The sequence below is a fragment of the Hyperoodon ampullatus genome (assembly GCF_949752795.1).
Source record: "Hyperoodon ampullatus genome assembly, chromosome: 7".
Lineage (NCBI taxonomy): Eukaryota > Metazoa > Chordata > Mammalia > Artiodactyla > Ziphiidae > Hyperoodon > Hyperoodon ampullatus.
The window spans coordinates 19881427-19953515 of record NC_136920.1 but is presented as its reverse complement, the minus strand read 5'-3'; positions in this window follow the sequence as shown (position 1 = coordinate 19953515).

Here is a 72089-nt window from a genome sequence, read left to right as displayed (position 1 = left end):
TGTGTGACACACTCTAGGTCCATCCACCTCACTACAAATAACTCAGTTTCATTTCTTTTCATGGCTGAGTAATATTCCATTGTTTAATATGTGCCACATCTTCCTTATCCATTCATCTGTCAATGGACACTTAGGTTGCTTCCATGTCCTGGCTATTGTAAATAGAGTTGCAATGAATATTGTGGTACGTGACTCTTTCTTATGGTTTTCTCAGGGTATATGCCCAGTAGTGGGATTGCTGGGTCATATGGTAGTTCTATTTTTGCTTTTTGAAGGAACCTCCATACTGTTCTCCATAGTGGCTGTATCAATTTACATTCCCACCAACAGTGCAAGAGGGTTCTCTTTTCTTCACACCCTCTCCAGCATTTATTGTTTGTAGAGATTTTGGTGATGGCCATTCTAACCAGTGTGAAGTGATACCTCATTGTAGTTCTGATTTGCATTTCTCTAATGATTAGTGATGTTGAGCATCCTTTCATGTGTTTGTTGACAATCTGTGTATCTTCTTTGGAGAAATGTCAATTTACGTCTTCTGCCCATTTTTGGATTGGGTTATTTGTTTTTTTGATATTGAGCTGCATAAGCTGCTGGTATATTTTGGAGATTAATCCTTTGTCAGTTGCTTCACTTGCAATTATTTTCTCCCATTCTGAGGGTTGTCTTTTCATCTTGTTTATGGTTTCCTTTGTGGTGCAAAAGCTGTTAAGTTTCATTAGGTCCCATTTGTTTATTTTTGTTATTTCCATTTCTCTAGGAGGTGGGTCTAAAGGATCTTGCTGTGATTTATGTCATAGAGTGTTCTACCTATGTTTTCCTCTAAGAGTTTTATAGTGTCTCGCCTTACATATAAGGCTTCAATCCATTTTGAGTTTATTTTTGTGTACGGTATTAGGGAGTGTTCTAATTTTATTATTTTACATGTAGCTGTCCAGTTTTCCCAGCACCACTTATTGAAGGGGCTGTCTTTTCTCCATTGTTTATTCATGCCTCCTTTATCAAAAATAAGGTGAGCATATGTGTGCGGGTTTACCTCTGGGCTTTCTATCCTGTTCCATGGATCCATATTTCTGTTTTTGTGCAAGTAGCATACTGTCTTGATTACTGTAGCTTTGTAGTATAGTCTGAACTCTGGGAGCCTGATTCCTCCAGCTCCATTTTTCTTTCCCAAGATTGCTTTGGCTATTCGGCATCTTTTGTGTTTCCAAACAAATTGTGAAATTTTTTGTTCTAGTTCTGTCAAAAATGCCAGTGGTAGTTTGATAGGGATTGCATTGAATCTGTAGATTGCTTTGGGTAGTATAGTTATTTTCACAGTGTTGATTCTTCCAATCCAAGAACATGGTATATCTCTCCATCTGTTTCTATCATCTTTAATTTCTTTCATCAGTGTCTTATAATTTTCTGCATACAGGTCTTCTGTCTCCTTAGGTAGTTTTATTCGTCGGTATTTTTTCTTTTTGTTGCAATGGTAAATGGGAGTGTTTCCTTAATTTCTCTTTCAGATTTTTGATAATTATTACTGTATAGGAATGCAAGAGATTTCTGTGCATTAATTTTGTATCCTGCTACTTTACCAAATTCATTGATTAGCTCTAGTAGTTTTCTGGTAGCATCTTCAGGATTCTCTATGTATAGTATCATATCATCTGCAAACAGTGACAGCTTTACTTCTTTTCTGATTTGGATTCCTTTTATTTCTTTTTCTTCTGTGATTGCTGTGGCTAAAACTTCCAAAACAATATTGAATAATAGTGGTGAGAGTGGGCAACCTTATCTTGTTCCTAATCTTAGTGGAAATGGTTTGTTTTTCACCATTGAGGAAGATGTTGGCTTTGGGTTTCTCATATATGGCCTCTATGCCTACTTTCTGGAGGGGTTTTATCATAAACAGTGTTGAATTTTGTCGAAAGCTTTTTCTCCATCTACTGAGATGATCATATGGTTTTTATTCTTCAGTTTATTAATATGATGTATCACATTGACTGATTTGCGTATATTGAAGAATCCTTGCATTCCTGGGATAAACCCAACTTGATCATGGTGTATGATCCTTTTAATGTGCTGTTGGATTCTGTTTGCTAGTATTTTGTTGAGGATTTTTGCATGTATGTTCATCAGTGATATTGGCCTGTAGTTTTCTTTCTTTGTGACATCTTTCTCTGGTTTGGTATCAGGGTGCTGGTGGCTTCATAGAATGAGTTTGGGAATGTTGTGCATCTATGTTCTTCAGTGATATTGGCCTGTAGTTTTCTTTCTTTGTGACAACTTTCTCTGGTTTGGTATCAGGGTCATGGTGGCTTCGTAGAACGAGTTTGGGTGTGTTCCTCCCTCTGCTATATTTTGGAAGAGTTTGAGAAGGATAGGTGTTAGCTCTTCTCTAAATGTTTGAGAGAATTTGCCTGTGAAGCCTTCTGGTCCTGGACTTTTGTTTGTTGGAAGATTTTTAATCACAGTCTCAATTTCAGTATTTCTGATTAGTCTGTTTATATTTTCTATTTCTTCCTGGTTCAGTCTTGGAAGGTTGTGCTTTTCTAAGAATCTGTCCGTTTCTTCCAGGTTGCCCATTTTATTGGCATAGAGTTGCTTCTAGTAATCTCTCATGATCCTTTGTATTTCTGCAGTGTCAGTTGCTACTTCTTTTTAATTTCTAATTCTATTGATTTGATTCTTCTCCCTTTATTTCTTGATGAGTCAGGCTAATGGTTTATCAATTTTGTTTATCTTTCAAAGAACCAGCTTTTAGTTTTATTGATCTTTGCTATCATTTCCTTCATTTCTTTTTCATTTATTTCTGATCTGATCTTTATGATTTCTTTCCTTCTGCTAACTTTGGGGTGTTTTTGTTCTTCTTTCTCTAATTGCTTTAGGTGTAAGGTTAGGTTATTTGAGATGTTTCTGGTTTCTTAAGGTAGGATTGTATTACTGTAAACTTCCCTCTTAGAACTGCTTTTGCTGCATCCCATAGGTTTTGGGTCATTGTGTTTTCATTGTCATTTGTTTCTAGGTATTATTTGATTTCCTCTTTGATTTTTTCAGTGGTCTCTTGGTTATTAAGTAGTGTATTGTTTAGCCTCCATGTGTTTGTATTATTTTTCAGATTTTTCCTGTATTTGATATCTAGTCTCACACTGTTGTGGTCAGAAAAGATACTTGGTACAATTTCAATTTTCATAAATTTAACAAGGCTTGATTGGTGACCCAAGATATGATCTATCCTGGAAAATGTTCCATGAACACTTGAGAAAAAAGTGTATTCTGTTGTCTTTGGATGGAATATCCTGTAAATATCAATTAATTCTGTCTTGTTTAATGTATCATTTAAAGCTTGTGTTTTCTTATTTATTTTCATTTTGGATGATCTGCCCATTGGTGAAAGTGGGGTGTTAAAGTCCCCTACTATGATTGCGTTACTGTCGATTTCCCCTTTTATGGCTGTTTATGTAATGAGGTGCTCCTATGTTGGGTGCATAAATATTTACAATTGTTATCGCTTCTTCTTGGATTAAGTTCTTGATAATTATGTAGTGTCCTTCTTTGTCTCTTGTAATAGTTTTTATTTTAAAGTCTATTTTTGGTCTGATATGAGAATTGCTACTCCAGCTTTCTTTTGATTTCCATTTGCATGGAATGTCTTTTTTCATCCCCTCACTTTCAGTCTGTATGTGTCGCTAGGTCTGAAGTGGGTCTCTCGTAGACAGCACATATATGGGTCTTGTTTTTGTATCCATTCAGCCAGTCTATGTCTTTTGGTTGGGGCACTTAATCCATTTACATTTAAGGTAGTTATCGATATGTATGTTCCTATTACCATTTTCTTAATTGTTTTGGGTTTGTTATTGGTCTTTTCCTTCTCTTGTGTTTCCTGCCTAGAGAAGTTCCTTTAGCATTTGTTGTAAAGCTGGTTTGGTGGTGCTGAATTCTCTTAGCTTTTGCTTGTCTGTAAAGGTTTTAATTTCTCCATCTAATCTGAATGAAATCCTTGCTGGGTAGAGTAATCTTGGTTGTAGGTTTTTCCCTTTCATCACTTTCAATATGTCCTGCCACTCCCTTCTGGTTTGCAGAGTTTCTGCTGAAAGAGCAGCTGTTAACCTTATGGGGATTCCCTTGTATGTTATTTGTTGTTTTTCCCTTGCTGTTTTTAATATTTTTTCTTCATATTTAATTTTTGATAGTTTGATTAATATGTCTTGGCATGTTTCTCCTTTGATTTATCCTGTATGGGACTCTCTGTGCTTCCTGGACTTGATTGACTGTTTCCTTTCCCATATTAGGGAAGTTTTCAACTATAATCTCTTCAAATATTTTCTTAGTCCCTTTCTTTTTCTCTTCTTCTGGGATCCCTGTAATTCGAATGTTGTTGCGTTTAATATCATCTCAGAGACCTCTGAGACTGTCCTCAATTCTTTTCTTTCTTTTTTCTTTTTTCTGCTCTGCTGTAGTTATTTCCACTATTTTATGTTTCAGGTCACTTATCCATTCTTCTGCCTCAGTTATTCTGCTATTGATTCCTTCTAGAGAATTTTTAATTTCATTTATTGTGTTGTTCATCACTTTTTGTCTGCTCTTTAGTTTTTCTAGGTCCTTGTTAAATGTTTCTTGTATTTTCTCCATTCTATTTCCAAGATTTTGTATAATCTTTAATATCATTACTCTCAATTCTTTTTCAGGTAGACTGCCTATTTCCTCTTCATTTGTTTCTTCTGCTGGGTTTTTACCTTTCTCCTTCATCTGCTGTGTGTTTCTCTGTCTTCTCATATTTCTTAACTTACTGTGTTTGGGGTCTCCTTTTCGCAGGCTGTATGTTTGTCGTTCCCATAGTTTTTCGTGTCTGCCCCCAGCGGTTAAGTTTGGTTCAGGGCATTGTGTAGGCTTTCTGGTGGAGGGGACTAGTGCCTGTGTTCTGGTGGATGAGGCTGGATCTTGTCTTTCTGGTGGGCAGTTCCACCTCCAATGGTTTGTTTTGGGGTGTCTGTGACCTTATTATGATTTTAGGCAGCCTTTCTGCTAGTGGGTGGTGTTGTGTTCCTGTCTTGCTAGTTGTTTGGCATAGGGTGTCCAGCACTGTAGCTTGCTGGTCGTTGAGTGAAGCTGGGTTTTAGCGTTGAGATGGAGATCTCTGGGAGATCTGTCACCGTTTGATATTATGTGGAGTGGGAGGTCTCTGATGGACCAAGGTCCTGAATTTGGCTCTCCCACCTCAGAGGTACAGGCCTGACACCCGGCCGGAGCACCAAGACCCTGTCAACCACACGGCTCAGAATAAAAGGGAGAAAAAGAAAGAAAGAAAAAATAATAATAAAATAAAATAAAGTTATTAAAGTAAAAAAAATTATTAAAAATAAATAAATTTAAAACTCACAAGGAAAAGAAAGAAAGAAGAGAGCAACCAAACCAATAAACAAATCCACCAATGATAATGAGCGCTAAAAGCTATACAAAAAAAAAAAAAAAAAAAAGGACAGTCAGAACCCTAGGACAAATGGTAAAAGCAAATCTATACACACAAAATCACACAAAAAAGCATACACATACACATTCACAAAAAGAGAAAAAGGAAAAAAATATGTATATCTATATATATATTTTTAAAAAGGACGAGAACACCAAATCAGTAAAAAAATCTACCAATGATAATAAACTCTAAATACTAAACTAAGATAAACATAAAACCATAAACAAATTAGATGTAGAAAGCAAACCCCAAGTCTGCAGTTGCTCCCAAAGTCGAACGCCTCAACTTTGGGATGATTCGTTGTCTATTCAGAAATTCCAGAGATGCAGGGTACATCAAGTTGATTGTGGAGATTTAATCTGCTGCTCCTGAGGCTGCTGGGAGAAATTTCCCTTTCTCTTCTTTGTTCCCACAGCTCCTGGGGTTCAGCTTTGCATTTGGCCCCAAATTTAAATTTTGGCCTCTGTGCACAGGTCACCTGAAGGCATCTGTTCTTCACTCAGACAGGGCGGGGTTAAAGGAGAAGCTGATTAGGGGGCTCTGGCTCACTCAGGACGGGGGGAGGGAGGAGTACAGAATGCGGGGCGAGCCTGCAGTGGCAGAGGCTGGCGTGATGTTGCAACAGCCTGAGGTGTGCCGTGTGTTCTCCCGGGGAAGTTGTCCCTGCATCACGGGACCCTGGCAGTGGTGGGCTGCACAGGCTCCCAGGAGGGGTGTGGATAGTGACCTGTGCTTGCACACAGGCTTCTTGGTGGCTGCAGCAGCAGCCTTAGTGTCTCATGTCCATCTCTGGGGTCCGTGCTGATAGCCGCGGCTCGCGCCTGTCTCTGGAGCTCGTTTAGGCGGTGCTCTGAATCCTCTCTCCTCGTGCACTCCAAAACAATGGTCTCTTGTCTCTTAGGCAGTTCCAGACTTTTTCCCCGGCCTCCCTCCCGGCTAGCTGTGGTGCACTAGCCCTCTTCAGGCTGTGTTCATGCAGCCAACCCCAGTCTTCTCCCTGGGATTTGACCTCTGTAGCCCAAGCCTCAGCTCCCAGCCCCCACCTGCCCCAGAGGGTGAGCAGACAAGCCTCTCCGGCTGGTGAGTGTTGGTCGGCACGGATCCTCTGTGCGGGAATCTCTCCGCTTTGCCCTCTGCACCCCTGTTGCTGCACTCTCCTCTGTGGCTCCGAAGCTTCCCCCGCACCCACCCCTCGTCTCCACCAGTGAAGGGGCTTCCTAGTGTGTGGAAACTTTTCCTCCTTCACAGCTCCCTCCCACTGGTGCAGGTCCCGTCCTTATTCTTTTGTCTCTTTTTTCTTTTTTCTTTTGCCCTATCAGGTACATGGGGAGTTTCTTGCCTTTTGGGAAGTCTGAGGTCTTCTGCCAGCGTTCAGTAGGTGTTCTGTAGGAGTTGTTCCATATGTAGATGTATTTCTGATGTATTTGTGGGGAGGAAGGTGATCTCCACATCTTACTCCTCTGCCATCTTGAAGGTCTCAACATGACTGCATTGTAATGATTCTTAGCCAGGTTGGTGATAACTTTCGCTTCATATATGATATTCGGGAAAAAGTTTACATTGCCTGTTTAGCCTCTTGCTTCCCCCTGCCCCCCATCCAAGCCTTAAGAATTATACATATTGTCCCATTTGTTGCCCTTTCATTGATGTCCTTTCCTTTTCTAATTTTCATTTTATATTGGAGTATGGTTGATTTATAATGGTGTGTTACTTTCAGGCATACAGCAAAATGGTTTAGTTACTGATGTCCTTTCATTGACTAATTTCAGCCTCAGTGACATTCAAATAAAGTTATTAAAAGTTTCTTATTCATTCATTCAAAGCAAAAAAAATTAAAAATAAAAAATTAATAGGCCACTGCCCACCAGGTAATTGCAACTTAGACTCTTGTCCTCAAGAACTATGAGGGACTGTGAAGACTGCAAAGGAAGTGTGATATGTATAATGTCCCATGTGAATGGTGCTCCCAATGAAAGGAATGTTCTTCACTAAAAAGAACATTTGAAAATACTTCTTCCTTATAAGTCTTAGTGACACATAGGTATACTTTCAAAACACAACCCATAACTTTATAGTGTATTTCTTTAATTATAACATGGAAAGGCTATCCATGTTAATTATAAAAGAATTAGAAAATACTCTTTATCAGTAAGAAGGAAATAATAACAGTCCAGTTTCTCACTCCCAAAAATAACCACTGTGAATTCCCTGAAATATAACTTTTAAGGTAGATAGATAGATGATAGATAGATAAGTAGACAGACACATCTATATGATGTTAATTTGTTAACAACAATGGAGTCATGCTCGACATGTTACCTTGTAACCTAAATTTTTCATTTTATATATAGGAGATAACTTTTCATATCAATAAATGTTTACCTACAAAATATTTTAATATTATATTTGCTATTTTTCCCTCAGAGCCTTCCTTCTTTGTGCATTACAACACCTGCTGTTCTGTGCTTATGCTCTTCAATTCCCACCCCACCCACAATTCTGAGACATTGTATGAGCACTTCCCAAAAGAGACTTCCCTCTTAGTAGACTTCCCTCTTCACTGGGGAGCTGCAGAGAAACCCCAGGAATACTTAAATTTTCAACCCCACCTCTATCTAGCTGTGCATCATTGGGTCAGTTTCTTTCCTTCTCTCCATCTCAGATTCCATTCTAAAGTTAAATATGAATGATATGTGTATTATACTTCCTAATACTGTAGAAAACTTAAGAGTATGTATCCCCCAATTATAAAATACAGCTTTTCTGTTCCATCTGGTCCAATGAACATGAGTACTCACTAATGACAGATACAAATTGACTAGAAGACTCCAGACCAAAACAGTATAAGCTGAATTGCCCCTGAGAATGATTCTGACAATTTTCAGATGTGGGTGTGGGGGGTATAGGGAGAAAGCAGGGAGGTAAATCTGCAGCCCATTTCTGTTACTACTTCTGATCAACAGCCAAACAGCAGCCCTACCTCACAACTTAAGGACTGCATATAATATGGAGAAGTACAGTGAGAAGACTAGACATAACAGCAGAAGCCACTGCTGAAATCCCCGAAGACTCAAGTTTCAAATTTGTACAAATGACCTCATTAGGATTTCACTCAGAGTGGAATAGAAGATGATGTCTCTTATTGCTAAACTGAAACATTTTTCAATTGCCCTTTACCAGCTGCTTGACATTACCAGGGAAGAGAAAAGGCCTCATCTGAAACAAGGGTTTAGGGAGGGAATGGGAGAGAACTATCTAACAGCAAATAGAATATTTCAAGATTATTATATAATAACAAAAGGAGGGGTGGTGGGGAAGACAACCAAAATGAAAGAATAATAGGGACCAGGTGAATAAATTGCTACTTCTATACAATGGGCTTCTAAGCAACCTTCAAAATGATGGTTGTATAAATTTATAAATCTAATAAGTTGTTCAGAATCCATGGTTAAGGTGGAAAAGATAAACTACAAATCAGTATATGTAGTACAATTCCTTTTTATAAAACAGAAAAGTTTATATTTACATCTTTATAACAAGATTTGTGTCTGGGCAGTAGGATAATAAGCATATATTTTTAAATACATTCCTAACTTTTTATTTATGAGCTAAAAGTGATAGAAATTCAAAATTTTTAAAAGTTAATGCATCTACATTCTGTGGGACTTTCTTCTTCTAGCAGGCTTCTGCTAAGGACTGGATATTTCCTCCTTTCCTATTCAACTGAGGTAGGTGTAACTTTTCAATCTGCTTTACCTCTAGCTCTTTTATGAGTGTCTTTCATCATTCCTACTTTTAACTTGTTTCTCTCTTTTCTGGTCTTTTCTTATGTCATTCTCCAAATCATCCAATCTCTGAGCTGAGAGAGGCCTTAGATTTTATGCATTCTACCCTCCAACTGAGTAGCAGGTAAGATATAGATCAGTTAAGAAGCAGAAAACCTCAACTTAATGTCTAAACCATGACTCAGCAAACAGCTGCCTGAGTGACAAATACTGCCATCTGCCTGTTTTTGTAAGTAAAGTTTTATGGGAAGCCAGACACACTCATTTGTTTATGTATTATCTATGCCTGCTTTCACACTATAGTGGCAGAGTTGGCCTGCAAAGCCTGAAGTATTTACTGTGTGGCCCTTTACAGAAAAAATTTGCCAACTCCTGGTCTAAACAACAACAAAAATAGATTAACTTACAAAGCCAGAATCTCAAAGATGGACAACTACAGGATTGGTGGTTTGGCAGGTCAATGAGGTCATCAAGGATCTGATTCTTTCCCAGTATCCACTATGCCATCCTCACTGTATCAGCTTTATCCCCAGACCAGCTCCCCTCATAGTTACAAGATGGCTATAGTGGTTATAGGCATCACATTCTGACCTAGAGAGTGTCCACAAAAGAAGATATCCCTTCTGATATTGTTTCTTTTAAGAGAGGGGAAGCTTTTCTGTCTGGGGGAAAGCATATTCCTCCTCATATCTCATTGGTCAAATTTCATCAGCTACCATCACATGGTCACGCCTAAACCAATCACTCAAGAGACTGCAATTTTATATGGCTTAGACTAATCAGTTTACAAATGAGCTAGAGATGGAGATGTGCTCTCACAGGTGAAGTATCTCTCAGAGACTGGGCTTGGCTTTGTGTAACATAGTACCCAAATTACACTGACCTGAAGTGGAGCCCATTATTCTTTCATGTTACAAGAAGTCCAGAAGAGATTCAGGACTGGTTCAAAGGCTTAAAACTATAATGCCCAACAGACATTGGGCATTTCTCACACCCAACAGGCTGCATTTCTCTTAGTCTTTACCTAACCATCTGTCACAAGGTGGTTTCTGAAGCCCCATGCATCATATCCACAATTTATGGAGGAAGAATGAAAAAGGGGGAAAAAGGCCAATGACTCTCCTCCTTTTTTAAGAGCTTTTCTAGAATCCCACATAACAAGTTCCCTTTCTTCTCACTGGCCAGAATTATGTTCCATGATTGCCCCTATCATACACCACAAACCCACAGCTAACGTTATACTTAACAGTGAAAAACTGAAAACTTTTCCTATAAGATCAGGAACAAGACAAGGGCACCCACTCCCACCACTCTTATTTAATATAACACTGGAAGTCCTAGCTAGAGCAATTAGGCAAGACAGAAAAATAAAGGCATCCAGATTGGAAAGGAAGAAGTAAAATTGTCATTCTTTGCAAATGGTATAATTTTGTGTATAGAAAATCCAAAAACTCAACCCCCCCCAAAAAAAAACTGTTGGAACTAAGCAATGAATTCAGTTAAGTTGCAGGATATAAAATCAACTTACAGAAATCAGCTACATTTCTATAGAGTTATAATGAAACATCTGAAAAAAAAGAAAACTATCCTATTCACAACTGCATCAAAAACAGTAGAATACCTAGGAATAAATTTAACCAAGGAAGTGAAAGATCTATACAATAAAAACTATAATACTTCTTTGAAAAAAAATTGAAGAAGACACAAACAATGGAAAGACTTCTATGCTCAAGTACTGGAAGAATTAATGTTGTTAAAATGTCCATATGACCCCAATCCATCTATAGATTCAATGCAATCCCTATCAAAATTCCAATGGTGTTCTTCACAAAAATAGAAAAAAGAAACCCTAAAATTTGTGTAAAACCACAAAGGACCCTAAATAACCAAAGCATTAGTGAGAAAGAACAAAGCCAGAGGCATCACACTTCCTGATTTCAAACTATACTAAAAAGCTATAGTAATTAAAACAGTGTGGTACTGTCATTCAAAAAGATACCTCAACGGAATAGATTAAAGAGCCTAGATTAAACTCTGACATATTCACTCAACTAATATTTGACAAGACAGCCAAGAACACCCAATGGGGAAAGTTGTCTCTTCAAAAAATCTTGTTGGGAGAACTGGATAAACACATGCAGAAAAATGAAATTAGAACCCTATCTCACACCACTCACAAAAATGAACTTGAAATGGATCAAAAAATTAAACATAAGACCTGATACCAAAAAAATCCTAGAAGAAAACATAATGAAGAAGCCCCTTGACACTGGCAATGATTTCTTAGATATAACAGCAAAAGCACAAACAACAAAAGCAAAAATCAACAAACGGGACTATGTCAAACTTAAAAGCTTCTGCTTGGCAAAAGAAACAATCAACTTTCCTACAGAAAGTGAGGAAATATTTTCAAACCATATATCAGATATGGAATTAATATCCAAATTTTATAAAGAACACATACAACTGTATAAGAAAAAAAATAAATACTCCCAATGAAAAATGGGCAGAGGAACTAAATAGACATTTCTCCAAAAAAGACATCCAAATGGCCAACAGGTGCATGAAAAGGTGTTCAACATCACCAATCATGAGGGAAATGCAAATCAAACCCATGAGATATCACCTCACATCTGTTAGAATGGCTGTCATAAAGAAAACAAGACCTAAATGTCAAGGAGGATGTACAGAAAAGAGAACTTGGTGCACTGCTGGTGGGAATGGAAACTGGCTCAGCCACTATGGAAACGACATGGAGCTTCCTCAAAAAATTAAAAATAGAACTACCACATGTTCTAGCAATTCCACGTCTGGTGTATACCCAAAGGAAATGAAAACAGGATATCAAAGAGAAACATGCATGCCCATGTTTATTGCAGCATGACTCACAATAGCCAAGATATGAAAACAACCTAAGTGCCTGTCAACAGGTAAATGGATAAAGATGTGAGATACACATACACACACACACACATAATAGACTATAATTCTGCCATTTGCTACAACATGGATGGATGTTGAGGACATTATGCTAAGTGAGATAAGTAAAACAAAGAAAGACAAATACTATATGACATCACTTATATGTGGACTCTAAAAAATTCAAACTCAGGGCTTCCCTGGTGGCGCAGTGGTTGAGATTCCGCCTGCTGATGCTGGGGACACGGGTTCGTGCCCCGGTCCGGGAAGATCCCACATGCCGCAGAGCGGCTGGGCCCATGAGCCATGGCCGCTGAGCCTGCGTATCCGGAGCCTGTGCTCCACAACGGGAGAGGCCACAACAGTGAGAGGCCCGCGTACAGCAAAAAAAAAAAAAAAAAAAAAAAATTCAAACTCATAAAAACAGAGAGTAAAATGGTGTTTATTAGTGGCTAGAGGATGGGGGAATAGGAGACATGTTGTTTAAGGGTACAAACTTGCAAGTAGTAGACAATAAGTCTTGGAGATCTAGGGCACATATAGTGAATATAGATAACAATATCTTATTATAGTTGTCAAACAGGCTAAGAGATTAGTTCTTAATTATTCCCACCACAAAAAAGAAATGTAATTCCCTGACCTGATAGAGGTGCTGTCACTACAATGAAAATCATATTACAGTACATAAATGTAGCAAATGAACATGTTGTACACCTTAAGTATACAAAATGTTATACATCAAATGTATTTCAATTTTTTAAAAAGAAGGCTGAAAAAGGGAGGCAGAAAAATAGCTGGGCATTTTTACTTCTTACAGTCAAATTACTATGAATAAGTAAAAACTGACATTGGGTAGGCAACTAGACGTCTCTGCCAGAGGTGGATCCTTGAACAAAATCAGGGTTTTGATCAAAAGAAAGAGGGAATGAGGACTGGGTAGATAATCTGCAATACTTACTATATATCCAGTGAAGAAAAACCTCTATAGCGTCTCTGATGAATAATTTTATTTTACCACCTATTCATCTTATATTGTCGGGTCTAGACAAGAAAAGCAACTGTAAACTAAACTCTTGTTTTCCTTTACTTTGATAGAGAATATCTCAACTGCCCTGGGGATTAATGCCCCCATGTCCTCTGCATACCTTTGTTTAATAATACTGCAAAGGGAAAGAAAAAAAACCTTGACCATGTCCTTTTCTTTTGGATTCCTCATTTGATCCACCTCCTGGGCATACTGTTCCTTAATTAACATTTGGGATGAAAGGTGATACAGAAATACCATGTTACAAAAGCAAACTAAAAGTATTTTCTTTATGGCACAGAGTAATTTTCATCCCTGAATTTCTATCCATTCCATTGAAATAATGTTTAAAAATCATTTCAATTTCATCTGTTAAGTTAGTGTTGAGGTAGTTCTTTAAATATTTAATAATTGCTTGAGACAATTCCTCTTATTATAATTCTATGGTCAGAATCCCCAGACTCTCTCATCAATCCCAGGGCCTGGAACAAACAGAGGCAGTTAATTTCCAGGCAAAGGTTAAGTCATGTGATCTCTATTCCAATTTCCTGAAGGCCAGTTGAAGCACTGAGTTGAAGGGGGTATGTGCATTCCTCTCCTTCCCTTTCACTAGTCATTCTTCTTTCGCTGCCCATCTGACTCCCCATACCTCCACCCATGTACACCCTCCCAATCAAATCAAACCGGACTTCTCTTAATCATCATCAGCGAGACAAAAAAGTATAGCTTTGCAGCATCAAGCCACAGTTTCACACTCTATTTGCACAAGAACTCAGAAGGCCACTAATGCGCTGTTTTTTAGCAAGTATCTTTGCAGTCATCATGGAAATGTGTTTTGGCACACCTCCCAGGGCATGGGAACTATTTATGAGAGCTTGTCTTGAAGAGCCCACATGCAACATTAGGATGTCCACTACCATGTGCAAACTGGACATGGCCCAGAGACATTTGGGAACAGACCAGGAGAACTTTGATATGTGAGGAAGGTGAAAGCAGATGTCACTTTTCATTTATTTCAACCTGCCTGCCTCTCCACCAATCCACTCCCACTCGCCAGGCACGTGTAGGACCCACCCTTCATTATACCTCTTCTAGATCACTTGACAGTGTAAAATCTTATGTTTTAACCCATGGTGATGACCCAAGTCATATCCAGCTTTTCTTTGCACGTTCAGCTCATCAACTTGGAAAAGAACTGTCTCTGACTTTCTCTCTACCCTGCCATCAGTCACCTCGAGATCAGGAAACGCCTTTCCCCAACATTCACATGAAAAACTCAAAGTAGCAAGAGAAACAAAGGCCAAATAATCACCTTTGACTCACAATCTGCTCCCATAATAACTGTAATACTAATACTTCTTGCCACACTCTTCATGAGTTCTGAGCTGTTGCTGATTACAAGCCACCAAGAAGTAATTTATAAGCCAGTTCATTTCCATTCAGTCTCTAGTTATTGAATACCAATCATGTGCCAGACACCAAAAGCATGGAGGAATCCCTTCTCTGGGGAAACTTGCAGTGTAGCAGGGTCATGAAGACAAACAAATCATATACGTATACACACACATATATATATAATGTGTGTATATATATAATGTGTGTGTGTATATATATATAGAGAGAGAGAGAATGTTTCAGGGACGTATACATATGTTAAATGCTAGGATAATGGTGTGCATAGATGGATACATAGGAGCACAGAGAAGGGACACTTCACAAAACCAGAGAAATTAGGAGCTGCTTCCTTGAGAAGAATAAACATGATGCGTTATATACTGAAGGATGTATAAGATCCTTTTTAGTCATGTGAAAAAAAGGAAGAGGGCAGAGGAAATCACAGGAGGAAAGGTGCAGAAGCAAGAAGACTAAGGAGAGGGAAAAAAAAAAAAGGCAGTTCTGTACTACAAGAGTGAACATGTGAGGCCAAGAGTGAAATGAGATGAAGCAAGAGAGACAAACTAGGGCCAGGTCATAGAAGCCCTTGTATACCATGCCAAGGAACATAGATTTTATTCCACGCAGGGGAGCAGTTGAAGGTATATGATGAAATTTATGCTTTGGATAGGTCACACTGGTACCTGAGCAAAGGATGAATTTAAGAGGTTAAAGATAGAAGAAGCTGTCAGTTAGGAGGCTGTGGCAACAGAGCAGAAAGGAAGTTAGGCAGGCAGTTATCATGGAGGCAGAATGAGATGGATTCAAGAAAAAATGTGGGAGGCAAACTGGCAGGGTTTGGTGATTATCTGGATCTATGGAGTGAAAAAGAAGCAGGAGATTAAGATGACTCCCACGTTTGTGACTTCTGTGACTATGGATGCAAATACAGAAGAAGGAGTTGGTATGAGGAGGAGAATAGATACTGTGTCCTGTTTTGTGCACACCGTGTTTTAGATGACACTATGGGACAACTCAGTGGATATGTCTGGACAATAATTGGTTATTGGAATGTGGAACTAGGGGAAGAGGTCAGGCAGGAGACAGAAGGGTGTGAGTTATTCACCTACAGGAGTTATTAAAACCGTGAGACAATGTGCAGTTCACTTTATCAAAATGTATAACACAAGAATAGGAGTAGAACCAGGGAGGGATGGCTGGGAAAGACCACTATTGAAGGGGAAAGCAAGATGAGGGCAGCACATGAAAAGCAGAGAGGAGGAACAGACAAAGCTAGAGGAAGATAAATCAGGGGAGAGGGAGAGAACAGAAACTAGGGAGGTTCAGAGTTGCAGGAATAAGAATGGATTTGTGGAAAAACAAAGCAAATTCCACATATATACATATAGATATTTACCACTTCTCTCTCAAAACACATACACGCACTCACACGTGCACACACACACACACACAAAGGACCATGAAAATGTTTTTAACTTATAAATGCACAAAAATACAGACTAGGAAATACCAGCAGATTGAACATGTTGACAAAGTTTTGGAAATTAAAACAAGTGTCAATGACTTAGCCAACTGGAAAACACCTAAAACAGGTTTACAAGAGTTTTGGGGTGGGGTTCAAAAAATAGAGAAAAAAAATCTCTTTCTATAGCATGGTCAAGAACTGGAAAGTGAGTCCTTTTTTTTTTAACATCTTTATTGGAGTATAATTGCTTTACAGTGGTGTGTTAGTTTCTGCTTTATAACAAAGTGAATCAGCTATACATATACATATATCCCCATATCTCTCCCTCTTGCATCTCCCTCTCACCCTCCTTATCCCACCCCTCTAGGTGGTCCCAAAGCACCAAGCTGATCTCCCTGTGCCATGCGGCTGCTTCCCACTAGCTATCTATTTTACATTTGGTAGTATATATAAGTCCATGCCACTCTCTCACTTCGTCCCAGCTTACCCTTCCCTCTCCTGGTGTCCTCAAGTCCATTCTCTACATCTGTGTCTTTATTCCTGTCCTGCCCTTAGGTTCTTCAGACCTTTTTTTTTTTTTTTAAGATTCCATATATATGTGTTAGCATACAGCATTTGTTTTTCTCTTTCTGACTTACTTCACTCTGTATGACAGACTCTAGGTCCATCCACCTCACTACAAATAACTCAATTTCATTTCTTTTTATGGCTGAGAAATATTCCATTGTATATATGTGCCACATCTTCTTTATCCATTCATCTGTGGATGGACACTTAGCTTGGAAAGCAAGTACTTTTGGGCTGAAATGAAAAGATAGCTTGAAAATTTGTATAAAGAAGAATTAAATTTATGCCCCATAGCTGATGACTGCCCTGCCCAACCCTAATCCAAGACTGGACCTCTGGCGAAGTTGGACAAGAGAGGTTCTGGTCTGAGGGACATCAGGTCCAGATGAGAGTAGGAGCAAGGAATCTCTGCAAAGAGGACAAACCAGTAGAACTCTAGTACTGAATATCAAGACTCCTATCTTCCTCTCTTCCCTGGCTCTCAGAATGCTGGCGGCCTTCCTCACCTCCACCCCCTACACATACCTGCCACATCTCAGGAAGGAGACAGAAGACTCTTCTTCTGTGAGAAGCTGACCTGCATAGGAGAAAAGAATTATACATACTGATAATTGGAGATGCACTAGTGAAAATGCCAAGTCATCACCTTATCAGCCTTCACTGAAGCTCTGCTATTCACAGGAACTTCCAGTCACTTCCAAACACTTTTCCATAATTGGAATGTGCAGTCAGTGATCACCACACACTAGAGGAAAGTACCTAATGTAAAAAACAGTGTCTAAACAGTGTTTTTAAAAAGGTATGCTGGGTGGGGGGACTTCCCTGGTGGCGCAGTGGTTGAGAGTCTGCCTGCCCATGCAGGGGATACGGGTTCGGGCCCTGCTCCGGGAAGATTCCACATGCCGCAGAGCGGCTGGGCCCGTGAGCCATGGCCGCTGAGCCTGCGCGTCCGAAGCCTGTGCTCCGCAACGGGAGAGGCCGCGACAGTGAGAGGCTCGCTTACCGCAAAAAAAAAAAGGTATGCTGGGGGAAACAGAGGCAACGCAGCAAAGCTTTTAAAGGATATAATTAGTATCTTCAAAAGATGAAAGAAGATACTTCACCTGTGATGCAAGAACAATGTGGTTTCTTATTAATAAAACAAATGGTAACTGAAAACAGTATGCATGATGGCAGAAATTTTAAAATGTATAAGATCGAATTAGAAGTTGAAGTAAATATATATATAAAGTCTCTGTGACAGCAGAAAAATAACCAAAAATACAAAAACTTCTAGACATAGAGAACTAAGGAAACACAAGAGAGATTACCAAAAAATGATGAAAAAAAACTTTCAGAACTGAAGGACATGAGTTTCCAGAATGAGATGGTCCACCAAGTGCCCAGCACAAAGCATAAAGAATCTGGGAATTCCCTGGTGGTCCGGTGGTTAGGACTCAGCGCTTTCACTGCCAGGACCTGGGTTCACAGTCCCTGGTTGGGGAATTAAGATCCCGCAAGCCGCATGGCGTGGCCAAAAAAAAAAAAGAATCACCACACTAAGGCACATCAGTACATCACTGTGAAATTTCAGAATACCAGAATAGAGCCCAAAAAATTACAGAGATAAAACATGTCATCTGTTTATTCATTTATTAAACATTAATTGAGGACCTATTATGTACAGAATTTATTCATAAAGTGACTTAAGATTGCAGATCAGAAGGAAATTTGGGAGTGAGCTTTATGGAGACCACCTAGAGGGGCGGGATAGGGTGGGTGGGAGGGAGACGCAAGAGGGAGGGGATATGGGGATATATGCATACATATAGCTGATTCACTTTGTTATACAGCAGAAACTAACACAACATTGTAAAGCAATTATACTCCAATAAAGATGTTTAAAAAAAAAAGAAAAAGAGATATCAAGCAGAGAGAACAGCAAGTGCAAAGGACCTGAGATGGAAGTGTTCTTGGCATGCTTGATGTACAGTACGGAAGCCAGCATGGTCAGAACAGACTGGTCAGAGGCAGAATGAGAAGGGGTGAGGTCAGAGAACTAAAGGGGGCAGGTCCAGGAATACCTTAGGACTTTGAATTTTACTCTAATTGGGCAGAGCAGCTATTAAAAGGTTTTAAGCAAAGGACTTATATAATCTGCCTTACCTTTTAAAAAATCTGCTCTTGCTGCAGTACCAAGAATAGACTAAAGGAAGCAATGGTCAAAGCAGAGACTTGTTAGGAGGTTACTGGAATAATTAGAGATTAAGAAGACATCTGAAGACTGAACCCTGGGGCACTCCAGAATTTAAAGGTCAGGAAGGTAAAGAGGGATCTGCAAATGAGACCTAAAAGAAACAAAGGTGAGTTAGGAGAAAAATCAAGGAAGTTAAGGACTCTCGGAAGCAAAGTGAAGACAGCTTTTCTAGGCAAATAGAGATCAACATTTACAAAATGCTGATGATAGGCCAGGTAAGATGAAGAATGAAAAACCAAGATCAACATTTACGAAATGCTGATGATAGGCCAGGTAAGATGAAGAATGAAAAACCAAGATCAACGTTTACAAAATGCTGATGATAGGCCAGGTAAGATGAAGAATGAAAAACCAAGATCAACGTTTACAAAATGCTGATGATGGGTCAGGTAAGATGAAGAATGAAAACCAAGTATTGAATATAACAACACAGAGATCACCACTGCACTTCACAAAAGCATTTTCCAGGAAGAAAGGAAGATGAAAGCCTGGGTGAGGAGGGACTGGACAGTGAGCATGGATAAGTCTTCTAGAGAATTTTGTGGTGAAGGAGAGGACATAAATGGGGTGGTAGTGAGGCAGAAGATAGATGGGCCCTAGGTTAGACATTTACAACTAGCTTCCTGTTTACGCTTTGAGACAAAGATAATAACAGGAACAGGAAAAGCAGCTGGACTTTGTCTCCTGTGGACACTTCAAGATAATGGTAATGGCAGGAGCAGACAGGAGCTTAGGTAAAAGATTAGGAGGCCACATATTCCTCATTCTTGGGGTCAAGGAGACCTCCCAGACTATACATGCACAGAAAGGTTCCTCAGAGGAGGGGGCACTAGCCCATAATATGTCCTGTCAACCTCCCCAAGACCCATGTGCTGGAGTCCATCTTGGCTAAAAGATGTGCATGCGCACACAGGGGAGGGCCTTGAGTCAGATCAGATACGGGAACGAAGCAAGATGATTGGCCAGAGAAAATCAAAGACCCAGAAAACTGCCCCTATATGAGTAATCTAAGCCACCCCCGTTGCCCTCGACTCTTTCTCTGAGCCTTGCCCACGTGACTATCCACAGGCACTTTTCTAATAAACACTTTACCCATTTCACTAGTTTCCATCACTTTGTTAAAATTCTTTTTGTAAAGAAGAGCCAGGGTCCCGCTTCTAGCCACTAGTCCCTGGTGGTCTAATGGTTAGGATTCAGCACTCTCACTTGCCACGTCTCGGGACTGATTCCCAGACAGGGAACTGAGATCCGACTTCAAGCTGCTGCATACCATGGTCATCCTAGATCAGTAGCTGGTTTAAGATGTGTGCTCAAGTGAAGGTGTGGGCTTTGTATTATGTATTCGTTTTGTCTGTTGTTTTCAGATAGGAACTTTTAGAGCATTTTTCAGTCAATGCGAATGACTCAGGAAAAGGGAAATGTTATGATGTAGGAGAAAGAGGGGACTCTTGCTGGAGTAATATCCTGTGAGAGTGGAAAGGGGATGAGATGTAATGCACAAGAGGAGGGCTGTCCTTAGATAGGAACAGAGAGAGTTTATAGTAGCAAAAGGGAAGGCAGAGTATGTGATACAGATGCAGGGACTTCTGGTTGCCAGTCCAGCATGTAAGGAGCTTGGAAGTCATCACTCCTGTCCTCACGACAGGAAAAAAGCTGAAAAAAACTGAAAACCAACAACTCTTCTTGGGTCCATCAGAGAACTGAGGTCAGAGGGCAAACCACTGTCCCCAAAATTGGGGAGACAGATAGGTAGATACAGAGAATCACAGCTTACCAAAGCAGAACCCAGGAGCAGAAATCACTGGAACCAGTAACAGGATTGAAAAACTTAAACTGTAAGTGACAAAATGCTGGCAACTCTGTGTGGACTAGCTTGGGAATTAAAAACCCCAGAAGGCCCCACACTTATGGTACCCCCATCTTTCACGTGATTTGCTGATAGAAGCCCTACAAGGTCCTGTGCTTCTGGGAGTGAGAAGGAAAAAGTAACCATATTGAAATATGCTCAGAACATTTTTTTCTTAGCAAGGATTTCCCTCAAGGGAAACTATTTTACCAGAACCTAAACCACTTGAGGCAAGGGAAATACCCAACTCCAGCCCCCTATACCCTTCCTGTCTCACCTAAGGGAGAAAAAAAAAACTGAGAAGCAGTTTTGAAGGTCACAACCTAGGGACACAGCTCACTAAAAGACATACCTAATCGCAGAACTATAGAACACTTCTCCTACTCTGACACCTTACTGGCACATCAGCAGGGCTCCTGGATAAAACAGAGAAATACAACAGAAAGAACTGCACATCTCAACTCTCATTTAAGAAGAAGTTTCTAGGAAAACTCAAAGACACTAGGAGAGACAAAATCAAGGACTTCAGAGGACATTCTACCTGTGACGCCTATAGCTACAGCACACAATAAACACAGCCTAACTCCAAGCCAGATAAACATAAAACCTCACGTTAAAGGCGTAGCCACCTCAGTTCATTTTACCCAGTAAATTGCCCAGCTTTCAACAAAAAATTACAAGTGATACTAAAAGACAAAAACATGATTTGAGGAGACAGAGCAGGCATCAGAACCTAACTCAGACACTGTAGAGATTTTGAAATTATCAGACCAAGAATTTAAAACAACTATGATTAATATGCTAAGGGCTATAATGGAAAAACGTGGAAAATGTGCAAGAACAGAGATGTAATGTAAAGAGAGAAATGGAATGTTAGAAAAGAATCAAAAGAAAAAAATCAAAAGAAAATGCTCGAAGTAAAAAACACTGTAACAGAAATGAAGAATGCCTTTAATAGGCTTATCAATGGACTGGACACAGTTAAGGAAAGATCAGTGAGCTTGAAAAGGTTAACAGAAACTTGCAAACTTAAAATGCAAAGAGAAAAACAAATGAAAATGATGGAACAGAAAACCCAAGAACTATGGGATAATTACAAAAGGTGTAACATATGCATAATGGGGATACCAGAAGGAGAAGAAAGAAACAACAGACGCAAAGAGTTTATTCAAAGTGATAGAGAGTGAATACATTCTCTTTTAATTTCTTCCATATTCTCAGGGAAATAGGAAGCAAGGTCATCATCTGAGGGTGAGGACAGGAAAGGAGGATTAGAGGTGTGAGGAGAAAGTGGGGGCAAGAGGGGGAGGGAGACAGGGAGAGAGGAGAAAGAGAAAGGGAGAGAGAGAGGCTTGGAAAGTGTGTGTGTGTGTGTGTGTGTGTGTGTGTGCGCACATAGAAAACCAGGCAAAATAAAGGCTCTGGTAAAACAAGAAATTTCCCAAGGAAGGAAATACAGTCAGAGGAAATTAATACATAGTTATAATAATGTAAAAAATAAATATAAGCATAATTATTATGGTATTACAATATTGGGAAGGTTAGGGAGGATAAGTATTGTGTGAAATAGAATAGGGTGTAAGAGACTAAATCCCCATCTTCAACAGCAAAAGAGTATTAAATAACATTTAAAATGGAAAAAATCAAGAAATATTTGTATAAGCTTGTTGTTTAAAAAGTACATACAAAACACTGATGAAAAAGCTAAAAGTCAAAGTATTAATTTCAATTGACAGTGGCTTGCAGCTAAAGAGTGTTAACATATAGACTGCTCCTTTTCAATACAGGACTCAAATCATTTGATTTTAAGCTACACACAAGTACAAGTTTGATATAAATAGATGATAGATAGATAGATAGATCTAGATATCAAATGAATAAGAATGTTTGACTTTATCAATTAGGAAAGAAGTCAAATAAAATAGAGGCCAAAATGTTTCCACTGAATTTAGCCAAAAGGAGTTTATCTGATGATAATGATGAAGCATTGTAGAGGTAGAAACCAAAATAGAAATGAAGCAAGGAAAGAATAGAAAGTGAAAAGGTGGAAATAGCAAATTTCTTAAATTTATTTAAGAAAGTGTATTTCTTAAACAAAAGCAATATAGTTGTGTTACAGCAGGCAGGTTGCTAGATATGAGCAGAGAAAGGGGGTCATGGGCAAGGTGGCAGGAAATCACCGCATCTTGTAAACAGCAGGAGGCCATGGGCAGACGAAGAAAAGCAGGAACCTTCAGACTGACAGGAAACCACACATTTTGGGGTGACAAGTGTCCTGGAGGCAGACAAAGAAAGGTGGGGAAAGGCGGGAATCTCCTGTGCCTGAATGTAACCTGTTGCTCATTATGCTCTCATTACAATAAAATGAGCCTTGCAGATAACAAGTACCCATCGTGTACCAACGCTATGACACTTCCGATCAAAGCTAAATAAGGACAGAAATCCCTCCTCCCCTTGGGAAGGTGGAGCTGGGATGAAAATCAGGGACTATGACCCCGAAGCCCCTCCTTCCCAATGAATATTTGGCCCCTTCATTTGTCTGCCCCTCATAACCAGCTTGCCAAAGAAACCCAGGGCAGCTACTCACCTGTCTGCCCACTCTCCCTCTGAGAGCGTATTCTTGCTTAAATAAATCCTCACTTTACTTTCTTGAACTCTCTGTCTTATTTCTGAATTCTTTCTGTGATGAGATAAGAAACTTTGGATCCCCGGGAACAGTCGCGACAGAAGAAGAGAGAAGAGCAAAAACCACAAGGCGACATGGCCAAGAATGGAAGACAGGAGCATATTATTGAACAAAGAAGAAAGAGCCATTAAAAAAAAAAAGAAGAAAAAGATCCAGTGATGAGGGAGAGGATGAAGATGTAGGGGACATGGCGTTTCAGAGGAGTGGGAGGTAACTGCTGGAAAAAAGTCTCAGAGGAGACTGGGGATTGGGAGCTTAGAGGAGGATTTGGTCGTGACTAAAACTAGCAGGAGATATGGTTCATCTTCTGAGACTGGAGGAAAGAAGGGTGGATACAGAGAGGGATAGACGGGTTGCGTGGGTGGGGGTACGGGTTGAATTGTGCCACCAAAATCTGTATGTTGAAGCCTTCACCCTCCGTACTTAAGAATGTGACTGTATTCAGAGATAGGGCCTTTGAAGAGGTGATTAACTTAAAATGTGGCCAACAGGGTGAGCCTTAATCCAAACTGACTGGCATCCTTAGAAGAAGAGGAAAGCTGGACCCACAAAGAGACACAGGGGTACGCATGCACAGAGGGACAACTATGTGAAGAGGCAGCAAGAGGTCAGCTACCTGCAAGCCCAGGAAAGAATACTCAAAAGGAAACCAGCTCTGCCAGGCAGATCTTGGACTTCCAGCCTCCAGAACTGTAATGAAATTCATTTCTGTGGTTTAATCTACCCAGTTTGTGGTATTTTGTTATGGCAGCCCTAGCAAACCAATTCAGGGTGGGCAGAGCAAGGTTTCTTAGCAACTTAGAAGATGATGTGACCTGAGAGTCAAGGGAAGCAGCAGTGGCAGATGCCTGAGCTTAAAAAGACTGGTAGAAGTTGAAAATAGCTGCTGTTTAGGATTGTTTCATTGAGGGCTTGTCCCCTCTTAAATATAAATGTACTGGGGACAGATGACGTAATGAACATTACATTTATACTCCTGGTCTTAATGGTCCTCAATCGGGGGCAATTTTGACCCACAGGGGACGTTTGGCAACATCTGGAGACATTTTTGGTTGTCACACCTGGTGGAGAGAAGTTGCTATGGGTATCTAGTGCATAGACACCAAGGATGCTGCTAAGCATCCTACAATGCACAGGACAGCCTCCACAGCAAAGAATTATCCAGCCCAAAATATCAATAGCGTTGAGGTTGCAAAACCCTGCTCTAGATGGATGAGAATCAGATTCTTAACATAATGTCAGGTTCTCATACATGGGTTTGCAGATAATAAAAATCTGTGGAGACTGGGAGCCACAAAGACAAGCTTGAACAATTTTATCCAGAGATTCATGTTCAAAACAATGTCAACCTTCACCATGCTGCTATCCTTCTAAAAGGGCAGCATAATGAAAAGAACACAGACTTGGGAGTCAAATAATACTGAGTTCAAACTCCAATTCTGCCACTTTATAGCTGTGTGATCTTTTTTTTTTTTAATATTTATTTATTTATTTGGCTGCTCCGGGTCTTAGTTGCAGCGTGCAGGATCTTTAGTTGAGGAATGTGGGATCTAGTTCCCTGACCAGGGATTGAACCCAGGCCCCCTGCGTTGGGAGCACGGAGTCTTAACCACTGGACCACCAGGGAAGTTCCTATAGCTGTGTGATCTTAAAGAAGTTATTTGACATTCGTGAGCTTCAGAAAATTGAGGGGAAACACCTTGAGTTAGTACGTGGATAAATAAGATATTGCACATAAAACAACTGCCACAGAGTAATAATAGCTATCTTTTTTTTTAATGCTAACTATGTGCCAGCTGTTTTTCTAAGTGTTTCATAAGAATTAACCTACTTAATCCTCACAACAACTTTATGTGATAGGGACTATTATTATATCCATTTTACAGAAGAAGAATCTAGAAGAGAAGCTGTCCTCAGGAACCAACCCTCATCATCCTCATGTAACACCAAAATATATATTAAACATTCATTACACATATGAGCTTGACCTAGACCTTAGACACAGTCCAGTTTCTACCTCCCCAGTCTACAAAAAGTCACACAGAATACTTACCAGCTTTAAAACTTAAACAAAGGTCTACATGGAAAGGAAGTTACCTCCCTCAGTTCTACCCAAAGGGGCAACGTCTTCTCGGCACTTTTTCTATATAAGATTTCTCCTACAATTGCTGATGTCACTACTGCATTAATAAAGGGCTTCCAGAGAGGGGAGTCCTAAAAAATGTGTTTCTCTGACCTCCCTCCTCAAAGCTTTGGATTTAAGTTGACTACTACTTACCAAAATCCTTGTAAACCCAGGCGCTATAGAAGATAGGAGGCCGAAAAGCAATGTCCCTGCTCACAAGCTGCTCACAACCCCAAGGGAAATACCGGAACAATTCACTAATCTCTGCCTAGAGGGTGATAAGTATAATTATAGGGAAGGAGACAGAGTACTGTAAGAGAAGAGAACAAAGGGAACAGATGGAAGGTTCTGAACATAAAGGTAACAGAAAAGAGGGACAGTGGAGTAGAATATGGGGACAAAGTGGTCCACAAAAATCCACCCTCTGAGACTGAAATGATCAAAAGTCAACATGTAACAAGTAAGATCAGCCAAATGGAAAAAAAAAAAAAGAAGAATCTGAGAAATGAACTTAATTCTTATCAAAGATCACAGTCCAGCTGCTATACCAGATGTTAAGGATGGAAAACAACTGTCTTTTGCCATCAGGAAGTTTGCAGATTGCCAGGGTTGGGGGGCGGGACAAACAAGGACATCACAATACAGTGCAGTACCTGCCATGGAAGAGGCAAGCACAGGATGCTATCAAGATAGCGCCTGGGTGGGCACTTAACCCAGGCTTCGGCAGGGTGGGGAGAGGTTCTGGGGAGCCTTCCAGAGAGGGTGAGAGCTTCCTCTGCGTCTTGAAGATGTGTAGTTGGCCATTCACGGGGCCTCGGAGAAAGAGTGGAAGTGCGTTCCACTGAAGGGTCTCAGCCCGAGGAGGATCCTAATTAGATATGTACTGCAGAAAACTCACTCTGACCGCAGTATGAAGGACGAAGCAGAGGCATAAACAGTGCAGACAGGAGGAGTGATGAGGCTGCCGTGGGGACAAGGCATCTGAACTAAGATAATGTCAGTGAGGGTGGAACATACAGATCTGAGTGGTGTTAAGGAATCATAATCAACTCTAAATCTCTATTTAAATGAAGATATTAGCTAACAATGTTCACTAAGTGCTTGCTGTAGGCTGGGCCCTGTTTCAAGTGCTTTCTGGGCATTAATGTGTTTGTCATTTACAGCAACCAAAGAGCAGACGAGGACACTGAAATGTCTGTTGAGTGGAAAAGCTGGAACTCAGTCTGAGATATTTGATCCAGAGTCGACATGCATAACCACTACCCATAATACCAGGGTTTGAACTAAACTCACGCCTGAGAATGCAGAGGGGGAAGCCATGTCATATCCCAATGCTGCCGCTGAGACCTTGTGCCCAGTGAAGGAAGCCCTGATAAGGCAGCAAGACCAGCCTTCTTCCTCTTTGGTCAGGTTAAGTGGGACATGCAGGGGTGAGATGATGAGGCAAAGGAAACGACAGAAGGTTGTGATGAGGGGAAAGAAGATTGACTGTGATGCGATGCGGAGGAGGTCAAAGATATGGTCAAACAAATGCAGAGATCCCCCTGGAATGGAGAAGGCCAAGCCTGATAAAGCAGAAAAGTAAGCCCTGTGGGAAGATGGGCCTGAAATGTTGCTGAATAGTAACATATAATTTACAGGGCAGGAGATGAGTGTGATCCCACTTTTGCTAACGGTGGTCATTTCTGAACTGTGAATCCATTTTTAAAATGTTTCTTCCTTTTGTTTATCCTTTTTCTAAATGACAAATGCATTATTTTGGTAGAGGTAAAATAATCTATACACTGGCTGGAGGTATGGGCAAGGAAGGCTGGGGCAGCCACTTAAGACAGAGGGAAAGGAAGAAGAGTGTCCTGGCGGTGAACAGCCGACATCACTAAGGTTGCAAAGAGGATGGTGTAATTAAAGGATGCGAGATTCAGGAGAGGATAGGGTGAAGATCCAGATGCATGTTATGAACAAGGACTGTACCAGTTCAGCTATGTGCAGCAGGGAAATCAAGGGGAGGATTTCAAGGGTTATAGTATCATCAGGGGAGAGACTATTTTTTTGTTTGTTTTTGTTGTCTTTTTTTTTAATGGCAAAAAAGCATAACACTGTATTTGCTATCTTAACCACTTTTAGGTGTACAATTCAGTGGTGTTAAGTATATTTACACTGTTATGCAATAGATTTCTAAAACTTTTTCATCTTAAAAACTAAAACTCTATACCTATTAAACACTCATCCCCCTGCCCTTGGCAACCACCTTTTTACTTTTAGGTGTACAATTCAGTGGTGTTAAGTATATTTACACTGTTATGCAATAGATTTCTAAAACTTTTTCATCTTAAAAACTAAAACTCTATACCTATTAAACACTCATCCCCCTGCCCTTGGCAACCACCTTTTTACTTTCTGTTTCTATGATTGTGACTACTTTAGATATTTCATATAAATGGTTTGTATCAGTATGAGTAAAAGAAGAGTATGTGTTCTTTTGTGACTGGCTTATTTTGTTTATCATAATGTCCTCAAGGTTCATCCATGCTGTAGCATGTGACAGGATTTCTTTCCTTTTTAAGGTTGCATAATATTACATCATAAGTATATCCCACATTTTCTTTATCCATTCATCTGTCAATGGATAGTTGGATTGCTTTCACCTTTGGGTTATTGTGAATAATGTTGCCATGAATATGGGTGTGCAAATAGAGACTGGTTTTTCTATAATGCAAAAAAGAGAAAAAAACAAACACAAAGTTTGTGATATGAAGAAACTTGTTCTCAAAGGAGCGGTTATGTGTGAGGATCTGGATTCATATGAAAACAGAACAAGATACCAAAGAGACATGCCTAGCTGCCTCTACTTGGAAGACTGAAATTTATACAGCAAAACGGTCATCCAGGGGCTTCCCTGGTGGCGCAGTGGTTGAGAGTCCACCTGCCGATGCAGAGGACACGGGTTCGTGCCCCGGTCCGGGAGGATCCCACGTGCCGCGGAGCGGCTGGGCCCATGAGCCATGGCCGCTGGGCCTGCGAGCCATGTCCTCTGGGCCTGCGCGTCCGGAGCCTGTGCTCCGCAACGGGAGAGGCCACAACAGTGAGAGGCCCGCGTACCGCCAAAAAAAAAAAAGTCATTCAAAGGCAATGACAGCATTATCCTCACCACCATCATCATTCAGGCTCAAAAGGAAACTGTTTATCGCCTCCTCCAACCAGTCAGTAGTGATTCTAAAATTCATGAAATCTGGAAGGAGAGGGAGATAATGCAAGGGATAATGTATTTAGCAACAGAACGATTATTAGTATAACCAGACTTCAAAGTGCTTCAGACAAACCATAACTTATGCTGAAATTGACAATAAAAGACTGAAAAAGGAATTTATGGTCCTCATGCATTAATAACAATTGCATAGGTATTTATTTTAGTTCATTTCTTCAGATCTCTTATTATAAATACCCTAAGCCAGTGGAAGAGCTGTTTAGTCTCTTTTGATGTTCTGCATATACTAAGAGAATGGTATCCGGCCTCCAACAGTGCCAAAAAAAAAAGAAGATATCAAAGAATTTCTGTAATGAGATGTGAGAAGCTAACTCCTTCTTCCATCAGCTCAGATTTCTCTAGATTCTTTCCCTGACTAATTGCCCAAGGATGAAGAATTAACTTTTTTCCAAGAGGCTCTATTTTCAGCCTCTGTAACTCAGCATCTAAACATGTTTGTTGTATGATGCCTTATTGGGGCCATTTTCTTACAATCTATACTATACGCAAGGTCTATCCTCTTTACAGCAACCCAGGAAAGCAGATGAGGAACAGAGTTCCTATTAGAGACACATTACAGAATTCAGTTGTGCTGTCGCATAATAATCTTCTCTGCATTACAGCCAATGTTTTAGGTAATTACTAAGTCATATGTGAACGCAGCTCTGTCCAGCACTTGATTCAATGATGTACATATTCTGAAGCTGTTAAGGAGTGGAAACTTAAACGCTCTGTGGAGATTATGCTTTGGGGGAGTATCTTAATGGAATGGGATAAGTACTAGGCTCTCAAGTGGAAGAAATCCTATTTTACCAAAGGCACCATCTTCCCCAGACTTCAGTAAAGTTTTCTTGAAGTTTCTAATGGAGTTTCCAGTGACCAAAGAGCTGCTCAGGGTTACTGGGGAGATGGGCTAGGTGGACAGAGAAAAAAGAGCCACAGGAGCAACTGTTATGGAGGAAACATCATAGTAGTACCATATGACAACTTTTATGCCCTAAATTAAGAGCAGGCCAACTCTAGAGGAGATGCAATAGCTTCATAGTGAGAAGTGGAGGTCAACAGGTCAAATGATACACTAGCCCAATTCCTAATGTCACAATATCTCAACAAGCTAAGAACAGAAAGAACAAATTTACACCTTCAAGCATGCAATTTTCTCTACACAAAATACAAACATGACCCTATTAATCCAAATCAAACCAACAACTTGTGACATTTTTCTCATTTGAAAGATTAATATTCAAGCAGGCAACTTAATTTCTGACCCTGAATTCAAAAATCAAGAACTTAACCCTGCAGGGTTCAAGAACCCTGGGTCCTTTGAGGCAGGAAACACAATGCAGGATAGATTGTGATTCATTAGTCACCTCACTACATCATGAGTTCTCCCAGAGTGGGTGGTCAAACCTAATTTCTCCTGCCAGACTCACTGCCAGGAATAAAAGGCCTGTGAACTCAAGAACTACCCCACATGCAAGTGCCGATTCAGTTCTCCATCTTTCATTTCTCTTATTCTATATAATTTGAATCTCTCTTTCATATGAACACTTAATTCCTACTATGTGTTAGATGCTACATGATTTCTGTAGATAAAATAAGTGCTATGTTTGTTCAGTCACACATTTTCACTGGCATGCATTTGAGACTATGAAGACTTAATAGATCCATTTACATCTCAGTACTCTAGTGCTGAACTCATTAACTGAACGCCCTAAATAAAGAAAACAACTAGTCACAGACTATACTAATCACACCATTTGTACAGCAATATCCATATATATCAAGAAATGATACACTGTTAGCTTTTAATTATCCACACTTTTAATGAAGAAGAACAGCAATCTGAAAGAGTTTACAATCCCCAATAATAATTTCTATTGGGATTTGGAATTCATTATGTGACTTTCTTCCAGAAGATTTGCCTTCTGAATATGTTTTCCATGATAAATACTCAAGTGAGAAACTCAATTTCTATCTTAAGAGTTTTAAAAATTGTAAGCTTCAGCCTCTATGCCTGGCTTATAAAGCTAAGATGAAAATGTCTTTCACTAAAGTCTATGATACTACCACAACTTCAGATAATCCCATCGTGAACATCCCATGGATGATGAGTTATCATGAGGTTCCTAATGTCATGCTTTCCCAAGAAATAAATGCACAGGGATTCAACTCGTAACTTTTGAGCTCTTCTTCTCTCATCCTTTTAACTCATCTTTCTTAGTCTGTTTGGGGTACTACGACAAAATACCACAAACAGGTAACAATAAACATTTCTTTTCACAGTTTTGGAGGCTGTCAAGTCCAGGATTAAGGCACTGGCGTGGTCACATTTTGATGCGGGCTCTTTTCCTAGTTCATAGCTCGTGGCTTCTAGCTGCGTCCTCACATGGTGGAAGACACTAGGGACTTCTGTGGGGCCTCTTTTATAAGGCACTAATCCCATTCATGAGGGCTCCACCATCATCTTTGGGGGTTAGAATTTCAACATATGAATCTGGAGAGGACACAAACATTCAGACCATAGCATCATCCTATTTAACTCTGTATTACTCATCCATGTATTAGTTCAAACATTTGAGTACCTGTAGTAGTCAGCCATCCCTGTAATAATACTGAGTGACAATCTACCTTGAAACACAATGACTTAAAGCAACAGCACTTATTTCTTGCTCACAGATCCTCAAATTGGCTGAACTTGGGTCAAGCTTTTTTTTTTTTTTTTTTGCAGTACGCGGGCCTCTCACTGTTGTGGCCTCTCCCGTTGCGGAGCACAGGCACCGGAAGCGCAGGCCCAGCGGCCACGGCTCACGGGCCCAGCCGCTCCGTGGCATGTGGGATCTTCCCAGACCGGGGCACGAACCCGTGTCCCCTGCATCGGCAGGCAGACTCTCAACCACTGCGCCACCAGGGAAGCCCTTGGGTCAAGCTTTTGACCTTGTTCAATTCTGCTCTATGTGTGCCTCCAGTTGCCTTGGACCAGTAGCTCCAGTGGATTACAGGAGCAAAAGAAGACAAGCCAAGCCATCCAGGCACATTTAAAATCTCTGCTTACATCATGTCACATTCCACTGGCTAAGGAAATCACACTTTCAAGCTCAAAGTCAGCGAGGCAAAAAAAAGTATATACCACCTCCCCCCAGAAGGAAACAATGAAGGCAAATTTTTACTAAAAAATACTCTATCATTTAATATGCATTAGACTCTCCAGCAGACTCTGGAAATACCAGAATGAATAAGTCATGATTTCTGTCCTCAAGGAACTCACATTTCAGGAAAAAAAAAGTACTAAAAAGACAATGTTAAAACTGCTAAGTAAAGATCCATCCAAAATACTATGTGAGAAGGGGGACAAATGAGGGAGTCTAATGCTTCTTGAGCTGAGAGAACCAGCAAAGGCTTTACGTTTGAGTGTCTGAGGTGGAATTTAAAGATAAATATGAGTTTCCCAGAGAAAAGATATAAAGATGCAGAAGTACCAGAGTAAATGGTCTCTTCAGTAAATGACACATCTTACAGTGTGACTAGAACCCAGTATGTGTGAGGGTGGCTGAGGACAAAATCGGTCCTCTAAGTGAAGTTCAGGTTATGAAAAGCCTTATGGACCTTACTGATAAGCTCAGAATTCATCCTGTTGGCAATGAGGAGACTGATAGACTCCAAAGAGAGGAGCAAGAGTTATCCCAGATATCACCAGAACTTGATTTTAAAAAGACACCCAGCGGCAAGGTGGAGGAGAGACTGGAGGGATGGGGGAGACTGGAGGTGGGAGGGTCAGTTAAGGGGCTATGGCAGTAGTTCAGGCAGAACCATCAGGACCTGAACCAGGACAGCAGCAGAAGCAAGGAAGGAAAGAGAGTCAATGTGGAAAATATTTTGGATGTAGAATCGGAAAATGATTAGATGAGAGAGAGGAGGAAGACGATGGGGGCTGGAATTATTATTTTCCAAACTTATACAGCTAGTTAAAAGGTTAAGCCATTTCTTCTTTCTGCTTTCCAGAGCACCCAGCACTACTGCTCCTCCTTTCCACATCTACTCAGGAGACAAAGAATTCTGCCTCTTAGCCTAACTGAATGTCCTAGAGCAGCAGAACAGAAGAGGGGTTTAGGCAAAGGAAGAGTTGTTTGACGAGAAAAGATTGGTATATACCCCTTTCCATACTCAATGGAACACAGGTGAATAGGTGGAGCAGGTTCTTTATCGAGTGCTTTTAATCACCTAACTCAAATCAATACCCCTTTAGAGAACATAAATTAATTCTCCAAACACACATCTAACGCCTGTGAAAAGACACTTGCAGTGTTTACGCACTCCAGCTCTCCTGTGATGGGGAGTAATGAAAGAAAGGCAACTATGAACCCAGAGGCAGAACCTGTGCTTGGAAGTGCACATCATCAGAGGGCAAAAACTCCTAACTGTACTGACACTTCATCTGAACATCATCTGAAGTGACACTGGTTGACAGTTACCCACAGATGAAACAGCCCTCCACTGGTCTTAAGCACTCAGATGCTGGGGAGGATGGGTCTGCTATTTCTCCACTCTGAGCCCTTCCCATCTTTCCACATCCACTAGGTTGGAAGGAAAAGTAGTGAGAGGGGAGGAGCTTAATGTACCTCCCAGAATTCCAAGCTCCCAACAGAGCCTAGTGGAAAAGATCAGAGAGGGACCTGTGTTCCAAGCCTGGTTTACCAACCATGGGATACTGGATAAGTCTCTTCACCTCTGAGCCCCTGTTAATGAAAGTTAATACCTACTTCTCTGATTATAGTGGTGCTGGGATAAGATAACCCAAAGGTCTACAACCTCAGGTACACTGAAAAGTTTTAGAATATTTTCTCCCTCATCCAATACATTCCTCTGCTAAACTGGGGCTGATTTGCGTAAAGAATCTTCACATAAAATTGCTTACCAAACTTCCTCAAGTTGAAATTCTGCAGAGACAATATGTAGCTTGTGTAATTAAAGCTAGCATGATGCTTATTTCCCATCTTCAATCTTTCTCCTGCTATTTCGTCTGATGGGAAGAGCCAGACCAAAATTCTAAAGATCAGCCATGCATGCTGAGAGCAAGCCCAAGGGTTAATGCCAGCCTTTTAAAATGATCCCAGTTGTTCTAAATAATGGTAGCCATTATCAGTATTATTAACAAAGGCTATTCCACCAAACTGGTGTGTGTGTCCTGCTTAAATGTGAGGCAAAGAGGTCAAGGCATCAACGATGAGAATGGATTTCTTTTTTCAGAATGACCTCAGGGCAATTTCTAAGAGATTCAACCAACAAAGGAAATAGGCACACAGCTTCTTCCTTCTTCAGGCCCCCTCCTCCAGATCAGACATCATTTCTGCAGCCTACAATAATCCCCCAGTTTGAGAATTAATATGCAAATTCCCTAATTACATGGCCACGAATGTTACAGGTCTCACCTGGAGTGGTAAATGATTTCTTAGGTCTCTGCCTTCCTCAGTAGGGGGTCTGGGAACCTCAACTTTAGGATTGTTATTGAAACCATTAGTGTCACTAAATTAACCAGCCCTCAGAATTAGCCAAGAGAAAGTGTATATTGATCTGACTTGGCGATGTGAGAACAGAAGCACTTACTTTATGATTAACCTTTTCAGAGTCTTCTTAGGCTCCTCATATTTCTCAGCTGATAGAAAGATTACTGAGGAATCATTAAAATGTCTCTAGAACCACAGTCTTTGCACCATTATTTCCCTTAAAATAATCAAATTACTTATACCTTCAACTTGTAAGTCTCTTTTAGAGTTATTTAAGGCAAAGATATGTAGATACAGAAATGTAAAATAATGGTCCCTATCCCTTAGGAAACTCACTATTTAATAGATTAAAATTATTATCATTTCTGTATCATGCTAAAGTTAACAAAATACTTTTCATATAATTTCATTAAAATGTTCACAACCATGAGAGATAAATAGCACTTTTATCCCCAACTGATAGGTAAAGATACTAAGACAAAGACAAGTAATACAATTTGCCAAAAGTCTCATAGTATTGAGAACCTAGATGAAGGAGCAATTAGTTCTGCAAAGATGGAGTAGAAGTATAAGACATCAGGAAAACCTACAGAGAATGATGATGTTCTGGGTTTTAAAGGACCAGCAAAAGTCTGATGGATCAAATAAGTAATGTATAAAATATCTGCTACGAGCCGAGCACTATGCTTGAGACGTAGACACACAAATGCAAGGCAGATGCCATCCCTGCCCTCCAGCGACTTATATTCTAATGGAAGACAAGGCATGCCAGGGTCACCTCAAATTCCACCTGTGATCTGTGGGTAAAGTACAGCCTAAATCCCCAGTGGGCACTCCATTTTAGCCACCAGCTCTTCTCCATCCATTAAACACATTAGTCACTGCAAAGGAATGGCCAGTAAGTCACTTAGAATTTATTACCATCAACCTAGATCTGGAATCCAGGTTGGTGAAAAGAAATGAAGGCAGAAAGATGGCCCACCCCCTGGGTGTCAGGAATCCTCCACAGCAACTATGTGCCTAGGCAGTCCCGGGCTCCAGGGGTCATGGGGCTAATCTCTTGGTGGTTAAAGAGAAAACAGCAGAAGAACCATCTTAGAGATAGGTACCTATAGCCAGTCTTTATGGATCTGCTCAAGATTGTGGCCTTGTTCTAGAGAGGATAAGGGGGCCCCTTAGATGTGCTGATTTGGGGGGGAGGGGAATGATAAACAGAGGCAGCACAGAGCACAGATTTGAGGCCAAACTGCACTGGTTTGCATCTCACCTCTGCCACTTAATTTTATGACCTTGGGCAAGTTATTTCATCTCTTGTGACTGTTTTCTCATCTGTAAAATGAGGATGCTTAATAATAGTGCCTACTTCAAAGAGTGTTGTAAGGATTAAAAGAGTTCATTTAAAAATGCCAAGCACTTAGAATAATGCCTGGCACATAATAAGCACCATTTAAGTGTTAGGTACTTTTATATGTCAATGCTGAGGGTTAGAGGGACTCAATCACTCTGACCTGCTTCAAAGCCATGTCATATAATCAATTAAATTCATTAAATTCATTACATTTGACTCTTCAAATAATTACTCCCAATACACAATTCAAATGATCACTCCAAAGCATGTTATTTACCTCCTTTAAGCCTGCTAAAGCCTGCCACCTTAGGAAATAAGACAGCTTCCTTGTGGGCACAATAGTTTTTAGCAGTATTGTCTGGTATTGACTCATGATTTGCTCTGAAACCTTTTCTGACCATATGCACACAGACACTTACACACACACACAAACACACACACACACCAGTAAAGTGTAAGGTCTTCTGTGTCTGATAAACCCACATTCAAATCCCCTACCATTTACTAACTGTGTGATAATGGGCAAATTGTTAAATTTGCTGGCCTCAATATCCTCATCTTAAAATGGGAGCAATAAAACCCATCTTAAATAAAATGAGTTCCCATCTATCAGCATGTAGTCAGGGCCTGTCATGAGGAAGCATTCTATAAATGGCAGCTAAAAAACACCCACAGAGCATTATTCACCTGGAAAGGGGCCTCACAGAAATAATGCAATTTTTCTTTACAATGAGGTTATTGATTCCCTTTAAGGAGGCTCTCAGCAGGATAAATGACCCTTAATTATTTCTGTGGCAGACTCCCGATGTTTTGGGGTTCCAAACAAATCTGATTTACCACATCTGTGAGTCCCAAAGGTCGACAGACATTGCTTTGTAATGGCAGAAAATTATCACATCGATAAAAATTGACCATTGTTCAGATACTGAATTCCTCCCAACAGCATTACCTGGGGCCTTCTGGAATGTGGAAGGCAGGGCTGATTAGGATCTACCATCTTTATCCAGAGGATTCTTAAGGGCAAACCAAGCCAGGTGCAGTCACAAAATAAACCAGAGTGTAGAAAAGAACAACTGATTTTCTGGCTCTAGAAAGTCATCAATCCCCAACACTGGTTCTGAAGTGATGCCTTAAAATCCACACTTAATTATGTCACTTTCTGTTTAAGATCCTTCAGGGGCTCCCCATTTCCCATAAGGTAAAATCCACCCTAACTCACCCTCCCTCACTGCACTTCTTCAGCCTCATCTTTTGCCATCCTCCCCACTATATCCACAACCTATATACTCCAGTCCCGACAAATTTCACTGTCAACTCATCACCTCCCTCCTTAGACTCAAGATAATTTACACATTACCTCTTTGCGTCAACCATTTTATTGTCAGCCATTCTGACTGTAAGTCAACAGACTCTGCGATGATTATATATTTTACTCACCTTTCAGTCATGTCAAATCAACAAACCAGAGAAAGACTTTTATAGTGACCAATTCTTCTATGCCCTGTTTTAGATCATAACCAATTTCCCATTAGTTCTGACCTCTATGGGACTTATTATTTAACTTTACTAGAACATCAAGCTCTGCAGTTGAGAATGTCTGCAGTGTCTGAGCTCACTCATTCAAATTGTTCTTATACTTCAGTTCACTTTGAAAACAGCATACCAACCAAGAGCAGCTACACATGAACTGGGAATCCTAATCAAGATGAAAGGAATGATCTGGTTGGTCAGCTCTGGTAATGTAAGAAGAGATCCCTCTGGCTATAGGGAGTTTGTGTTGTATTATTTCTTGGCACATCAGAGAGGCAACCAAGGACGGTGTTAGAGTATAAGCTCGGGAGACAAACTATCTGGGTGTGAGCCCTGGCTCTGCCATTTAGGAGATGTGTGACCTGCAGCACATTATTTCATTTCTTTGTGCCTCAATTTTTTTCCCATGTAAAATGGGTATAATAATAGGTCCCAACTCATAAAGTTGCTGGGAAGATTGAGTCAATAAATGTAAATGCATAAATAGAGAAGAGGCCCTGGCACATAATAAACACTATACAAATGTTTGTTAAGTAAAATAAATACAATATTGTGTGGTTATATTGCTGATGGCAGCAAATGTCCCATGACAGCTGTCAAAAGCTGAAATTTGGGGGGGGGGGGGTTCTTTTTTAAGGTAACAAAATAGATAATTCTACCAGTGCCAAAAAATTCCAATTTATTTTTTTTACTAGAAATGGAAATTGGTACCATTAATCTTCATCAAATATTACTGACAAATATCAGAAATCTTCATTTTCTCAGGAAGAAAACGTTACACAAAAGCTAACAGTTGTAAAGTGTCAGAACACTGGCATCAAAATATCCTGTTTTGGGGCTTCCCTGGTGGCGCAGTGGTTGAGAGTCCGCCTGCCGATGCAGGGGACACGGGTTCGTGCCCCGGTCCAGGAGGATCCCACATGCCGCAGAGCGGCTGGGCCCGTGAGCCATGGCCACTGAGCCTGCATGTTGGAGCCTGTGCTCTGCAACAGGAAAGGCCACAGCAGTGAGAGGTCTGCATACCGCAAAAAAATTAATTAATTAATTAATTTAAAAATCCTGTTTTATCCAGTTACCCGCCATTCCTCTGAGACCAAGTTTCAGCCAGGAAATATTAACACCACCAAGGAGCACCTTTGATAACTGGGTCTTAAATGCCTCTTTCATCCTAAATGATCTCTTATTTATTTGAGGATTACTAACCACCACCAACAGTGGGAAGAAAAGACACAGCAAACCTACAGGGCATTATCACAGAATGACAACTTTTAAATAGCTACATATTAGAATAAGGGAACGGAGGCTAATTCTACTACTTCTAAGTCTACTACTAAGTCTGCTACAGCTTGTAAGGTCACACGAAGACACGCACAAGGCCAAAGGGCTCCCAGTCTCACCTAGGACTTGCTGGACACAGGAGGGAGGTGCAGCTGACTGTCCACCTAGAATGATACAAGGGGAGGAGTTTGCACAGGCTTCCTGGTTTGAAATCTGTTGTTCTAACACCTATTGTCTGTGAGAACTTGGGTAACATATTTGCTTTCATTGACTCCCAGTTTTCCCAACAGAAAAATGGAAATAATACCTTATTGAGCTAGAATGGTTGACATAGACTACAGAGCTTTTATATGGTGCCTGATACACCAAGGCACCCAATTCTCTAACTCTCCTCCTCTATTCAACGTAAGTATTAAATCTTCTCCAGAACCTATGGAAGGAAATTAGATCAGTTATGTGATCCTTATCATCACATGGAAATAATACATTCAATATCCTTCCACACATCCTCAAGTTTTTCCCAACACATACTAGGAAGGGCTCTTGTTTCAAGTGGCAGAAACTGACACTTAAGAAACTGACACTTTTAAACATTTAAGTAAAGGAATTTATTGAAAGGGTCAATTACAGATTCTAAGGTCCAGGCCTGAAAACCAGGCAGGAACCAAGATTGCTACAGGCTTCACAGCAGGATGCCCTGGCAAGAGTCACACAATGGGTACAAGTCGGTGCACAGGACACACCTGTTACCACAATGAATCTGATCTTCCAATCTCCCTCCATCTGCAGGTCCCTCACTCAAGGCTCAATGTCCCTAGATCTAATGGAGCACATGCCTGCCCCTGGCATGGAGGACATGCATAGAGGAAGGATCTGACCTCCTTTGCTTCCAAAGAAAAAGGGGACAGGCAATGTCAGGAATAACCATCCTACCAACACAATGAGGAATTCCCCAGAAGGGAGATGTAAATAGATACTAATAGGAAGAAAGTGCTAGATGCTGAACAAGCAAAAATGACATTCATACACACTGAGAAAAAGGGGAGATAAATGACCTGCATCATTCTCCCTAGTTTTGAAACGGGCTCAGATATACCTCTATCCATTCATTCAACAAATATATATTGACTACAGTATTTGCAATTTCCATTCACTGAGGATACAATGGTCAAAGGCTCATGGATGATCCCTGCCCTCAAAAAGATAAAGGAAAACATGTATCATAGTATAGAATACCTGCAAGTAAACACATGTCAGGGAACCTAACCAGTCTTGGAAGAGAGATAGGCAAGATGACCTTAAATCTGAAACACAAAGTAAAAAATAAATCTACTTCTTTGCCCAACATCTAAACTTCTGTGCCTACCTCTTGATTCCTACAGACAGCTGGTATCAGGTCCATTCTTTGAGAGTCTGGTCTAATTTAACCCCAGACATCCCTACCTCTCTCCTATGCCAGATCAACAAGAATTAAACTAGCTGGCTTACCCTTATAATACGGAGAAGGACTAGGTCCAGCCCAGAGCTAAATTTTGGAGCAAACCATCTGTGGCTCTTGTCCACTTCTTTTTCTGTCTTTGCTGCACCCTCTCACAACCTAACCACCTTTCTAATAGATACCTTAAAATCCCAAACTCTCACTGTATTTGCACCCACACCTGAGATGATCCAAAAGTCCACCACTGGCACTCAGAAATAAAAACATGGAAGTAAAAAAAACAAAATTGGCTTATGAAATTTATATTTCATGGGGGTGGTCCGCATCTTCCTAAACAAAAATTTGTAAGTAACTAACAGAAGCATTATCTAAATTCAGACACCCAAATGGAGCATTCTGCTAGCTTTCTTCCACTCACCCCTCCTGATCTATTCTCTACCTTTCTCTACCCTATCCTATTCCCTGTGAGATCAACCTGAATAAACTTTATCAATAAGCTCCCTTGATGAATCAACGAACAAGAGATCAGAGGGAAGCAGGAGAGTGAAGTAAAGGTATTTATTACCCTGGCTTTTTCTCTGCACCAGATTTGCTACCGCTTTACTGAAGGTCACAGCTCCTGCCAAGCAGCCCTCTCCTGATTCTGGTAACACTTCCCTTCATTTGCCCCTTCAGTCCTAAGAGTGATAAGGGATCTCCAGGGGGTAGCCTCAGTGTACTGTAATATCCTTTGATTATTTCTTTAAATCAAGGGTTGTCAACTTTAGTACCATTAACATTAGGACAGAAAATTGTGGGAGGCCGTCCTGTTTAGCAGTATCCCCAACCTTTGCCCACCAGATGCCAGTAACACCCTACCTCCTAGCTGTGACAGCCAAAAATGTATTCAGACATTTCCAAATGTCCCCTAGAGGACAAAAGTCAACCCCAGTTGAGGACAACTGATCTAAACCTTTCCACACTTCTGCTAATAGTCCCTTCACCAAACTTTTCTCAAATAATCCAATTTTAGTGTGCTATCCCTTTCCTACCTAGACCCTGACGGATACAAGAAGTCTGTGGACAAAATTGGGCAAAATTACCACATTACAGTATATTTAACCCACTGCAATGTAAATTCCACGAGGGGAGGATATTATCAAGAACAGTGTTGAACCTTAGTACATACTCAATGAATATTTCTCAAATGAATGAATGCAGGCTACGGCATTGACAATAATAGCATATCTGAGGACATACAAAAGCTTCCACAGAAGATAAGAAAATACATACAGAAAATACATACAGAAAGGTAAAATGATATAGAGGTTTCAGCAAGTACAACACAGAAGAGATGAAGCCTTGGCCAATGACTTCAAGTATCGGGCCCCTCAGTTAAGACAACTCTCACTGTAGAATAGTACCTGAACCTAGCTTGCCCATAGGACTATTAGCAAGATCATATCACTTCCTCCTACTTGAATTCCAAACTTATCAAGGAAACCTACAGTATAAGCTCTATCAGAGCTGAGATACAGCCTGCTCAGTTCACCATTATATACCCCCTGCCTTGCTCAGTGTTCAACAAATATTTGTCAAGTAAGTGAATCAGTGAATGAACCATCTGATTATTATGTGGCTTCCAAGTGACTTAGTCATAAAGGAAAAGAAATATCTGGTTTTATGACCATCATGGACATCAAGATTATTTTTAATGTATGTTAGTGAACTGAAACTATAAGATTTCTCTGTCTTGTATGCCTTTTAGTTACACTGACCATCCTCAAAGACACTCCTGATTCAAAGAAAAGTCAGTGGATCAGGAAAGCAGAGTTAGATTCGGGAATGTGGAAACTTAATTGAGGTTCAGAGTAAAACTGTATGGCTTCTTTGAAAGCATGTAGTAGCAAAACACAAACAAAAAATAAAACCACTTTTCTACATGGCCAGCTAATGCCTAAAGATTTAAATATTAGTATAAATGTATCAAGTGAATACATTCTACATCTTAAACTTACACAATGTTATATATCATTTATATCTCAATTTTTTTAAGATTTAAATATTAGAAATTGACTCCTTTAACACATTTTTTGTCCCCTATTTTAAAAGTGCATGTATTTGTTATTTATTGCTGTATAAGCAATTATCACCAAAACTGAGGGGCTAAGACAACACACATTTATCATCTCAGAGTTTATGTGGATCAGGAATCTGGACACAGCATAGCTAGTCCTCCACTTCAGAGTCTCTCATAGGCTGCAATCAGTGCCCACTGAGCTGTGGTAATCTAAAGGTACAACTAGAGCAGGATCACCTTCCAAAATCACTCACATGGCAGTTGGCAGGATTGAGTTCCTCAAGGGCCACTGGCTAGAAGCCACCTCAATTCCCTGCCATGTGGATTTCTCCAACATGGCAGCTTGCTTCATTGAAGTATAAGACAAAAAGGTAACAGAGAGCCTGCTAACAGGATGAAAGTCATAATCTTCTGTAAACTAATCACAGAAATGACATCTCATCATCTTTGCCAGATTCTGTTGGTTAAAACAAGTCACTATATCCAGTCCACACTCAAGGAAAGGAGATTATAAAAGGAAATAAGGACCAGGAGGTGGGGATCATTGGAGGACATCTTAGAAATTTGCCTAACACAACACAAATTACCAAAAGGAAAAAGACCCTTTTCACAGATTCAATGGAATCTGTGGAGTTCGTGGAGAAGTGAAGTTTGAGGCCATTAGATGTCTTGGTTGGAAAATGAGGATAAAGTAGAACCTAAGAAAAGTGCTAGGGGCACGGAAGCCGCATTTTGTCAAATCCAATATAACCTAGAATATTGAAGCAGAGGCATTCAGAACCTCAAAGCAGCAGAGGAGGAAGGGAACCAGCATTCCTTTATCATCTATTACTTGGAAGATACTTTAAGTTTTAACTTCATCTTCACGTTACTATTACAAGCATGGATACCATACGGTTCCTACATTTGCATCACTGCTGACATCTGTGCCTTGTTTGGTTATATAGAGACAAACCAACCTGGATTCAATTCCTAGCAAGTCCCCTTATCATTTCTGAGCTTTGAATGCAGTGGCTGCACAATGTAATTCTTAGCGAATGACCCAATGAAACACACTGAGCAATTAGAGTGTCCTTGGAGGAAGCTCCAAGGCAGCAAGGGCATCTTTGCTGGATGCAGCAAAGATGGCTGTCCTGCTTCACTGGTACCTTGCCTTGGGCTGTACAGGAGCTTAACCTCCAGAATAACACTGCCATCTTTTTGCTTTATTTGTCCTTATTGTTTCTCCATTTGGGAGCCAAATTATAGCCTCATAAAACAGCAGGAGTGCCAGAGAGATTGCTTAAATACAGTAACTACTAAAACCTCAAACTGCTGTGCTAATTAAACTGCCTTATTGCAACAAATTTTGTAATACAAGGCAAGTAAAAATGCCAGTCTCCGTCTCTGGCAAGAGGAAATAAACCCTTCTAGTTATGTTCACATTTGACTCCAAGGCAGACCGCAGCCTGGGGAGAGGGTATATGCTCGGATCAGCTGGCTGGATTTCCCTCTACTCCAGGGAGGCTTCTTCCACTCAGTCAATGAACATTACTCAGGGCTGGTGGTTAACAACAGAAAAACAAGGGCCACCAAATAAGGGCTGATTGCTGAACGGATCCAAGAATTCAACAGAGAAGCTCAGAGGATTTTGTGCAAACAACTGGTCAGTAATAATTGAGCACCTGGTGTCTACATGTAATATATTAAGTCCCTGTGCATGAAAAAAGGATCCTGGTGTCAAGTTCGTGCATAAAAAAGAAAGACTGGCCAAATGAAAAGGATACATAATATAAATGTATAGATCAGGAAAGTTAATAACACAGACTCTGCAGCCAGATTGCCTGATTTGCACTCTCATCTACCACTTACTAGCTGATGTCCTTGAATTAGTACTTAACTTCTCTATGCTTCATATGTAAGACAAGGCTAATACCAGTAAATATTTAAGAAGGTTGGGTGAGGATTAAATAAATTTATATGAGAATAATTTAACATGGGGCCTAGCACAAGTCTATTTGCACTAAATCTGAGGAGTATTATTACAATTACTATCACTGACCAGTGATAAAAATACTGATCAGGAAATTGAAATTCCAGTCGCAGCTCTACCTCTTATCTGAGGCCATTCCCTTCTGTGTCTTTAAATTTATTCATTTGTAAACTAGAGGAGTAAGATAAAAAGTAAGAGTTGAATTTCTCTAAAATTCCTTCCAGCACTAAAGTATTATGACAAATATATCACACTCAGTTAAGTGTGATATATTCAAGCCAGTGTGGCATGGAGCAGGGCATCAAGGGGAAGATATTAATTCAAGTATCTACTGAGCACTTAATGGGTGCCAGGCATTGTGCTAGGCACTAACTATTTGCCCAGGTCAGTAAAAGGAGGACACTGGGTCGAGTCTATGTACATCAAAACATAAGCCCCTGGCTATATGGACCTGGCTGTCTTCCCTATGCTTTTTACTGACTCTCAAAGTCCAGAAAACATGCACAGTACACCAGTCAGAGTGATAGTAGGAGAGAGGCTGCATATCAAATGAGATAATTAAAGAAGTGTTCACTAAAGGGACTATTTATAAAGGGCAGGGCAGCGTATATAGGGAAACCAAAGAGGCTACCCTGTTAAACGTTCCCAGGATTTTGGGTTTAGTCAGGTATGGTGGATCAACAGACCAGGAGATCACTGCCATTGAAAAGACTGTTACTCATAGTTCCCAAGAGGAAGGGGCATGCCACATCATGGAGGGTCACACAGGGTAGCACCAGGGCCAGCCAGGAGGCAGAGGAGCAGCAGGAAAATGTGGGCAAGAGCCTTTATTGTGATTTCCTCAGGAAAGATAGGCAAGGCAGAGTAAGCAGGCTTGACAAGTTTAGGATTGACTAGTTTGAATAATTTTGGTGGGTTCCCAGGTGCAGAGCCCACCTGCTGGAAACTACGGAGCCCACGCACCCTGAAGCCCACAAGCCACAACTAGAGGAGAGAAGCCCGCACACCGCAATGAAAGATCCCACGTGCCTTAAAGAAGTGCATCTAAGGCCTGATGCAGACAAAAATAAATAATAAATAAATAAATAAAATGGTATCAACTTAAAATGACCCCAGTAGATCAAGAAAATATTAGAGTTTCAAGAGTTGTGCTTCTCGCTAAGTTTTAAGCATAAACCAGCTTCATAGCCCAGTGTCTGGAATACATGGTAGGTAATCAGCAAATATCTATTGAAAAAGGAATGAATAAATAATCTTAAAACAAACTGCACTGTGGAGACAAAGAGCCTAAAGAAAGATTATTAATTTGTCCCTTTGGGGCTGTTTATCTTACAATTGGTAGAAGTACAGAGTCTCTTCTTGATGATTTATTTCTAGAATTCAGGAAATCAAAGTGATTGGTGTAAGATCAACACTTGGCTATACACCTTTAAAATGAATTTTAATCAATCATAGTTTCGTAGATGGAGATAATTATTCTTAATATTAAGAATAATACCTAGGGCTTCCCTGGTGGCACAGGGGTGAGAATCTGCCTGCCAATGCAGGGACACGAGTTCGAGCCCTGGTCCGGGAAGACCCCACATGCCACAGAGCAACTAAGCCCATGCTCCACAACTACTGAGCCTGCGCTCTAGAGCCTGCAAGCCACAACTACTGAAGCCCGCGCACCTAGAGCCTGTGCTGTGCAACAAGAGAAGACACCACAGTGGGAAGTCCACGCACCACAACGAAGAGTAGTCCCCGCTCCCTGCAACTAGAGAAAGCCCGCATGCAGCAACAAAGACCCAATGCAGCCAAAAATAAATAAATAAAATTTAAAAAAGAATAATACCTACAATAAGTACAATAATACCTACACAAGGCCAGTGCCTAGACTATAGCAGATGTCCAATAAACATCTGCCAATTTAGTTGAAAAGCCTATGAATGGAACTCTATTTAAAAGAATGCCTGTGTCATTTTCCTCAAGTTCCAATAAATTCAACTCCTATTCAATTCCCTGCATATAGAAAATTCAGTGACTTCTGCTTCACTTAAAACCATTTTAGGAATGTGATGGGCAAATAAAACAAGGTTCCTTTTCCACCCTGACCATACCTCGTTCATCAGGAGTCAATTCCAAAAGGTAAATCTTGAGTACATTGGCAAGCCAAGGGATGCAACGATGCTTGATGGAAAAGCCTACTGGAGTCACGCTTATTACTCTTAATAATGTTAGTCAATTTCAACTATCTATTCCCATCACAGAGCAAGGAACAGGACTGATGAGAGAGCACCTCGGTGGAACTCTTATCCATAAAGCAACAGGCTAAAACAGAAGAGATATTTTCAGATACATCTGTCTTTGAGAGGCACAGCATTTCTCACCTTTTTCATCTGGTACTGGATTAACTGCCTGGGATTAGGTAATTGAGGACTTCCCAGACATCAAGGCGGTTCCAATTTACATACCCTTCCTTGACCCTATGGCTCTGCCCTCCACTGTCACCCATCTGAAACAAAGAACAGAATGCCTTCCCCAGACTCCAACCAGTGGAAAATTTTTAAAAATCTGACTTTCACCCCATATCATTTTCATCTTTCATCTTAATTATCACCACCAAAAGTACAGAAATCATTATCTTTATGACGATGAATGTCCAATTAGCATTTCCCATATAAATTTCATATTATGAAGGAGGTTATAATGGATAATGCAAATTGCTAATAGCCTTTTTTCCTGAGCTGAAAAATTGAGGTGCTTAACAAAATGAAATTATATCTGAGCCATTTTCAAACAAGTCAAGAACTTTAATTACTGATGGGAAAAGAGGAGAGACAAACTAAATTTTTTAAATGGTCATATTTTTAAATAGTTTCCCTTTCCACAACACTGCTCAAGCTTTCCCTCTATATAGCTAAATGCTTGTCTTATTGGACTCAATAGGTTTTAAACTATTGTAAAAATTGTTAAATGTGTTTTTTTTTCATTAACAGAACTATTTAGTAAGTTGGAAACTTATTCCAAATAAGCATTGTTTGCTCTATGGCATTTTAACAGGTTCCCATCCACCAAAGTTCCTCACAAAGACAGATCTTGTAAGTGACACCATTCTGCCCTCTAATTAGAACATGTTGATTTAAGCAAGAACAGAAGATACTGTGATTTTTTTTTTTTTGCGGTACGCGGGCCTCTCACTGTTGTGGCCTCTCCCATTGCGGAGCACAGGCTCCGGACGCACAGGCTCAGCAGCCATGGCTCATGGGCCCAGCCGCTCCGTGGCGTGTGGGATCCTCCCGGAATGGGGCACAAACCCGTGTCCCCTGCATCGGCAGGCAGACTCTCAACCACTGCACCACCAGGGAAGCCCGATACTGTGATTTAATGAAGTAGAATCCTAGAATTATCCAGTCAGATCAAGTTGGCCTATGTGTTAGGCAATAGACAGAGGTTGAACATCCGTGTTCTGAAGTCACAGACCTAGGTTCAAAGCCTGGCTTCACCACTTATTATCTCTGTTAATTAATCTCCATGAAGTAAGATGAAAGCAACCTCTGAGAACTATTGTGAGAATTAAATTTTATATATATATAAATACATATATATACATATATATGTATAAAACACCTAGAACAATGGCTAAAAAATGTGTTCAATAAACAGTAGAGAGAAAAGGAACCTTAACTCTGACTTTAAAACTTATGAACTATCTATTAATTCAATAAATATGCATTGAGCACTCAATACGTATCAGAATGTGTCTAGACACTTGAGATACATCAGAGAAGAAAAAAGACCCCCTGGAAAATCTCTGGGGAGATAAACAATAAATAAGAAACATAATAAACAGGTAAACCATGTAGTAAGTGCCCCAAAAAAGAAATAAAAATAGAGCCAGGTAAGGGAGATTGGGAAGGGAGTAGCTGGAGATGGTTTCCTGGTTGCAATTTTAAACAGTATAACCAGATTGAATTCTAGATTTTGAAGGTAGAACCAAAAAGATTTACTGAAGGATTGAATGTGGGATGTGAGAGAAAGAGAGGCGTTAAGGATGACTCCAAAGTTTTTGGCTTGAGCAGTTTAACTGCAAAGATTGAGTTGCAGCCAACTGACACGGGAAAGACTGAAAGTATTGCCAGTTGGATGGTGAGTGTCTGTGTGTGTGGATATGAGATGTGAGAGAAAGAGGAGTTAAGAATGACTCTAAAGTTTCTGGCCTAAGCAACTGCAAGGATGGAGTTTCCACCAATGGAGATGCGAAAGACTGGAAGTGGTGCCAGTTGGATGGTGAGTGTCTGTGTGTGCTACACCACCTCCCTAGCATCCAGAGATGGCAACTGCTTTAATAAAATGTTAGGGAAACATCCAGATCTTCCATTCTATGATGTTATTTGGCTCTGAGGGATGTTTCATTGTATTACCTCAGTAAAGGTGCTGGTTTGACAAACTTCCCTATTTCTGTTTTATAATGGAAGAAGGTAAAATGGCAAGGTATACATATGCATTAAAAACAGTCAAATATACACAGGTATCTAAACATGTGCATGTACTACTAACCAGTTATTGGAAGTAATAAGTACTCAGTATGCTTTTTTAAAATAAATATGACCACATGACATGAAGAAATGAGCAGACTATAGCAGAGGGCCATGAATGGTGCTGTGAGGAGACAATATGGCACAGTAGAAGTTACACCCAAGGGGAGTTAGGGTGCAACCACCCTGGTTTACCTGAGACTTTCCTGGGTTTAATACTGAAAGTCCTGTGGCCCACAAAACTCCCCAGCTCCAGGCAAACTAGGACAGTTGGTCATCCTATAGGGGATGTTAAATTTGGGACATGTTAAATTTGTAATGTCTATCTGACATCCCAAGTGTAGATGTCAAGTAAACAGATGAATATATGAATCTGGAGTTTAAGAGTGAGGAGAAATAAATTTGGTTGTTGCCAGCATAAACATGGTGTTTAAAATAATGAGAATGTATACCACTACGAGATTTTATATTCAGTTAAAAGGATTCACCAATAGCGATCTGTCCAGCACATATTGAATGCCAAGTTCTAGGAGTACAGGTTCAAGCCCTTTCAACAGCCACAGACAAATAACCAACTAGTGACAGTGCATTCTGATGTGTACAACTTCAGTGGTGGTCCCATCAAGAACAAGATGATAGCACAAGGTCTTTGAAGAATGAATAGGAGTTTTAAAGGCAGATGAAGTGGTAGAGAGAGAGGAAGTGAATTCAGAGCAGAAAATACAGTACATGTGACAACGTGGAGAAGTGAAACAGCATGGAAGGTTTCAGAAAACTTCAAGAAGTTTGATGGTTCAGGCTCATGAAATGAAAAGATAGAAGTGATAAGAAATGAAGTAAAAATGTCCCATTTATCACCAATGGGCAGGCACTTGAACTTCAACAAAACCAGAAGCAGTACAGAAACACAGGGCACACTGACCAGAAACCATGGTTATTTCAAAGGCCCACTATAAGTAAATGCAGCATGGTGTTGCTGTTAAAACTTCACAACTCATTAGAAATATAAATGTGCGAAAGTAGTTTTCTCTATTTTTAGTTCTTTCATCTAAAAATAGAGATAACAATAACCATGAAATATTTGGCCAAGTTCTTTCATGGATGTGTAGGGAAAAGTAGACTGATAGATTTACAAGGATAATAATTCTTTTGTAACTCTGTTGACTTCACCATTCTAAACAATGGTAAAAATTAACCATGCCCAAAAGAGAAAGGAAAGTCATAACAAAAGTGTATTTGTGGAAGCAAGGGAAGATGGAGGCCCACATGAGTTGTGTCAACCACAGTCTAGGTAACATAAATTTGTAACATTTTAGAACTAGAAGAACATCTAAATTATGAATTTGGTGGTTTTTAAACTTATTTTAGCAACAAAACCCTTTGGTCATACAGAATCCTACAGATAATCTCAGTTTATAAATTTACTAAAAGCAGAACTGTCCTGAGTGAGTCCTAGATTCGGGGAAGGGAAGACAGTTCTTTCTGTTCAACTACCCTATGGCTTTCCTTCCCTAAGGCCACAAAGATATACCCCAGAACCCTGGAGCTCTACAGAACAGTTTTAAGACAACTGTTGTAAATAATCTAATCCAATCCCCTCATTCTGTAAGACCAAGGGCCAAGAGAAGAACGACATTTATCCAAAGTCACAGTGTTTATCAACCTCTGTTGTGCCATATTATCTCCCCATAGCACCATTCCTGGCCCTCTATTATAGTCTGCTCATTTCTTAGTGTCATTATCATCTTTATTTTTTAAAAGTGTATTGAGTACTTATTCACTCTAATAACCAATTATAATAAATGCATACATATAAATATCTGTGTATATTTGACTTTTATTTTTTTTATTTTTTTATTTTATTTTTTTTTTGCGGTACGCGGGCCTTTCATCGTTGTGGCTTCTCCCATTGCGGAGCACAGGCTCCGGACGCGCAGGCTCAGCGGCCATGGCTCACGGGCCCAGACGCTCCGCGCCATGTGGGATCTTCCCGGACCGGGGCACGAACCTGCATCCCCTGCATCGGCAAGCAGACTCTCAACCACTGCACCACCAGGGAAGCCCTTGACTATTTATAATGAATACATATACCCTGCCATTTTACCTTCCCCTATTATAAAACAGAGAAAGGGAGGTTTGTCAAACCAGAACCTCTACTGAAGTTCACATCATCATTACAGCCAAGTAAAAACACCTTAGGATAGAAGATGTGAATGTCTCCCTAACACTTCATTAAGGCAATTACCATCTCCAGATGCTAGAGAGGTGGTATACCATAATGCTTAGGAGCACAGGCTCTGGAGGCAGGCCTACTCATTTCTAATCTAGCTCCATGAGGTGTTAGACAAGTTATTTAAATCCTCAATGTCTCAGTTTCCTCATCTGTCAAATGGGACTAATAATAATGGTAACTCCTTCACTGGGATTAAATTAGTTAATGTATTCAAGGTTAGGACACTTCTTGGCACATGTAAGTCCTTCAAAACTTATTTATCTTTAAAACGTCCATCAGACGTTAACCCATTAAAGAATGAACTTCCATCAAAAGCACTAATCATCTCTAAAAGGCACATCCCACCCTTAGTCTAGACCAACAACAATTTGAAAACAATAAGCAAAAACCCTCTAGCTTGTCTTCGCTATCATGCAGGGACAAAGTAAACGCTTATTCCAGGTCTTACCAACCTTAAATCATTCTTACATATGAACATGCACTCCAACTCTCTACAACCTACCTCCAAAATAAATGTACTCTCATGCTGTAAGAATTCCTAGCTGTACCTACTAGAAAGCCTATGATCTCCGATGTGGAGTTCCTAAAAATTGTCAAAATGCGAAACATGAAAATTCTCATTCAAGGAAAACAGGCTTCTATTACTACTCCATTTCCCTCCTCCCTACTCCTTCCCCAGTCCCAAGCCTTGACACAGGTTTACTGCAAGAAAAAAAAAGGCAAAGAAGAAAGTCAGATAAATGTATCTACTACATTTTTAGGAAATCTACTTCCCAACAGATCTCAGCTATGAGAGTGGAAAATTAGCAGGGACACAATAGAACAAGACTGAGCTGGATTATACTTTATTCATTGTCCCATGGAGCCAGAGCCTATTTATTCAAGCTCATTAAGTGTAATCAATATGCTATAATGGAACCATCAACTGCTATATGCCTGACATAAACAACCAACACACTAAGTCCAAATTAAGAAACAGGCTTGGCTTTCAGACACAGGCTTGAAACTCACTGCGCAAGAGTTCATTTCCCTGGGAGGCAGTCACAGCATTATGAGTGTCATTTTACACAATCACACTTAGAATTTCTCCTGCCCCCTTACTCACTCTCTTCCTGAAATCTAACGCATATGTCCATTTTTCTCTCTTTAAACAAATGATTAAAAGTTGTATTCTGTTCTCTTTTTTCTTCCAGATTTTAGTTAATATAAGTTAAAAGCTTTTTTACCTATAAACATCATTCAAGAGTTTTGACTTCCTCGTGGCTTTCAAAATAAATCCAAAGAACCCTAGTACTTGCAGCTAAAGATGGAGGACTGGCAACATACCTTTAATTACTGTCTCTCTCAGGACTCTCAAATTTATAGTAAAGGAATCAAAAAACATAAATTCATAATGACAAAGAGAATAAGAGAGATAGCACTAAACATAATAGTGCAATAAATTCCTGGAAGATAGAAAGAGGAAGAGACAGGGAAGTTAGGAGGGGAAGACGTCACTGCTTAAGTGCATGCAGAAGGAAACGTGGAGGTTAAAAGGGCTGATTTTTCGGGCTTCCCTGGTGGCACAGTGGTTGAGAGTCCGCCTGCCGATGCAGGAGACACGGGTTTGTGCCCCGGTCCGGGATGATCCCACATGCCACGGAGCGACTGGGCCCGTGAGCCACGGCCGCTGAGCCTGCGTGTCCCGAGCCTGTGCTCCACAACGGGAGAGGCCACAACAGTGAGAGGCCCGCGTACCACAAAAAAAAAAAAAAAAAAAAAAGTATGATTTTTCACTGAACCCCAGAGAGGCTCAGTCAGAGCTGAGAGTCACAGATACAAATGATGTTAGCAAAGAGCTGCAAGTCTGAAAACAGGAAGATTGGCTAAATGTCAGCATTCGGAATAGTCAATCTCCCCAACACACACACACACACACACACACACACACACACACTCTCTCTCTCTCTCTCTCTCTCTCTTGCAAAGAAGACTTGAGTTTCCACATTGAAAGGGCACACTGAGTGCCCAACACAGTAAATGACAAAAGGCCTACATCGTGGCACATTAGTGTGAAATTTCAAAACATCAGTCATAAAGAGATGATCCTACAAGTTTCCAGAAAGAAATGTGTCACTTATAGAGGAATGAGATTCAGGAAGGCATCAAACTTCTCAATAGCACAACAGGTTGCCAGATGACAAGACTGGCATATTTAAGACTCTCAAGGTAAAACATTGGGTCAAAAATTGATTTTTATATTCAGTAAAATAATTTAAGTATAAAGGTAGACAGAATTACATGAACATGAAATAATTAAGGGAATGCTGTTCCTTTAATCCTTTCCTGAGGAACCTCTTATGGACCAAGATTCAGATATCAAAGTAACTATTGATAGAAATAAATGGACCCAAGGCCTAAAGGTGGGCATAAATATGTAGTTACCTGTAAAACTAAGATTAAACAATACTTACAAAGAAGCCAGTATAATGGTTATATGCTCTTACAATGTAGACATAGTACAATTATCAAAAACTAGCATAGAATGGAAAGAGTGTTTGAAAAGTAGATTAAACCCACTGATTGTCTTATGGATATTAAGTGAGAATAAAAGAACACTACTTCAAATCAGATGCTTGATGTAAAGGGGGAGTGGAAAGAAAAGGTTACCACCTGATATCAATACTGCTTATAGTTAGGAACAAACAAGAAACAGACCAAGGAAAGAGGAGACTAAGAGTATTACAGAAATGTATTTGAGTAAAAGGTTACCATCAGAACAAAAATACAAACCTCCCAAAATTAATGAAAAAACTTACCCCAAAACAGAGACAAAACAGATCGAGTAAAAAAATTAAACATATAATGAATCACTTTATACGTGTGTGTACTTATTTATGTACTTATATATATGCTTATGTTAAAAATTTTTTAAGTTAAAAAATTTTTAAGTCAACATATTTTTTTAAAAGATTACTTATAGAGTTGAGAAGGAATAGACTGCAAGAGACAGGATTTGAAGCTAGAATTCTTGGAAAACACCTTGTATTACAGATTATACTTCGGAATAGTGTAAAAATTTTACATAATTATAAAATAAAATTAAACTAAGAGCAAGTCCTAAAATTTAATTAAATAAATTAGCCTAACGATACACAATTAGTGGTATAACCATCAAAGAATAATAATTACAAGTGACTTTAAATTATAGTAACTTCGCTGTGCATATACAAAAATAATTTTTAAAATTATTTTGAGTCATTCTATCATTGATAGTAGTTTTGGTACTGTTATTCTGAGACTGATTTCTGTGCAGTGCAGGACAAAGTAAACAACTTATTGTATTGGTGATATTGAGCACAAGGATTTGCACATTGGATGAAAACACACAGATGTAAAATCGATGAGATTAAGCAAAAACGCTGTAATCCTAAATTTGAATTGGAAGAATCAATATAAGACTATGAAATACTTTTTCTAAAATATGTACTCCCTAAGCTTCTATAAAGGTCCAGAAGCAACAGCCCAACCGGTAGTAATGAGCACTCCTAGTATCTACACAGTGGCCCCACAAAACTTTCCCACTAAAAGGAAACACGTATTCTTGAAGAAATGGCTGAATCTAGATCTAGGGCATAAAATTCCCATCTTGTCATTGAAAACAAGAATTTCCATGGCATGGAAACATGGATTTTGTCATGGATCATGTTGAAAAGATTAAAGAACCAAATTTGAATAAGTTTCCATTGTCCAAAGTTGGGACCATTTGAGTATTAACAAAGATAATAACTGCAATTATTTTAGACACATCATATACATTTAAATGCATGAGGTCGTAATTTTACACAAAAAAAGTTCATGGGTAACTTTCAAAGAATGGTAGAGAACTAACTCATTCTGTTAAAAACTGGTAAATAAAAGGAAAAAATTATGCAGTTGTCCTGCCTTTTCTATGTAAGTCTGTGGGGAAGTTGTAAAGTTGGAGAAGAAAACCAAGATACAGAAGGAGCAACATGACTAAGACCAAGATCCAGCAAAGTTGAGAAACAGAACCTGGGATAGGGTGACAAGCTCAAACTTTCCCCCGGTTTACTGAAAGTCCCATATCTCAGGAAACCCCTCAGTCCTAGGCAAACCAGGACAGTTGGTCACACTACCTATGGAAACACTCCCAAGGTCAAAAGCTCACATGGGGAGAGAAGCTAGGTTATAACACAACTAACCTAACACTTGCTTGAAGGCCTAGCTTCTACCCTTGTAGATATGACTGTTCATTTTAAAGGGGTTACTGGTACTGAATTGTAATTGGTACATAATGGTCTCTTTTGATCCACAGTAATAACAGTAGCTTCTAATTATTGAGAACCTATCTTCTGCCAGGCATAATATAAGCCCGTTACAAGGAATTTCTCATTGAATCTTCATGCTAACCAGATGAGATAAGTACTATTTTTATTTCCATTTACAGATGAGAAAACTCAAGTTTCCATGGGTTAAGGTACTTTCCTAAGGTGGCCCAGCTCCTAAGTGGCAGACCCTGGATCAGACCTTAGGTCAGTCTTGCTCCAAAATCCTTCCTCTTTGTCATTACACCATATTGTCTCTTGCTTACTCTCTCTCCCAAGCAAATATTCCAATCAACAATAATCGAGAATTAAACACAGGATCTTAAAGTCATCCATCCTCTTTAAGTTCAAGAAATGTTTTGGATAGGCTCAAATATAGACTATAACCCAAGAATATTATTCTCCTAACTACCAAATCTAGGTCTAGACTAGCCAATATCAACTTAGCTTTGCTTTAGGGAAGAATCAATGTAGGGGTCTTTATAGCCTATAAATCTAATTGGTGTTTGACTTATAAAAGCCCATGAGACTATATGGGAGAGGACCAAAGTTTTCCTACCATACCAGATAAATAACCACAAATTTTTTAACTTCCTGACAGAGAACAAAAAAGCAAACTGACAAGTATGAATCAGCGACAAAGTATGTTAATAGATTCTCCAAACTCATTATGTCTTAATGGTGACTAGCAAGTCACTGCATTTACAGAGGCAGAAAGGTGAGCAAGGAGACCACTTTCAAGCTCCTGACTGACAGCCAGGGATCCAGTTTCTAAAATGGAGACTTTACAGGAATCAATAAAATTCACTCATCACAAAACTAAATAGAGACCATCTGCAATGAGGGAAATCAAACTCTGAGCCTAGGGCTCACCTGAGGCTCTACTACCACCAGGGTTATAGTTGTAGATAAATACGCAGAGAATACAGCCATGATAAGTGATTAAAAGAAACTGTTAAAAAGAAATTAGGGGGAACCCTAATTTAACAAATATTTAAATATCATTTAACAAATATGTGGGAGTCATAGTATGATATATAGCATAATACAAAAGTGTGCAGACTTTAGAACCAATCCAACCGAATATCTCGTCTTGTTAGCAATAATAATTACAATTATTACTATTGCTAGCATTTATTAATTGTTTAGTGTGTGTCAAGCACTGTAATAAGTATTTGACTTATGTTCTCATAAAGGACACATAGGTAGTGAGTGATTCTAATCCAGGTCTGTCTGACTTTAAAACCTATTCTTCACACCAGAAACACCTTCAAACAGATGCCTGGGATATCCTAGCACTTCCAGAGAGGCTGGATTCCTTCCTCTCTATCCTTCCCACACAGCTCTCATTCTCATCCAATGTACTTCCTAGATGTGGGAATTTGGGGAATTGTTATGGACCCTCAACTTCTTCATCTTCAAAGTGTGGATAAAGAGCATTTGCCTCTTTGGGCTGTTAGAGTATTACATGAAACCATAGCCCAATACAGGCTTATCGCATTGTAGGATTTTAAGAAGTGTTAGCTCCCATTGTACATAGCTGTACTAGGTAGTAATGTGAAACTCCAAAATTATAATAAAGCCCAGCCCTTGCCCTTAAAATGTTTATAATCATTTTCATGTTATCCGTAATGAGAAGCAACTATTCTAAAATTACTAGCTGTGCCTTGATATCCAAATTAGGGCAAAATTCTGGGCTAGATGATGTACTGATCTGATCCAATGCGACACTTCATGTGCCATTAGTTTTTTAGCTTGCACAATGCCCTCCCTTCATCAGTTTCCTACCTCTGAAGGAAAAGACTTTTCAAAATCTTGCTCTAAGACTGAGTCTCAATCAATGGAAATGCACCAAACTTCCCAGCACAACCATGACCTCTGCCAGGCATCTTCCTGGAAAAAAGTAGATACTGCTTGCTTGGGCTTTTTTTTTTTTTTTTTTTTTTTTTTTTTGATGTGGACCATTTTTAAAGTCTTTATTGAATTTTTTACAATATTGCTTCTGTTTCATGTTTTGGTTTTTGGTCGCAAGGCATGTGGGATCTTACCTCCCTGACCAGGGACTGAACCCGCACCCCCTGCATTGGAAGGCAAAGTCTCAACCACTGGACTCCCAGGGAAGTGCCATGCTTGGGCTTTAAAATGCTGATAGCATAAGTTTTGAAATGCAGTATGTCCCCATTCTTGTGAAGATACAGTCACAATCCATTTGTTATCAATAATAATTAAAATACCAAAATCACCAATTGCTTTTTTCATGAATGTGAACATCATTATAACAATTAAAATAGTATAAATCTTTTTTTGTGTGTGTGGTACGCGGGCCTCTCACTGTTTTGGCCTCTCCCATTGCGGAGCACAGGCTCCGGACGCGCAGGCTCAGCGGCCATGGCTCACGGGACCAGCCGCTCCGCGGCATGTGGGATCTTCCCGGACCAGGGCACGAACCTGTGTCCCCTGCATCGGCAGGTGGACTCTCAACCACTGCGCCACCAGGGAAGCCCAGTATAAATCTTATTGTTAGCTTTCTGACATATTTTGCTGTGCGGGAGAAGGGTGGAATTATGGTCTGCCCACTAGAAACTGTTCACATGAGGATAATCCAACATAGATGTCATGTCAGAAAATTAGTTTGAGAATTAATGATCTTTGGAGTCGGCAGCTTTGGGAAAAAAGTGAAAGGGATATTTATCCTGAACCAGGATACCAAGATATATATAATATATAGGACATCATTTAATATCACCATGCACTCTTCTAATATATTAATTCAAATTAACACATAATAATTTAGTTAACTACATATCCGGGCTATGGATTAGGTTTCAAATACTATTCTCACACTATTTTTCCTCTTATACCCACTGTACTTCTGAGTTTTCTTCTCCAACCCGCAGTTGAAGATTATTTAATTATTATATCCACATCACATATAATTAGAAAAGAGACTCTTCTACTGCTCCCAGGATTCTAAAGCCAATGAAAAAAAATTTTTCAGTTCCTGCAACAAATACCATGGCTGAAATGGACATCTCCATTTCACCATTCATCCATCCAAATATTTATTAAGCATCTACCATTCGCCTGGTCCTCCACTAAGCATTCACAAGGTTAAATGAAGACCCTGCTTTTTGGAAGGTTATAATGCAATCTTGAAAATAAGACATATTCATCAATACCAATTTATGTACCATGGGAAAAAGTAGTAAAGCCCAGCGGTTAAAACCTCCAGTTTGGGATTCAGACAGCTTAAAGTTGAATTCTGCCTCTGGAACTGCACAGCGTTGCTACTGGGAGGAGAGTGGTGACAGCTGTCATTGTACTGGGGGGAATTAGATTGGGATGGTTGACTATGGGGTTGCGGAGGTTAGGGTTGTGCGAGCGCTGTGGTGAATGTGGTGACTGAAAAAAGAGGAGCACACACAATGTGCTGCCAAGTTCCAAGCAGGGAGGGGTTCATTCCAGTTGAGGTTATCAAGAAATGCCTCATGGAGAATGCGGCTTTCCAGCTTGACCCGGAAAGATGAGTAATTATGGACAAAAGGAGGAAGACCAGAGAAGGGGCACTGCAGGCAAAAGAAACATCACGAATAAAAGCAAAGTAATGGGAATGTAAGAAGTATGTTCTGGAAACACAAGCAATGCAATCTGACTAAAGGACAGAGACAGGAATAAGGTTGGAAGGTAAGGTGCAGGTCAGCTTGTGGAGAATTTTAAACTTCCAACAAGCTAAGGGATTTAGACTTTAATGAGCGTGGATATTCACAAGAAGCCTAGGAGTGCTTCTTAAGGGAAAGTAATCTTTGTGAGTAAGGTAGAGGTCCCAGTAGGGGTGACAGTTTAATAAGTTTCTATTACTATTAACACAGAAAAATCAATAACTCTACAGTGTATTCCATGCTGGAACCATGCCTGCTACTTGTCAACAGACCAAAGAGAAATGAAGTCTGGCAACTAGAGTTGAAGGGAAATATGTTTATTGATGCTTACTTTAATTTATTGCTGCTTCAAGGGCTTGACAAGACGAGAAGGCAAGCTCAGAGGAAAATTGCAAGGGTGGTAACATGGCTCAGATCATTTTAAGGAAATACAGAAATGTTTTGTTCTCTCAAACTATCAAGACACTATATCCAGTTACTATTGAGGCAGGCCCTTCAAGGATTTAGAAATTGAAAGGGATTCATGAAATCTACCCAGAGGTTACCAAATCAGGTTCGCCCACGAGCAGTTACTTACTCTTTCACATTGTAGCTAATTAAATAAAAATTATGTGAGGGTAAAAAGTCAAAGAACTCTAAGACTTCATAAAGCACTGCAATTACATACAACTCTCACTTTAGCTTCTGGTTATATTAGCCAGGGCTCTTGCAGCTATAAGTGACAGAAACTCAACTCAAACTAACTTAAACAGAAAGAAATTAATTAACTCACATAGCTGCAACGCCTAGGAATTTAGACATAAATAATTCCAGGTGTTCAAATGGTGTCACAGCCCATTTTTACCATCACTCATCTCTGCTTTTCTCTGGGTAGGCTTCATTATTTTCACAAGGAATAAGAATAGCCACAGCAATTCCAGCTTATATTACCTTTATAACTTATGATTCCCCCCCAAAATTAAAATACTATATCTCTGTTGTGTCACATAGCAAGTTTCCTGGAACGCTCTGATGGGTCATGCTTAAAACGTGTGGCCACTCCTTCAATCAATCACTATGGTCAGTCAGAAGAAGTCCAGACTGCCCACCTTTATTATTAAAGGTAACACCCTTGTAACAGGGTATAATAACAACCCTGAAATCTCAGAAACATAACAGAAGAGAAGTTTCTTTCTTGATCAAGCAGGAGTTCAGAATGGATGTTCCTAATTGGCAGAGGGGATTCCTGCTCCATGCAGGCAGTCAGGGTCTGTGTATGTATCAGTACTTTACACCTATTGGAAAAGAAAAAGATTTTGAGCAGGGAAATGAAATGACATGGTCTGATGTCTTTGTTTTACAAATAAGGAAAAGGACATAAAGGGACAATGTACATCCACTATTATTTTGTCCCAAGGATCAGAGTTCTAGACCCAGAAAAGCAACTTGTTCACTGTGTGACCTCTCTTCATTTTATCTGAGAGTGTCCTCCCTCATTTGTAAAATGAAGACATCAGACCATGTCACTACTCTGCTCCAAATCTTTACTTTCTAAATATCTATACAGTGTAAGTATACAGTACTCAGTATTCCTTACAAAAATTAATTTATCTCTCCATAATATAAATAATTGAGACTCACTATGACATAGTGAGGGGGATGGAGGGAGTGAAAATGCTGTGGGAGTTTGATCCTAGCCTATCCGGATATCAAAAACGGAGATGATGCTATTCTCACGAGATAGAAATAATGTTGCCGACACCCACATCTTGACATATGGATGTGAATGGGTATGGTGTTGTGATGAGAGTGTGAGAAGTTATTGTAATTTTAAAGCTTATGTAATCTTGTGAAAGCCTTATTCTCTGAGTCAAGCTTGGATTAGGAAATGGTACCAATAAGATCTCCTAAAATTCTATCTGCCAAAAAAGTACCTTATTTATCTCATGACTCCAGTGAACTATAATTACTGGTAAAAACAGGAAGGGCTCCTGTTGCTTGAAACATCTAGACTCTAAGCCAGTAGATTCTATTGCCTAGCATAGATTAAGCATCTAGGAAGGAGGGAGGGAGGGAGGGAGGGAGGAAAAGGAAGGAGGAGGGGGAAGAAAGGAGGAAAAGGTTGGTGAGTTGAAGGTTTTATAATGGAGAGGCTTATTTCAGTGCTTACCACACATACACACACACACACACTCCCACACACACTTGTACAGGTACCCACTAACCCTTTGCTATAATCATAAAACATTCCCTTGTGTCCAAGGAAACTGCTTTTAGCAACCTTCCCCCATCAACTGCTCTCAGAAACCTTACCTATCAGGGATGAAAGGGGGTTGTTGTAGGCAATAAAAGGCCCATTAAATATAATCTTGTCTGCCTGGGCCTATTTTTGCACAGATGACATTTTCATGTGTGTCTATTATGGAGATCAGTCAGGAGGGAAATATTTTGGTTTTGATAACCACCCCTGTAACACTTAAATATCAGTCAGAGGAGGTTTAATGCTGTAACGGCTCCAAAATGTAAGTAACTTAACATAGAAACAGGCAAGTTCTCATACCACAGTCCAGTACGAGTTAACCACAGGGAAATGGGTCATTCAGTGACTCAAGCTCCTTCCATCTTGGGCTCCACAGTCCTCTAAGTCCTTGGAGTCCTCTCAGTTCAGCTGTAAACTGGGGACAAAGAATGGAGAATCACTCACAGGAGGTGGGCCAAGCCTAGGATTGCCTAGAATCTGCCCACAGTCCACTGGCCAGAACTCAGTCCTACGGCCCCACTTACCTGCATGGAAGGCTGGGGATGTAGTCTAGCTATGCTCTGGGGGAAACGGAAAATGGTTTCTTGAACAACTAGTCAGTCTCTGACACAAATTACACATGATTTTACCACTAATTCCAGATTTGTGCTACATTTCTGTGACTTCCAATGCCAACAATTTTTTTTATAACCTTGACGCTGGCTATAGTCACCCAGGGAGGATTTCACTAACTGGAAACATTCATGGAGCAGTAGCATTTGTACTTAAAGGTCATGTAACATTTGCTTTGGGATGGTCATTATGGGGACACATACATACCAACTATTGAGAGAATGGTACTCAGGGAAATGTGATTGGGAAAGAAGTGAAAAATGAGAAGGCTTCAGGAGAGAAAGAGGCAAGCAGGAAGCTGAGGGAATGATGGATACAGAGAGTAGCTGTCCCCTGGAGCTACTTCAGTTTCTGCTATTGTTGAGCTATGTTTGCTCAGCCTTCCCTGGATTTCCATGAGCTATCACAGGATCTTTACCTCAAACTACCCTTTCACTTAAGCTAGTCCAAGAGGATTTTTTTTTCTTTGTAACTCGAAGGTTTCTCTAAAGAGGCCTTACAAATAAATGGACTTGACTCTGTATCATAGGAGGACAGTTAGATTTACCCCCAGGTAGAAATATCAGGAAGGAGTCATGTAGGCTTTGTGAAATATGAAATAAACAGTCTTCTAGTATCTCCATAGGGGCTCATAGATGCTACCAGGCCCTCCCTTCAGAGGGAACAGACATGCTGGTTAGAAATGTGGGCCGAAAAAGAGAAGGGCTCCCCTCTACTGATTGACCAGGGACTGGAGGCAGAAGCTCCCTGGCTTTTGTGCTTCCAGTACCCACAGAGAAATGAAAATCTTATTTTCCAAACAAAGTCAGAACAGGGCCAGACAGAGAGCAGGAGGGAGACTGTTCAGTGATATTTAAAACTCTATATAATAAGAATCCTACTGTATTTTCCTTTTCCTTCTAAATTAAAATCTATGAGGTGAGGCAGCTGCCTATCTGCCCTGTCTTGGGCAGGCTGCAGGGCTCTCAGCAAAAGAGCTCAATTCCCTGAACATCCCCTGCAAAAAAATTCCTTCTCTACTTACGGTCTGAGTGATTTGTCTTGGCATTTGCCCAAAGTGGTGATATTACTAGTTCTAAATAGGCTCTTGATGCACAAAGAGCTCTGCCTGAACAGATCACCCCATGTCCACAGAGGCCAGGGATAAGGAATTGCACCATTCAGGGACAATACTCTCCTCTAGTAGTCTGGGGTACACTCCAGTGCACACACAAAGGGGCAATAAGCACCCCAAAATCATATGCTAAAAAGACCTCTGTGGGCCTCAGACAATGTGGGAAAGATGATGAAGTAATTCAGTCATTCTTTTTTTTTTTTTTTTTTTTTGCAGTATGCGGGCCTCTCACTGTTGTGGCCTCTCCCGTTGTGGAGCACAGGCTCCGGACACGCAGGCTCAGCGGCCATGGCTCACGGGACCAGCCGCTCTGCGGCATGTGGGATCTTCCCGGACCGGGGCACGAACCCATGTCCCCTGCATCGGCAGGCAGACTCTCAACCACTGCGCCACCAGGGAAGCCCCAGTCATTCTTTTATTTGCTCTTCATTCAACTAATAGTTATTAAGTGTCTACTACATGCCTCCAGTTATTATAAAAGTTCTACTAACAATATATGCACCAAGAATCATTTATAGACTGAATAATATGTTCATTTTCGTATTTATGAATGACTATTTTTTTTAATTTTTTTTAATTAGTTTCTGCTTTATAACAAAGTGAATCAGTCATACATATACATCTGTTCCCACATCCCTTCCCTCATGCATCTCCCTCCCTCCCACCCTCCCCATCCCACCCCTCCAGGCGGTCACAAAGCACCGAGCTGATCTCCCTGTGCTCTGCGGCTGCTTCCCACTATCTATCTACCTTACGTTTGGTAGTGTATATATGTCTATGCCTCTCTTTCGCTTTGTCACAGCTTACCCTTCCCCCTCCCCATATCCTCAAGTCCATTCTCAAGTAGGTCTGTGTCTTTATTCCCGTTTTACCCCTAGGTTCTTCATGACATTTTTTTTTAAATTCCATATATATGTGTTAGCATACAGTATTTGTCTTTCTCTTTCTGACTTACTTCACTCTGTATGACAGACTCTAGGTCTATCCACCTCATTACAAATAGCTCAGTTTCGTTTCTTTTTATGGCTGAGTAATATTCCATTGTATATATGTGCCACATTATGAATGACTTTTTTTTTTTTCTTTTCGGTACGCGGGCCTCTCATTGCTGTGGCCTCTCCCATTGCGGAGCACAGGCTCCAGACGCGCAGGCTCAGCGGCCATGGCTCACGGGCCCAGCCGCTCCGCGGCATGTGGGATCTTCCCGGACCGGGGCACAAACCCGTGTCCCCTGCATCGGCAGGCAGACTCTCAACCACTGCGCCACCAGGGAAGCCCCTGAATGACTATTTTTAAAGTAGGTAATTAGGGGAGAAAAGAGGCCATTCCTTTGCTGTCTTCTCATCTCCTTTCCATTCCAAGTTGCAGTGCTCCGAGCCTCACATCTCTTCTCTGAAGATGATCACCATTCCTTGGGTGATGTCACCTAATTTCATGGTTTTCAAAGCCATCAGTTTCAGATGCTTCCAAAATTTATATCTCCAGCTCCGATCTCCCCAATGAACTTGAGCCTAGAATGTTCCACTCCCTGACTGACATCTACATGCTTATGTCTCCAGGCTACATAAGCCCAAAACTAAGCAACTGATCATCGTCCACCAAGCATGTTCCTTCCATAGTCTTCCCTATTTGACTAATGGTAACCCCATCCTTCAAAGCGCTCATCCAGAAAGCTTCAGACGTCCTTATCACTTCTGTCTTAGGTTACCACAGGTAACCAATCATCAAATTCTTCCAGCATTACATTCAAACTATATAGAGACTTCAACTACTTCTTACCCCTCTCACCACCAAACATCCCTGGACCAAGGCACCTTTAATTCTCACATGGATTATTCTGTGTCCCACCTTACCTCCCCCATTCTGCCCTTGGTTCTTTAGCATCTATTCTCAAGACAGCAACCAGAGAGATCCTTTAGAAATATAAGTCAGTTCAGCTCACTCCTCTGTTCCAAACCTTCCAATGGCTTCCTATTTCATTCACAGCTTTGGTGTCCCCAGCTGTACATAACAAATAGTACACATACTAGAGATACAAATAAGACCATAATTCCTTCCAATGACCCTTAAGGTTCTTAATAATATGAATTATAGCAGTCACACTCCACCCCACTCCTATTCATTTGCTTTAATACAGCCATATTGGTCTCTGCTCTTCCTTGAAACAGCTAAGCAGACTTCTACTTCAAGGCCTTTGCACTTGATGTTTCCTCTTCCAGGAACGCTGTTCTCTAAAGTATCAGTATGGCTCATTTCCTCACTTCCTTCTGATATGTCAGTTTATATATATACATATATACACATACATATATGTGTATATATGTATATATATATATATATAAACATTTTATATGAAATAACTACTCTCTCCCAAGACTCCTTACTCCCTTACCATGCTTTATTTTTCCCTTTGCTGTATTTTTTCCTTATATTTTCACCATATTACATAACAAAGTGCTCTCGTTTATTTCTCTCCATAAAAGCATAAACTTTGTTTCATTCACTGGTGTGTTCCTAGCACCTAGAACAGCCCTTGACACAGAGTAATTCCTCAATAAGGGAAATGCATGCACCACTTGATGTATGAATAAACTATCTTAAAAGCTGGTAACATACAGCCACTATGGAGAAGAGTACAAAGGTTTCTTAAAAAACTAAAAATAGAACTACCAAACGACCCAGTAATCCCATTACTGGGCATATACCCTGAGAAAACCATAATTCAAAAAGAGTCATGTACCAAAATGTTCACTGCAGCTCTATTTACAATAGCCAGGACATGGAAGCAACCTAAGTGTCCATCAACAGATGAATGGATAAAGAAGATGTGGCACATATATACAATGGACTATTACTCAGCCATAAAAAGAAACGAAATTGAGTTACTTGTAGTGAGGTGGATGGACCTAGACTCTGTCATACAGAGTAAAGTAAGTCAGAAAGAGAAAAACAAATGCCATATGCTAACACATATGTATGGAATCTTAAAAAAAAAAAAAAAAAAAGTTCTAAAGAACCTAGGGGAAGGACAGGAATAAAGATGCAGACGTAGAGAATGGACTTGAGGACATGGGGAGGGGGAAGGGTAAGCTGGGATGAAGTGAGAGAGTAGCACTGACATATATACACTACCAAATGTAAAATAGATAGCTAGTGGGAAGCAGCCACATAGCACAGGGAGATCAGCTCGGTGCTTTGTGACCACCTAGAGAGCTGGGATAGGGAGGGTGAGAGCGAGCTGCAAGAGGGAGGAGATATGGGGATATATGTATACGTATAGCTGATTCACTTTGTTATAAAGCAGAAACTAGCACAGCATTGTAAAGCAATTATACTCCAATAAAGATGTTAAAAAAAAAGCTGGTAACAATATTTCTCTTAGAAAGAGAAATGACTTTGCTGGCAAAATGATAAGTCTTTGGGATAGAAGGTGAAGCCTTGGGGACATGGGTATAAGCAAGAGCCAGGAGAACAAAGAAGAAAACCATGAGATAAGAGGAATTTGTTTTTTCTTCTTGAGAGAAATGGAGAGGTAAAAGAAGGGACAGATAAGTGGGCGGCAGGGAGGAGGGTACGGAAATGGTGTGAATATGAGGACCAAGTGAGGTAAAGCGGCCAGTGGAAAAAACCCTAAAACGTGAAAAACAAAACCTATTATAAACAGAGGTATCCAATGTTCAGTTTGAAGTTGTTCTGATAAACTTCTCACATCTCCTCAATGCATCAATCTTATTAAACTTGTACATTGCCTTATGTGAGTCTTACGTAGGCAGGGCAACAACTCTAAGTACAGAGCTCTTCCACCTAGGCAGATTGAGGGAACCAGGCAGGAGAGGCAGGAAGTACAATCACAAGACCAGAATCTGAGTTCTGGTGCCATCACTTCTTAACTGTAAATCTCTGGGCATGTCTCCAAGCTTTGGTCTTCCTGACTATACATAAGAGATACAAAGAGCTACACATATGTGAGATACAAATACAGTCACATCACTTCTATTAGCTTTATTAGCAATAAAGCCAGTATCTCCCTCTTGAAGCTCCTCATTCTCATGAATTATTCAAGAAATTCAAGGGCTTTAGAGACCCATAAAAAGGTTTTTTCTTACCCAGGGAAATAGAAAATCGAGTCTGATTAGTCAACAGGCCTGCTCTAGTTTCTTTGCTGGAGCTGGTTCTTTACCAAAGTTGTGTGCATCTACTGCTGTGATATTTCACTGCTCCAGATTCCAGCACAGCCTGCAGTCATTCTTTGAAAGAAGTGCGTCTCAGTCCCTTTAAAGTTAGGCTCAACCAACAAAGCCCCAAAGTTGGACTTCTGCCAGTTATAGATCTAATGACCAACACTTGTAGTTCCTGTATATGGCCACTTTCCAGGGAACTATCTGGCCCCAGGAGTACTGGATCACTCTTGTTTGTTTATCCTCTGCCTCTCAGATCCAAAACCACCTACCCACCTTCTTTCCTGACCAGGGGAACAGGCTGCTTTTCTTTTGATGTCCTCAAAACTAACAAGGTCTGATTACAGCCTCTGCCTTCAGAATATGGGGCTGCTTGTCTACCCTTGTAAGAGTGGCTACCCAGGGATTTGAGAAACGCACACCCCACCATTCTAAGCAGACTAGCCTCTGTGGCTCTAAACACATTAATCCTTCTAAAAGGATGCTCCCTACGTGATATTAAAGTGATCACACCCATCCTACTGAATGAGGGGGACCTGCATGTGTTGATTCCAAGGTGATTTCCTGGCAGCCGGAAAAAAGAAAAAATCTCTTGGGGGCCACAACGCTGTATGTCCACCTTTGCTATTGGAGGGACTGTATGTGATCATGTCAAAGTGCCTCATTAATCATGGCGCACTATACTGACATTAGTTGTAGTCATAAACTTGGATGAAAAATTTTAGCACAGTGCAAAGAATATAACCCACAGGGTAAAGCAGACTAGGAAAAGAACCCAACTCTGCCATTTCTTATATACGCAACTTTGTGCAAGTTACTTAACCTCTCTGAGCATTCATTTGTAAAATGGGAATTAATAATAATATTAATATGTTTCAGCGATAACATAATATGGATAATTATCTCTTGGAGTTGCAAAGAATATCAATCAAAAAATTAAAGAGGCAAATTATCTGAATTAGATTCAGGCATAGCATAGTAAGTGCTCAACAAATTGTAGCCATGATTATTATACTTATAGCTCTAAACTATACCTAATGTTCATTAAGTACATGATATAATGAAGCACACTTATATGTATTAGTTCATTTAATGCTACCCGTGTGATAGTTATAACACTGCCCATACTGTAGATAACACAATTAAGGCTTAAAGAGAGTGGTATGTGGCCAGAACTGTACTACTAGAAGGCAGCAGAGGGAGTATTTGTACCCAAGTGTCTAGGCCAGCTACAGAACAAACCACTCCCATGCTCAGTGACTTACAACAGCATTTATGTTCAGGCTCAGGAATGCGCAGGTCAGCTATGATTCAGCTGATAAGTTACCCTCAGCTGCAGATTGTTAGATCGACTCCATTATCTTACTCTGGATCCCAGGCTGAAAGGAGAGTGGCTACCAGAACCACATCCTTCCTGTGACGGATCACCAAAGCACAAGGGGGCAGGCCAACCACACAAGCCTCACACATTTCAAGCCTCTGCTCCCATCACCCCTGCTAACATCCCAAAGCAGGTCACATGACTACACCCAACATCAGTGTAGAAGGGAAGTCTAGAACTCTACAGTGCTCTATGAAGGAGGAATATTTTCAGAACAATAATTCAAACTATCAAATCAGGTCTCACCAACTCCAGAATCTGAGCTCTTATTCACTGTCCTACAATGCTGCTCTGCTGTTCTGAGACAGTACCTCTCTTACCAAATAGCCATTATTAAACCTCTCTCTCACTATTAACTGCATGGGTTCCTAGGTTGTTCCTTTTACTTATTGCCTATATTTGGTTCTTCCAAACAGCTGAGAGAGCCCAGCTGGAGGGTAAATGTAAAGTTGATAGCCCATCATTCCATGTTCATAGCAGAAGCCAGACTATGCAGCCCCAATAAGCAACCTGCTGGGTCTACAAATTTGCCATGCTTCGCTCTGTTAAAACTTTATTGGGCACAGTATGGTAACTCAATTAATAGTGAGAATGACACCGGCAAGTGTCACTGGAATTGCAACCAATTATTTTTTCCTTAATATCTTTTTAAATCACAAGTTGACCAAGCTCAACAGGAGCCCTGTCCTTCCACAGGGCATATTTAGTCTGTCTCTGCCTTCCCCATTAGCCTCCATTGCCAGCGTCCATCAACTATGTCACCAATAATAAGCCTCTCTCTTCTCCCAACTGCAGTGCAGTTTCCCCCAAAAGGAGCTAATAGACAACACAAATCAGGCTGTTTGGCAGGATTCTGTGTTGTTGGTAGAGTTTTGTTTTGTTTTGTTCTGTTATCATAGAAAGAAACTTTTCATCTTGTCTCTTGGGATTTGATTCTGAACATTATTGATTGAAGAACAGACACCTGAGGACTTCCCTGGTGGCGGAGTGGTTAAGAATCCACCTGCTAGTGCAGGGGATCCGGGTTCGAGTCCTGGTCTGGGAAGATCCCACATGCCGCAGAGCAACTAAGCCCGTGAGCCACAACTACTGAGCCTGCGCTCTAGAGCCCGCGAGCCACAACTACTGAGCCTGTGAGGCACAACTACTGAAGCCCGCACGCCTAGAGCCCGTGCTCTGCAAAAAGAGAAGCCACCGCAATGAGAAGCCCGCACACCGCAACAAAGAGTAGCCCCCGCTCGTGGCAACTGGAGAAAGCCCGCACGCAGCGACGGAGACCCAACGTAGCCAAAAAAAAAAAAAAAAAGAATAGATACCTGATTGGATGTTGATATATCTGTTGAAATACTGCAGAATCTCCCACCCCTGATCCTGGTATTCCTTGTCCCCAGTGAACACTACAGACAGAACAGACTCTCCACTGTCTCTAGTCAAAGCAGACTGAAATTGTCTTCAGGCCAGATCCCCATATCCTTATGGCTAACTTTGGGGTTAACGCTGAAGTACAAAATTTCTGGACTCACCCCACTCCTAAACTGATGGTACATCTAGTAATAGGTCACCATAAAGGCTTCAGCTAGCTCCATGTGGTCAGCTGTCAGACCACAGCTTACACCCAGAGCCAGGGTTCCCAAGCAAAAAACACATTAAATGCATCTTGACTCAGAATTTGCCATCCACAACTTTCCCACAAAACTCAGCTTGCTGGGCTCAGACTGCTGAAGCAGGCGCTCTTTTATTCCTCTACGGCTTCAGCATAGTCTTGTAGCAACTGAATTTCTTTCTTTCTTCCTTGGATCCACTGCTTCAGCAGAGCTCTGGTTCCAAGAGTGAAGATCCACCGAAGGGAAGAAGCCACTGTTGGTATAAATGAATATGGGCACTAACCCATCATTCTTCCCAGGCAGGGAATGTATATACTTTGTCACTTTCATCACTACCTCCTGAAATTTCTCATCTCCAGTGAGACGAGAGAGTTCTCAGAACTCAAACTGAACGTTTGTCACTTCTGACACTATACTGACATCTATGGAGGCCTCACTAGCGGCAGTGTTTATGTTCATGGAAAGTAGTTTACACCCAGTCAGAAAGGCTACGAGGAAAATAATTAGATACCATAGGGGTAATTCCCCTTTCCCCACACAAGAGCGTCCTTTACCTGCTGCTGCTCTCCCCCGGCTGTGGCGCTGCCTCTGAGCAGATGACGTTTAGCTTCCGCTTCCCGTTTCCCGCCAAGGCCCTAGAAGCACCGCCCCCAGCCCGCCCCGCGGAGCACTGCGCCTGCGCATGCGGCTCAGTTTGACCGATTTTTACCCTGCGGGGTAGTTTAGTTACTTCCCCTGTGGGCATTGGGCAGGCTCTAGTCCTGTGGTTTACAGCGCTGGATGACACTTTCTGTTCGGAGAATGTCTTTACAGTGGGCTAATGAAAAAGAGGACCTTGCAGACAGCCAGTGACCGTCCTCTGTGTAGTGATGTGTTAACTAAGCCTCGAAAGAACACAAACAATGCTTCTCAAGTTTTTGCATACCTGAGAATTATCTGAGGGCTCATTAAATTTCAGGCCGCTTTTGTCCCTATCCCCAGATATTCTGATTCGGTAGATGTAGGGTAGAGAGGAGACTGCATTTCTAACAGGTTCCCAGGTTCTGCTGAGGCTGCTGGTTTACAGACCACACTTTGGGACCCACTGCTCTGACTCCTGGCAGCTGGGGAAGAAACCGGGTGAGGGAAGGGGAGAATGTCAAGACTTGGGACCAGGCAGTGTGCTAAATGCTTTATATGCATCATCTCCTTTAATTTATTCCTTCTAATACCTATGAGGTATGAACTATTGTTGCTCTCCTTTTACATCTGAGGAAACAAGTTTATAGCATTTAAAGCACTTGACAAGCTTGTATGTGACAGAGTTGGAATTTGAACCCAGATTGTTAGTTCCCAGGGCCCAGGCTTCTGTCCTATCTACTCTACTCTGTATACTTTTTACAAAAGCACCTCTGGCCCCACAAGAACACTTGACCACTTTTCACTGAATAGACACTTTTAGTTTTTTTTTTTCTAATCATCCTTCAAGGCACATCAGCCTTCCCTCTGGGAAGCCTTAACAAACATTCCTGAGGTCAGTTAGTGGTACCCTGCTCTGAGTTCCCCTAGGGTCCCCAAATACTTCATACTTATGTTTCCCAAAGCTCTCACCCCATTTGATGATAGTCAGCCACATGTGAGTTTGCCTCTGCTATTGGGTTGAAGCAAGGCATAGAGGAAGGGACATGGGCTTTGAAGTTAGTTAGAACTGTTTCAAACTCCAGTTCTTCCTCTTAGCTATATGAACTTGGGCAAATATTTTAACCTCTATGAGTTTAAAAAAAGGATAATGTGGGCTTCCCTGGTGGCGCAGTGGTTGAGAGTCCACCTGCCGATGCAGGGGACACGGGTTCGTGCCCCAGTCCGGGAAGATCCCACATGCCGTGGAGCGGCTGGGCCCGTGAGCCATGGCCGCTGAGCCTGTGCATCCGGAGGCTGTGCTCCGCAATGGGAGAGGCCACAACAGTGAGAGGCCCGCGCAAAAAAATATTAATTAATTAATTAATTAAAAAATTTTTTGAAAAGGATAATGCCACAAGAGAATGGTTATGAGAATTTAAATGAAATAAGACTATGTTAAGCCCTGACATATGGTAGATACTCAATAGATAATAGAAATTATTATAACTGTTTGGATAACTGTTCAGTGAATGAAAGGCAATTTTATCTTGACCTACCATTGTCTCTGTTCTTCTGAATATTTCATATAGCAACATTTCCTTAAAACATAAATTCCAAGGAACATACTTAACCTCCTCATTTAAGAAAAAGAAGATTTTTATAAGCACATACTTACAAACTATTAAGATAGTCCTTTAAATATCTCTCTAATAGTCATCAAAATAGATCCCAAAAGACTTCAGCTTCCCAAT